The sequence below is a fragment of the Mesoplodon bidens genome (assembly GCF_964165515.1).
Source record: "Mesoplodon bidens genome assembly, chromosome: X".
NCBI classification, from domain to species: Eukaryota; Metazoa; Chordata; class Mammalia; order Artiodactyla; family Ziphiidae; genus Mesoplodon; species Mesoplodon bidens.
The window spans coordinates 28,980,320-29,052,239 of record NC_138163.1 but is presented as its reverse complement, the minus strand read 5'-3'; the positions used below and the strand labels follow the sequence as shown (position 1 = coordinate 29,052,239).

Genomic DNA, 71,920 nt, shown 5'->3' with positions numbered 1-71,920 from the left:
CACTTCAGGGGGCAAGGGTTCCATCCCTCGTCGGGAAAGTGAGATCCTGCAAGCTGTGCGGCGCAACCAAAGAAAAAAATCATAATAATAAAATAAGAAATAAAATCGACAGGATCTTGGGAGTTCAGGTTGAAAATGGCAGATTAAATATATCCATTTATTTCCACGCCATCCACAAAACCCCACTAAATGACAGTAAAGGAATGAAAAGAAAAAGGATAAATTCATATTGACAAACGTGGGAGAGCAGGGCTTCCCTGGTGGCGCAGTGGTTAAGAAGCTGCCTGCCAACGCAGGGAACACAGGTTCCGGCCCTGGTCCGGGAAGATACCACAGGCCCCGGAGCACCTAAGTCCGTGCGCCATAACTACTGAACCTGTGCCCTAGAGCCTGCGAGCCACAACTACTGGGCCCGCGTGCCACAATTACGGAAGCCCGCGTGCCTACAGCCTGTGCTCTGCATGCAAAAAGAGAAGCCACTGCAATGAGAAGCCCGCACGCCGCAACAAAGTGTAGCTCCCGCTCACTGCAACAAGAGAAAGCCCACGCACAGCAACGAAGACCCAATGCCGCCAAAAATAGATAGATAAAGAGAGAGAGAGATAAATAAATAAAATTTATTTTAAGAAAAATAACCAAAAACAGGAGAGCAGCTAACAGCAGCGAGGTGGTGACCTGGAGATGTTAATGCTTCAGAACCCTGGAAAGGCTCAGGAATTCTGAGCTACCTCTGATGGCTGAGGAAGAAATTGGTATCAGGGTGGGCAAATAGCTGAGTCTGCCACAGTTTAAAACAAGATGAAGAAAGAGCAGTATAAGCGTATTATGAGATAGAGAAGCAAACAGATGAAACTGCTAAGGATGTAAAAAATGGTGGTTTCTGGGAAGTGGGAATTGGGATGGGGCAAAGCAGTTCGGGGTTTTGCTCTCCTGAAAGCCTTGTGTCATTTGACCTTTAAAATTAGGTATATACATCACTTAGATTTTTTTTTAAGGCTGCTTTTGAAACGGGTATGGGGGGAAAGGCATGCAAATACTGTAGATGGGACTATAAACTTGTAAAAGCTTGCCGAATGGCAGCTGGGTAATACGGATCAAAAATTTTCATGTGTGGAACATTCAGTCCAGCATTTCCACTCCTGGAATTTATTCTAAGAAAGTAATTGGACAACCACTGCTTTGAGTATAAAATAGAAAACTTGGAAACTATCTACATGCCCTGCACCGGAACCTTCATTTGAACAAGTGATGGCTCATCCACACAGTGCAATTCTATGCTCATGCTTTAAACGGCGGATTTCATACCTACCAGATGGTCAAAACTTGTGAAAGCCTGAGGGACTTCCCTGGTGGCACAGTGCTTGAGAATCCACCTGCCAATGCAAGGGACACAGGTTCGTGCCCTTGTCTGGGAAGATTCCACATGCCCCGGAGCAACTAAGCCTGTGTGCCACAACTAGTGAGCCTGGGCTCTAGAGCCCACGAGCCACCACTACTGAAGCCTGCGCTCCGAGAGCCCCAGCTCCCCAACAAGGGAAGCCACCAGAATGAGAAGACCGCACACCGCAACGATAAACACAACGCAGCCGGAAATAAATACATTTTTATTTAAATTGTAAAAGCCTGAAAACAGCAGGAGTTCCTCAGCATGTTAAACAACGTAATGTTGATATAGTGCTGGCGAGTGTACCCTGCTACAATCTCTTTGGACGAAAAAGCAAAAATTGGCACTACAGCAATGAAAAGCGAAATACACACTGTGATCCATTTTTCTCATACGAAGTCTAAAATGATATGACTACGTAGGGAGAAAACCACCGTTATGTAGTAAAATGGAAGATAAATCGAAGGCCACGTGCCACGTACCACTCGGTGGGACGTGCAAGAACATCGCTCGTAGTGTTCAGAGGGCCTCAGGCTGCACTCAAGCCAAACGTCTACCAGCAGGAAACGGAAACACAGCAGTCCGTGATGAGCCGAGACACACACTGAACAGCAGCACCCACAGTAACGCGAGAACATCTCCGGGGTTCGCAAACATTCCAGCTTGGGGAAGACAAGAGAAAACGAAAGAACGCATTCACCTATCTACGTAACCTTCCACGCGAAGTAAATGAACTTCCACGAAGAATCAGGCTAGGGACGTTAAAAAGCACGGAAATCAGCAGTAAGGCCGCAGGGTTAGGAAAACAACCTTCCCCAACACTACATAAGCCATCCCATGAACGAATAAAGAAGTGCACCTCCCGAAACTTGGCTGAAACCCACAGTGCTTCCAGCACTAACGTGTCGCCTTAATGCCTGAGACGCTGACACCTTCTCCTCAGGTTTTTACTTAATTCCCCTTTCTCCGGGTCGCGGTTGCTGCACGCGGAGCGACACCGGGGGCCCAGCAGGCCCGTTGCTTCCGTCAGCAGCCCCACGCAGCAGTACCTTGCTGGGAAAGCCAAACGAACCCAGAATGCACCCTGAGTTTATGCACGAGAGGAGCAGGGCTGACGAGTTTGCTAACCAACAAGCATCGTCCGTGGGTCTATTCTTTAAACACACACATCAGCCTTGCTTATTTTCACAAGGCCTCCAAAAATTAGATAACCAGAGCCGCTTTACTTCTCAGCAGGCAAATCCTCTGAAAACCACAGAAGATTCGCACATGCTGAGAAGAAGCACCTGCGAGCCTACTCCGAGCAACCTCGGGAGACAATGCCAAGGAGATTCACACACCTTGTACAGTGAGGGTGAACATAAGCTCGGGTCAAGAGCTTGCAACACTTCTTTCCAGGTAAGTGACTGAAGTCACTTTCTTTCAAATCATAGCTTTAAAGGAAAACTATGGCTTTCACTTGAACATATATTGTTTGCATTTCATTCTGGTTATGCAAATGAACGCTGAGTCCCCGCCCCCGCGCCTCACGCCCAACGTGCGCCGAAGCCCGCTTCCACTGGCGTCTACCCGGGACCCTCACTACATATCTTCTGCTCCTCGAGGCTCCGAGCGGGATTTCTTTGGGGTACAGGATTTGTTGACTGCTTAAGAAAACGTCGCAGCTCTGCATTTTGACACGAGAGACGGTTCACAACGGAATATCAAATGAAAGGTAAAAGACAACTACGAAACTGTATTTAATAGTACACATTTTCTTCCAAAAAGAGACGTCTGTGTGTGCGTTGGGCATGTATAGGCACAGAAGAGTGCTTACACCAAAATTATGCTTACACTAAAATATGACTGGCCGTTATGCCTTTTGTTAACTCTTTATGTTTGTCCATGTTTTCAGAAATTTCTGTGCGTGACGTATGGAGAAAAAATAAGGAAATCAATAAAAAGGATTTCATGATAAGCAATGGTAAAAGAATTGAAGGAAAGAATACTAAGCACAGCAGAAATAAAGACAAAGAATCAAGGAAGCCAAAATGAGTTTTAAACCATTTTTATTGGACTATAGTTGATGTACCATATTGTGTTAGCTTCAGGGGTACAGCAAAGTGAGTCAGTTATCCGTATATATGTATCCACTCTTTTTTAGATTCTTTCCCCATATAGGCATGACAGAGTATGCAGTAGAGGGCCCTGTGCTGTACATTAGGTCTGTATTAGTTATCTGTTTTATATATAGTAGTGTGTATATGTCCATCGCAATCTGCCAATTCATCCCCCGCAAATGATTTATTTTTTTTCAAGATCTGATCAAGGAAAAGAAGAAGGCGCAAATAACACTAGGAATGAGATATGGGATATAAACAAAGATACATAAATGTGGCCCACCCGCCTGGCTCCATATCCAGTATCATTTCTCTCCTTCCTCCCTACTGAGTGTCTGCATTATAAGGGGCAGCAACGTGACGTCATAGGTCAAAACTTCCTTGCAAGTATTGGAAGATACAGTCGAGACCATCTTCTAGAAAATAGAGCCAAACAGGAGGTAGAAAAATGGGAGCGAAAAGCCAAAAATTAGGGATTCATTCCAGCATGTACTACATCTAACTAAAGAAAGTCCAGAAAGCGAAAACAAAATGGAAAGGAGAAAATTAAGAAAGAATTAGGGTGTAAAATAGATAGCTAGTGGGAAGCAGCCGCATAGCCCAGGGAGATCAGCTCGGTGCTTGGTGACCACCTGCAGGGGTGGGATAGGGAGGGTGGGAGGGAGACGCAAGAGGGAGGCGATATGGGGATATATGTATACGTATAGCTGACTCACTTTGTTATGAAGGAGAAACTAACGCACCATTGTAAAGCAATTATACTCCAATAAAGATGTTAAAAAAATACAGAAACTTTTCCAGCACACACACACACACACACACACATGCACGCACGCACGCACACACACACGGAAGCATTTCCCCTGATATAGTTGTTTTAATTTTGTTAATTTAATCCATTTTTACATTATTTCCATGAGAATATTTTTCACAGCCTAGCCATCCAGGGTCCTATGAATATATTACTTCGCTTCAACTTTTCTTTTGTCTCTGAGTTGATCATTGTCTTAGTCCTCATTGGCTTGATTTTCTATACACCTATTACCCATTTCTTTTCCAGAGTCTCTGCTAGAAATGTTACTCTACTCTCAGTATATTCCAGCACCTCAGGTAATTGAGTCGTTTAATCTACTTCATGAAACATCCCTGCAGGAATCCTAGGCCCTCCTGCTCCAATATGGACCATCTGTTCTCTTGCGCCAGGATCTTCCTTCTTTTTCCTCTGTTGGGTCCCTTTTCCTTTATCTCATATTTTTTTTCTCTTTTCTAGGTCACTCCTTTGTATGTCACCCGAGGCTAAGTTATGGTGTGGTAACATAGGGCCCCAACACCTCGCTGGCTTCCAACAAGAAACATTTCTCCTCCGGCGTGTTACATGTCCCTCATGGGTTGTCTGTAGCTCTGTGCCGTGCCTCATCTTTGCCCCAGGACCCAGGGGATGGAGCAGCTTTCGTCTGGAACATCATCAGTGTCAAGCCAGAGGAGAAGAGGATGCGGCTAACCGGAGATGACCCTCCTGCTGCTGCTCCGAAGTGACACGTGTCTCTTCTGCCCACATTCCAATGGCCAGAGCAGGCCACGTAGCCACTCTTAAGTTCGTTCCATATCTAAACTTGGGTTGGGTATAAAATTCTGGTTTGGAGCAAGTTTTCCTTCAGCATTTTGAATGCATTGCTGTATTGCCTTCTACCTTTTCGTGTCGCTGTTGGGAAACTAATGCAATTCGGATTCTGGAATCTTGGTATGTGGCCTGTCTTTTCTCTCTGGAAGCCTTTAGGATTCTCCTTTTGTCCCTGTGGTGTGGGAGGGCGGGTGAAAAAGCATCAGTCCATCAGACCCTCTTCTTCCCTAGAAGCAAAGGTATATATAATGTCTATGATTTAGGAATAAGTTTGATGCCATGTGACAGAAAACGCAAAATTACAGTGGTCTAAGCTGGATACTTATTCTGTTCCACGACGATGAAGTCCAGAGGAAGGTGAGCAAGGCGCGCGCTCCAGGGAGCAGCCAGGGACTCAGGCTCCTGCCAGTCCTCGGCTCCCTACAGGGGTTCTTGTAGTTTATTTCCACTGAGATAACACTGGATTATAACAGTATAAGTTTCACATGTACAGCCTCATAGTTCAACTCCTGTGCACACTACAGCATGCTCACCACCAAAACTTTAGTTTCCATTCATCACCATACAGTTGATCCCCTTTCCCTCTTTCGCCCACCTCCTACTTCCCCTCTGGTAACCACTACTCTGTTCTCTGTATCCACACCTTTGTTTTTGTTTGGATTGGCCTGTCCTTTTCTCTTGTTTTGTTTGTTTGTTTCTTATATTCCATATATGAGTAAAATCATACGGTATTGTCTTTCTCTGTCTGACTTATTTCACTGAGTACTCTCAAGGTTCATCCATGTTGTCGCAAATGGCAAGATTTCATCGTTTTTATTTATTTTTTTCTGCAGAATTTATTGGTTTTTATTTTTTGGCCATGCCGCTTGGCATGTGGGATCTTAGATCCCCGACCAGGGATCGAACCCATGCCCCTTGCAGTGAAAGCGAGGAGTCCAAACAACTGGACCGTCAGGGAATCCCTTCAGCACATCCTTTACCCTAAACCTGTTGGATTTGCCCCTCCTCAGGTAGTCATGATATATATTGATTCATCTTGGTTTCCTCTGATAACCATGATGAGTGATGACTATGCTATCTGCAGCCAGAGCTAAAACTCAGCAAAGCTGACGAGCCCCTCTAGGAATTAAGCCTGTTCTCAATCACGCTGGAAGTGGGGGGGCGGGGATGGAACCCAGCCTGTGACTTAGTACATAGAGATATTATATCAGTTCATTATAATGGCGGATCTTGGTGACTATGACTGAAGTAGCCACATTATAATCACAATAATAGCCATTAAGTGCATAATATTCTCTGCCATTCCTGCACTCGGACAATGCAAAAATCCAGATACAGGAAAGTGGCCGCATCACTCAACAGTGTTCACTCTGTCATGAAGAATTACTGCAGGGTATAAATGTGATGTGAGGACTAAGCTAAATCGTATGCCTCTACTAAAGGAGTGTGGCACAGGGGAATGCGATATTAATGCCGCCAGCCAAGTTAGCGTAAAGTGTTCTTTGGTAATCAAATTAACAGAATACAGGCTTGTGAAATTAAGGCATGAAAATAGACACCATTCCGAATCTGGACAACACACAAAAGTAACTGCATAACAAGTGCACGTGCTGGATGTCTTCTTGCTCAAATATTACCGTGCTGTTACCAATGGACTAAATCAGTGAGTTTCTTGGCCTAGGTCAGTGATCCTGCACTTGAGAACCACTTGAGAGCTTAAGAAACGCTGAGGCCCAATCCCCCACCCTGAGAGAATCATTTAATTGGCCCAGGGTGGAGTCCTGGGCATGGGATCTTTAAAAACTCCCCGAGTCCCTTGGTGGACCGCCAGGATGGGGAAGCTCTGGGCCCAGGGCAAAGAGGCCCGAGGGACAAGTCAGACTGGCTTGGGCAACATCCTCCACGAGGGGCCGCTCGGCTGTGTCCTTCGAAAAATAAAAGGGTGGGATTTCATATTGTTTAAGGTGCATCCCGTGTGCCAATTGTTATCCTATTTTCAGAAGGGCCTTTGTCAAATGGATACTATTCTCATCGTTTTCACAGGGTTTCTTTTCAATTTTTTAAAATGTACACTATCGGGGATTCCCTGGCCGTACGGTGGTTGGCACTCTGAGCTTCCACTTCAGGGGGCAAGGGTTCCATCCCTCGTCGGGAAAGTGAGATCCTGCAAGCTGTGCGGCGCAACCAAAGAAAAAAATCATAATAATAAAATAAGAAATAAAATCGACAGGATCTTGGGAGTTCAGGTTGAAAATGGCAGATTAAATATATCCATTTATTTCCACGCCATCCACAAAACCCCACTAAATGACAGTAAAGGAATGAAAAGAAAAAGGATAAATTCATATTGACAAACGTGGGAGAGCAGGGCTTCCCTGGTGGCGCAGTGGTTAAGAAGCTGCCTGCCAACGCAGGGAACACAGGTTCCGGCCCTGGTCCGGGAAGATACCACAGGCCCCGGAGCACCTAAGTCCGTGCGCCATAACTACTGAACCTGTGCTCTAGAGCCTGCGAGCCACAACTACTGGGCCCGCGTGCCACAATTACGGAAGCCCGCGTGCCTACAGCCTGTGCTCTGCATGCAAAAAGAGAAGCCACTGCAATGAGAAGCCCGCACGCCGCAACAAAGTGTAGCTCCCGCTCACTGCAACAAGAGAAAGCCCACGCACAGCAACGAAGACCCAATGCCGCCAAAAATAGATAGATAAAGAGAGAGAGAGATAAATAAATAAAATTTATTTTAAGAAAAATAACCAAAAACAGGAGAGCAGCTAACAGCAGCGAGGTGGTGACCTGGAGATGTTAATGCTTCAGAACCCTGGAAAGGCTCAGGAATTCTGAGCTACCTCTGATGGCTGAGGAAGAAATTGGTATCAGGGTGGGCAAATAGCTGAGTCTGCCACAGTTTAAAACAAGATGAAGAAAGAGCAGTATAAGCGTATTATGAGATAGAGAAGCAAACAGATGAAACTGCTAAGGATGTAAAAAATGGTGGTTTCTGGGAAGTGGGAATTGGGATGGGGCAAAGCAGTTCGGGGTTTTGCTCTCCTGAAAGCCTTGTGTCATTTGACCTTTAAAATTAGGTATATACATCACTTAGATTTTTTTTTAAGGCTGCTTTTGAAACGGGTATGGGGGGAAAGGCATGCAAATACTGTAGATGGGACTATAAACTTGTAAAAGCTTGCCGAATGGCAGCTGGGTAATACGGATCAAAAATTTTCATGTGTGGAACATTCAGTCCAGCATTTCCACTCCTGGAATTTATTCTAAGAAAGTAATTGGACAACCACTGCTTTGAGTATAAAATAGAAAACTTGGAAACTATCTACATGCCCTGCACCGGAACCTTCATTTGAACAAGTGATGGCTCATCCACACAGTGCAATTCTATGCTCATGCTTTAAACGGCGGATTTCATACCTACCAGATGGTCAAAACTTGTGAAAGCCTGAGGGACTTCCCTGGTGGCACAGTGCTTGAGAATCCACCTGCCAATGCAAGGGACACAGGTTCGTGCCCTTGTCTGGGAAGATTCCACATGCCCCGGAGCAACTAAGCCTGTGTGCCACAACTAGTGAGCCTGGGCTCTAGAGCCCACGAGCCACCACTACTGAAGCCTGCGCTCCGAGAGCCCCAGCTCCCCAACAAGGGAAGCCACCAGAATGAGAAGACCGCACACCGCAACGATAAACACAACGCAGCCGGAAATAAATACATTTTTATTTAAATTGTAAAAGCCTGAAAACAGCAGGAGTTCCTCAGCATGTTAAACAACGTAATGTTGATATAGTGCTGGCGAGTGTACCCTGCTACAATCTCTTTGGACGAAAAAGCAAAAATTGGCACTACAGCAATGAAAAGCGAAATACACACTGTGATCCATTTTTCTCATACGAAGTCTAAAATGATATGACTACGTAGGGAGAAAACCACCGTTATGTAGTAAAATGGAAGATAAATCGAAGGCCACGTGCCACGTACCACTCGGTGGGACGTGCAAGAACATCGCTCGTAGTGTTCAGAGGGCCTCAGGCTGCACTCAAGCCAAACGTCTACCAGCAGGAAACGGAAACACAGCAGTCCGTGATGAGCCGAGACACACACTGAACAGCAGCACCCACAGTAACGCGAGAACATCTCCGGGGTTCGCAAACATTCCAGCTTGGGGAAGACAAGAGAAAACGAAAGAACGCATTCACCTATCTACGTAACCTTCCACGCGAAGTAAATGAACTTCCACGAAGAATCAGGCTAGGGACGTTAAAAAGCACGGAAATCAGCAGTAAGGCCGCAGGGTTAGGAAAACAACCTTCCCCAACACTACATAAGCCATCCCATGAACGAATAAAGAAGTGCACCTCCCGAAACTTGGCTGAAACCCACAGTGCTTCCAGCACTAACGTGTCGCCTTAATGCCTGAGACGCTGACACCTTCTCCTCAGGTTTTTACTTAATTCCCCTTTCTCCGGGTCGCGGTTGCTGCACGCGGAGCGACACCGGGGGCCCAGCAGGCCCGTTGCTTCCGTCAGCAGCCCCACGCAGCAGTACCTTGCTGGGAAAGCCAAACGAACCCAGAATGCACCCTGAGTTTATGCACGAGAGGAGCAGGGCTGACGAGTTTGCTAACCAACAAGCATCGTCCGTGGGTCTATTCTTTAAACACACACATCAGCCTTGCTTATTTTCACAAGGCCTCCAAAAATTAGATAACCAGAGCCGCTTTACTTCTCAGCAGGCGAATCCTCTGAAAACCACAGAAGATTCGCACATGCTGAGAAGAAGCACCTGCGAGCCTACTCCGAGCAACCTCGGGAGACAATGCCAAGGAGATTCACACACCTTGTACAGTGAGGGTGAACATAAGCTCGGGTCAAGAGCTTGCAACACTTCTTTCCAGGTAAGTGACTGAAGTCACTTTCTTTCAAATCATAGCTTTAAAGGAAAACTATGGCTTTCACTTGAACATATATTGTTTGCATTTCATTCTGGTTATGCAAATGAACGCTGAGTCCCCGCCCCCGCGCCTCACGCCCAACGTGCGCCGAAGCCCGCTTCCACTGGCGTCTACCCGGGACCCTCACTACATATCTTCTGCTCCTCGAGGCTCCGAGCGGGATTTCTTTGGGGTACAGGATTTGTTGACTGCTTAAGAAAACGTCGCAGCTCTGCATTTTGACACGAGAGACGGTTCACAACGGAATATCAAATGAAAGGTAAAAGACAACTACGAAACTGTATTTAATAGTACACATTTTCTTCCAAAAAGAGACGTCTGTGTGTGCGTTGGGCATGTATAGGCACAGAAGAGTGCTTACACCAAAATTATGCTTACACTAAAATATGACTGGCCGTTATGCCTTTTGTTAACTCTTTATGTTTGTCCATGTTTTCAGAAATTTCTGTGCGTGACGTATGGAGAAAAAATAAGGAAATCAATAAAAAGGATTTCATGATAAGCAATGGTAAAAGAATTGAAGGAAAGAATACTAAGCACAGCAGAAATAAAGACAAAGAATCAAGGAAGCCAAAACGAGTTTTAAACCATTTTTATTGGACTATAGTTGATGTACCATATTGTGTTAGCTTCAGGGGTACAGCAAAGTGAGTCAGTTATCCGTATATATGTATCCACTCTTTTTTAGATTCTTTCCCCATATAGGCATGACAGAGTATGCAGTAGAGGGCCCTGTGCTGTACATTAGGTCTGTATTAGTTATCTGTTTTATATATAGTAGTGTGTATATGTCCATCGCAATCTGCCAATTCATCCCCCGCAAATGATTTATTTTTTTTCAAGATCTGATCAAGGAAAAGAAGAAGGCGCAAATAACACTAGGAATGAGATATGGGATATAAACAAAGATACATAAATGTGGCCCACCCGCCTGGCTCCATATCCAGTATCATTTCTCTCCTTCCTCCCTACTGAGTGTCTGCATTATAAGGGGCAGCAACGTGACGTCATAGGTCAAAACTTCCTTGCAAGTATTGGAAGATACAGTCGAGACCATCTTCTAGAAAATAGAGCCAAACAGGAGGTAGAAAAATGGGAGCGAAAAGCCAAAAATTAGGGATTCATTCCAGCATGTACTACATCTAACTAAAGAAAGTCCAGAAAGCGAAAACAAAATGGAAAGGAGAAAATTAAGAAAGAATTAGGGTGTAAAATAGATAGCTAGTGGGAAGCAGCCGCATAGCCCAGGGAGATCAGCTCGGTGCTTGGTGACCACCTGCAGGGGTGGGATAGGGAGGGTGGGAGGGAGACGCAAGAGGGAGGCGATATGGGGATATATGTATACGTATAGCTGACTCACTTTGTTATGAAGGAGAAACTAACGCACCATTGTAAAGCAATTATACTCCAATAAAGATGTTAAAAAAATACAGAAACTTTTCCAGCACACACACACACACACACACACATGCACGCACGCACGCACACACACACGGAAGCATTTCCCCTGATATAGTTGTTTTAATTTTGTTAATTTAATCCATTTTTACATTATTTCCATGAGAATATTTTTCACAGCCTAGCCATCCAGGGTCCTATGAATATATTACTTCGCTTCAACTTTTCTTTTGTCTCTGAGTTGATCATTGTCTTAGTCCTCATTGGCTTGATTTTCTATACACCTATTACCCATTTCTTTTCCAGAGTCTCTGCTAGAAATGTTACTCTACTCTCAGTATATTCCAGCACCTCAGGTAATTGAGTCGTTTAATCTACTTCATGAAACATCCCTGCAGGAATCCTAGGCCCTCCTGCTCCAATATGGACCATCTGTTCTCTTGCGCCAGGATCTTCCTTCTTTTTCCTCTGTTGGGTCCCTTTTCCTTTATCTCATATTTTTTTTCTCTTTTCTAGGTCACTCCTTTGTATGTCACCCGAGGCTAAGTTATGGTGTGGTAACATAGGGCCCCAACACCTCGCTGGCTTCCAACAAGAAACATTTCTCCTCCGGCGTGTTACATGTCCCTCATGGGTTGTCTGTAGCTCTGTGCCGTGCCTCATCTTTGCCCCAGGACCCAGGGGATGGAGCAGCTTTCGTCTGGAACATCATCAGTGTCAAGCCAGAGGAGAAGAGGATGCGGCTAACCGGAGATGACCCTCCTGCTGCTGCTCCGAAGTGACACGTGTCTCTTCTGCCCACATTCCAATGGCCAGAGCAGGCCACGTAGCCACTCTTAAGTTCGTTCCATATCTAAACTTGGGTTGGGTATAAAATTCTGGTTTGGAGCAAGTTTTCCTTCAGCATTTTGAATGCATTGCTGTATTGCCTTCTACCTTTTCGTGTCGCTGTTGGGAAACTAATGCAATTCGGATTCTGGAATCTTGGTATGTGGCCTGTCTTTTCTCTCTGGAAGCCTTTAGGATTCTCCTTTTGTCCCTGTGGTGTGGGAGGGCGGGTGAAAAAGCATCAGTCCATCAGACCCTCTTCTTCCCTAGAAGCAAAGGTATATATAATGTCTATGATTTAGGAATAAGTTTGATGCCATGTGACAGAAAACGCAAAATTACAGTGGTCTAAGCTGGATACTTATTCTGTTCCACGACGATGAAGTCCAGAGGAAGGTGAGCAAGGCGCGCGCTCCAGGGAGCAGCCAGGGACTCAGGCTCCTGCCAGTCCTCGGCTCCCTACAGGGGTTCTTGTAGTTTATTTCCACTGAGATAACACTGGATTATAACAGTATAAGTTTCACATGTACAGCCTCATAGTTCAACTCCTGTGCACACTACAGCATGCTCACCACCAAAACTTTAGTTTCCATTCATCACCATACAGTTGATCCCCTTTCCCTCTTTCGCCCACCTCCTACTTCCCCTCTGGTAACCACTACTCTGTTCTCTGTATCCACACCTTTGTTTTTGTTTGGATTGGCCTGTCCTTTTCTCTTGTTTTGTTTGTTTGTTTCTTATATTCCATATATGAGTAAAATCATACGGTATTGTCTTTCTCTGTCTGACTTATTTCACTGAGTACTCTCAAGGTTCATCCATGTTGTCGCAAATGGCAAGATTTCATCGTTTTTATTTATTTTTTTCTGCAGAATTTATTGGTTTTTATTTTTTGGCCATGCCGCTTGGCATGTGGGATCTTAGATCCCCGACCAGGGATCGAACCCATGCCCCTTGCAGTGAAAGCGAGGAGTCCAAACAACTGGACCGTCAGGGAATCCCTTCAGCACATCCTTTACCCTAAACCTGTTGGATTTGCCCCTCCTCAGGTAGTCATGATATATATTGATTCATCTTGGTTTCCTCTGATAACCATGATGAGTGATGACTATGCTATCTGCAGCCAGAGCTAAAACTCAGCAAAGCTGACGAGCCCCTCTAGGAATTAAGCCTGTTCTCAATCACGCTGGAAGTGGGGGGGCGGGGATGGAACCCAGCCTGTGACTTAGTACATAGAGATATTATATCAGTTCATTATAATGGCGGATCTTGGTGACTATGACTGAAGTAGCCACATTATAATCACAATAATAGCCATTAAGTGCATAATATTCTCTGCCATTCCTGCACTCGGACAATGCAAAAATCCAGATACAGGAAAGTGGCCGCATCACTCAACAGTGTTCACTCTGTCATGAAGAATTACTGCAGGGTATAAATGTGATGTGAGGACTAAGCTAAATCGTATGCCTCTACTAAAGGAGTGTGGCACAGGGGAATGCGATATTAATGCCGCCAGCCAAGTTAGCGTAAAGTGTTCTTTGGTAATCAAATTAACAGAATACAGGCTTGTGAAATTAAGGCGTGAAAATAGACACCATTCCGAATCTGGACAACACACAAAAGTAACTGCATAACAAGTGCACGTGCTGGATGTCTTCTTGCTCAAATATTACCGTGCTGTTACCAATGGACTAAATCAGTGAGTTTCTTGGCCTAGGTCAGTGATCCTGCACTTGAGAACCACTTGAGAGCTTAAGAAACGCTGAGGCCCAATCCCCCACCCTGAGAGAATCATTTAATTGGCCCAGGGTGGAGTCCTGGGCATGGGATCTTTAAAAACTCCCCGAGTCCCTTGGTGGACCGCCAGGATGGGGAAGCTCTGGGCCCAGGGCAAAGAGGCCCGAGGGACAAGTCAGACTGGCTTGGGCAACATCCTCCACGAGGGGCCGCTCGGCTGTGTCCTTCGAAAAATAAAAGGGTGGGATTTCATATTGTTTAAGGTGCATCCCGTGTGCCAATTGTTATCCTATTTTCAGAAGGGCCTTTGTCAAATGGATACTATTCTCATCGTTTTCACAGGGTTTCTTTTCAATTTTTTAAAATGTACACTATCGGGGATTCCCTGGCCGTACGGTGGTTGGCACTCTGAGCTTCCACTTCAGGGGGCAAGGGTTCCATCCCTCGTCGGGAAAGTGAGATCCTGCAAGCTGTGCGGCGCAACCAAAGAAAAAAATCATAATAATAAAATAAGAAATAAAATCGACAGGATCTTGGGAGTTCAGGTTGAAAATGGCAGATTAAATATATCCATTTATTTCCACGCCATCCACAAAACCCCACTAAATGACAGTAAAGGAATGAAAAGAAAAAGGATAAATTCATATTGACAAACGTGGGAGAGCAGGGCTTCCCTGGTGGCGCAGTGGTTAAGAAGCTGCCTGCCAACGCAGGGAACACAGGTTCCGGCCCTGGTCCGGGAAGATACCACAGGCCCCGGAGCACCTAAGTCCGTGCGCCATAACTACTGAACCTGTGCTCTAGAGCCTGCGAGCCACAACTACTGGGCCCGCGTGCCACAATTACGGAAGCCCGCGTGCCTACAGCCTGTGCTCTGCATGCAAAAAGAGAAGCCACTGCAATGAGAAGCCCGCACGCCGCAACAAAGTGTAGCTCCCGCTCACTGCAACAAGAGAAAGCCCACGCACAGCAACGAAGACCCAATGCCGCCAAAAATAGATAGATAAAGAGAGAGAGAGATAAATAAATAAAATTTATTTTAAGAAAAATAACCAAAAACAGGAGAGCAGCTAACAGCAGCGAGGTGGTGACCTGGAGATGTTAATGCTTCAGAACCCTGGAAAGGCTCAGGAATTCTGAGCTACCTCTGATGGCTGAGGAAGAAATTGGTATCAGGGTGGGCAAATAGCTGAGTCTGCCACAGTTTAAAACAAGATGAAGAAAGAGCAGTATAAGCGTATTATGAGATAGAGAAGCAAACAGATGAAACTGCTAAGGATGTAAAAAATGGTGGTTTCTGGGAAGTGGGAATTGGGATGGGGCAAAGCAGTTCGGGGTTTTGCTCTCCTGAAAGCCTTGTGTCATTTGACCTTTAAAATTAGGTATATACATCACTTAGATTTTTTTTTAAGGCTGCTTTTGAAACGGGTATGGGGGGAAAGGCATGCAAATACTGTAGATGGGACTATAAACTTGTAAAAGCTTGCCGAATGGCAGCTGGGTAATACGGATCAAAAATTTTCATGTGTGGAACATTCAGTCCAGCATTTCCACTCCTGGAATTTATTCTAAGAAAGTAATTGGACAACCACTGCTTTGAGTATAAAATAGAAAACTTGGAAACTATCTACATGCCCTGCACCGGAACCTTCATTTGAACAAGTGATGGCTCATCCACACAGTGCAATTCTATGCTCATGCTTTAAACGGCGGATTTCATACCTACCAGATGGTCAAAACTTGTGAAAGCCTGAGGGACTTCCCTGGTGGCACAGTGCTTGAGAATCCACCTGCCAATGCAAGGGACACAGGTTCGTGCCCTTGTCTGGGAAGATTCCACATGCCCCGGAGCAACTAAGCCTGTGTGCCACAACTAGTGAGCCTGGGCTCTAGAGCCCACGAGCCACCACTACTGAAGCCTGCGCTCCGAGAGCCCCAGCTCCCCAACAAGGGAAGCCACCAGAATGAGAAGACCGCACACCGCAACGATAAACACAACGCAGCCGGAAATAAATACATTTTTATTTAAATTGTAAAAGCCTGAAAACAGCAGGAGTTCCTCAGCATGTTAAACAACGTAATGTTGATATAGTGCTGGCGAGTGTACCCTGCTACAATCTCTTTGGACGAAAAAGCAAAAATTGGCACTACAGCAATGAAAAGCGAAATACACACTGTGATCCATTTTTCTCATACGAAGTCTAAAATGATATGACTACGTAGGGAGAAAACCACCGTTATGTAGTAAAATGGAAGATAAATCGAAGGCCACGTGCCACGTACCACTCGGTGGGACGTGCAAGAACATCGCTCGTAGTGTTCAGAGGGCCTCAGGCTGCACTCAAGCCAAACGTCTACCAGCAGGAAACGGAAACACAGCAGTCCGTGATGAGCCGAGACACACACTGAACAGCAGCACCCACAGTAACGCGAGAACATCTCCGGGGTTCGCAAACATTCCAGCTTGGGGAAGACAAGAGAAAACGAAAGAACGCATTCACCTATCTACGTAACCTTCCACGCGAAGTAAATGAACTTCCACGAAGAATCAGGCTAGGGACGTTAAAAAGCACGGAAATCAGCAGTAAGGCCGCAGGGTTAGGAAAACAACCTTCCCCAACACTACATAAGCCATCCCATGAACGAATAAAGAAGTGCACCTCCCGAAACTTGGCTGAAACCCACAGTGCTTCCAGCACTAACGTGTCGCCTTAATGCCTGAGACGCTGACACCTTCTCCTCAGGTTTTTACTTAATTCCCCTTTCTCCGGGTCGCGGTTGCTGCACGCGGAGCGACACCGGGGGCCCAGCAGGCCCGTTGCTTCCGTCAGCAGCCCCACGCAGCAGTACCTTGCTGGGAAAGCCAAACGAACCCAGAATGCACCCTGAGTTTATGCACGAGAGGAGCAGGGCTGACGAGTTTGCTAACCAACAAGCATCGTCCGTGGGTCTATTCTTTAAACACACACATCAGCCTTGCTTATTTTCACAAGGCCTCCAAAAATTAGATAACCAGAGCCGCTTTACTTCTCAGCAGGCGAATCCTCTGAAAACCACAGAAGATTCGCACATGCTGAGAAGAAGCACCTGCGAGCCTACTCCGAGCAACCTCGGGAGACAATGCCAAGGAGATTCACACACCTTGTACAGTGAGGGTGAACATAAGCTCGGGTCAAGAGCTTGCAACACTTCTTTCCAGGTAAGTGACTGAAGTCACTTTCTTTCAAATCATAGCTTTAAAGGAAAACTATGGCTTTCACTTGAACATATATTGTTTGCATTTCATTCTGGTTATGCAAATGAACGCTGAGTCCCCGCCCCCGCGCCTCACGCCCAACGTGCGCCGAAGCCCGCTTCCACTGGCGTCTACCCGGGACCCTCACTACATATCTTCTGCTCCTCGAGGCTCCGAGCGGGATTTCTTTGGGGTACAGGATTTGTTGACTGCTTAAGAAAACGTCGCAGCTCTGCATTTTGACACGAGAGACGGTTCACAACGGAATATCAAATGAAAGGTAAAAGACAACTACGAAACTGTATTTAATAGTACACATTTTCTTCCAAAAAGAGACGTCTGTGTGTGCGTTGGGCATGTATAGGCACAGAAGAGTGCTTACACCAAAATTATGCTTACACTAAAATATGACTGGCCGTTATGCCTTTTGTTAACTCTTTATGTTTGTCCATGTTTTCAGAAATTTCTGTGCGTGACGTATGGAGAAAAAATAAGGAAATCAATAAAAAGGATTTCATGATAAGCAATGGTAAAAGAATTGAAGGAAAGAATACTAAGCACAGCAGAAATAAAGACAAAGAATCAAGGAAGCCAAAATGAGTTTTAAACCATTTTTATTGGACTATAGTTGATGTACCATATTGTGTTAGCTTCAGGGGTACAGCAAAGTGAGTCAGTTATCCGTATATATGTATCCACTCTTTTTTAGATTCTTTCCCCATATAGGCATGACAGAGTATGCAGTAGAGGGCCCTGTGCTGTACATTAGGTCTGTATTAGTTATCTGTTTTATATATAGTAGTGTGTATATGTCCATCGCAATCTGCCAATTCATCCCCCGCAAATGATTTATTTTTTTTCAAGATCTGATCAAGGAAAAGAAGAAGGCGCAAATAACACTAGGAATGAGATATGGGATATAAACAAAGATACATAAATGTGGCCCACCCGCCTGGCTCCATATCCAGTATCGTTTCTCTCCTTCCTCCCTACTGAGTGTCTGCATTATAAGGGGCAGCAACGTGACGTCATAGGTCAAAACTTCCTTGCAAGTATTGGAAGATACAGTCGAGACCATCTTCTAGAAAATAGAGCCAAACAGGAGGTAGAAAAATGGGAGCGAAAAGCCAAAAATTAGGGATTCATTCCAGCATGTACTACATCTAACTAAAGAAAGTCCAGAAAGCGAAAACAAAATGGAAAGGAGAAAATTAAGAAAGAATTAGGGTGTAAAATAGATAGCTAGTGGGAAGCAGCCGCATAGCCCAGGGAGATCAGCTCGGTGCTTGGTGACCACCTGCAGGGGTGGGATAGGGAGGGTGGGAGGGAGACGCAAGAGGGAGGCGATATGGGGATATATGTATACGTATAGCTGACTCACTTTGTTATGAAGGAGAAACTAACGCACCATTGTAAAGCAATTATACTCCAATAAAGATGTTAAAAAAATACAGAAACTTTTCCAGCACACACACACACACACACACACATGCACGCACGCACGCACACACACACGGAAGCATTTCCCCTGATATAGTTGTTTTAATTTTGTTAATTTAATCCATTTTTACATTATTTCCATGAGAATATTTTTCACAGCCTAGCCATCCAGGGTCCTATGAATATATTACTTCGCTTCAACTTTTCTTTTGTCTCTGAGTTGATCATTGTCTTAGTCCTCATTGGCTTGATTTTCTATACACCTATTACCCATTTCTTTTCCAGAGTCTCTGCTAGAAATGTTACTCTACTCTCAGTATATTCCAGCACCTCAGGTAATTGAGTCGTTTAATCTACTTCATGAAACATCCCTGCAGGAATCCTAGGCCCTCCTGCTCCAATATGGACCATCTGTTCTCTTGCGCCAGGATCTTCCTTCTTTTTCCTCTGTTGGGTCCCTTTTCCTTTATCTCATATTTTTTTTCTCTTTTCTAGGTCACTCCTTTGTATGTCACCCGAGGCTAAGTTATGGTGTGGTAACATAGGGCCCCAACACCTCGCTGGCTTCCAACAAGAAACATTTCTCCTCCGGCGTGTTACATGTCCCTCATGGGTTGTCTGTAGCTCTGTGCCGTGCCTCATCTTTGCCCCAGGACCCAGGGGATGGAGCAGCTTTCGTCTGGAACATCATCAGTGTCAAGCCAGAGGAGAAGAGGATGCGGCTAACCGGAGATGACCCTCCTGCTGCTGCTCCGAAGTGACACGTGTCTCTTCTGCCCACATTCCAATGGCCAGAGCAGGCCACGTAGCCACTCTTAAGTTCGTTCCATATCTAAACTTGGGTTGGGTATAAAATTCTGGTTTGGAGCAAGTTTTCCTTCAGCATTTTGAATGCATTGCTGTATTGCCTTCTACCTTTTCGTGTCGCTGTTGGGAAACTAATGCAATTCGGATTCTGGAATCTTGGTATGTGGCCTGTCTTTTCTCTCTGGAAGCCTTTAGGATTCTCCTTTTGTCCCTGTGGTGTGGGAGGGCGGGTGAAAAAGCATCAGTCCATCAGACCCTCTTCTTCCCTAGAAGCAAAGGTATATATAATGTCTATGATTTAGGAATAAGTTTGATGCCATGTGACAGAAAACGCAAAATTACAGTGGTCTAAGCTGGATACTTATTCTGTTCCACGACGATGAAGTCCAGAGGAAGGTGAGCAAGGCGCGCGCTCCAGGGAGCAGCCAGGGACTCAGGCTCCTGCCAGTCCTCGGCTCCCTACAGGGGTTCTTGTAGTTTATTTCCACTGAGATAACACTGGATTATAACAGTATAAGTTTCACATGTACAGCCTCATAGTTCAACTCCTGTGCACACTACAGCATGCTCACCACCAAAACTTTAGTTTCCATTCATCACCATACAGTTGATCCCCTTTCCCTCTTTCGCCCACCTCCTACTTCCCCTCTGGTAACCACTACTCTGTTCTCTGTATCCACACCTTTGTTTTTGTTTGGATTGGCCTGTCCTTTTCTCTTGTTTTGTTTGTTTGTTTCTTATATTCCATATATGAGTAAAATCATACGGTATTGTCTTTCTCTGTCTGACTTATTTCACTGAGTACTCTCAAGGTTCATCCATGTTGTCGCAAATGGCAAGATTTCATCGTTTTTATTTATTTTTTTCTGCAGAATTTATTGGTTTTTATTTTTTGGCCATGCCGCTTGGCATGTGGGATCTTAGATCCCCGACCAGGGATCGAACCCATGCCCCTTGCAGTGAAAGTGAGGAGTCCTAACAACTGGACCGTCAGGGAATCCCTTCAGCACATCCTTTACCCTAAACCTGTTGGATTTGCCCCTCCTCAGGTAGTCATGATATATATTGATTCATCTTGGTTTCCTCTGATAACCATGATGAGTGATGACTATGCTATCTGCAGCCAGAGCTAAAACTCAGCGAAGCTGACGAGCCCCTCTAGGAATTAAGCCTGTTCTCAATCACGCTGGAGGTCGGGGGGGCATGGAACCCAGCCTGTGACTTAATACATAGAGAGATTATATCAGTTCATTATAATGGCGGATCTTGGTGACTATGACTGAAGTAGCCACATTATAATCACAGTAATAGCCATTAAGTGCATAATATTCTCTGCCATTGCTGCACTCAGACAATGCAGAAATCCAGATACAGGAAAGTGGCCGCATCACTCGACAGTGTTCACTCTGTCATGAAGACTTACTGCAGGGTATAAATGTGATGTGAGGACTAAGCTAAATCGTATGCCTCTACTAAAGGAGTGTGGCACAGGGGAATGCGATATTAATGCCGCCAGCCAAGTTAGCGTAAAGTGTTCTTTGGTAATGAAATTAACAGAATACAGGCTTGTGAAATTAAGGCATGAAAATAGACACCATACCGCATCTGGACAACACACAAAAGTAACTGCATAACAAGAGCACGGGCTGGACGTCTTCTTGCTCAAATATTACCGTGCTGTTACCAATGGACTAAATCAGTGAGTTTCTTGGCCTAGGTCAGTGATCCTGCACTTGAGAACCACTTGAGAGCTTAAGAAACGCTGAGGCCCAATCCCCCACCCTGAGAGAATCATTTAATTGGCCCAGGGTGGAGTCCTGGGCATGGGATTTTTAGAAACTCCCCGAGTCCCTTGGTGGACCGCCAGGATGGGGAAGCTCTGGGCCCAGGGCAAAGAGGCCCGAGGGACAAGTCAGACTGGCTTGGGCAACATCCTCCACGAGGGGCCGCTCGGCTGTGTCCTTCGAAAAATAAAAGGGTGGGATTTCATATTGTTTAAGGTGCATCCCGTGTGCCAATTGTTATCCTATTTTCAGAAGTGCCTTTGTCAAATGGATACTATTCTCATCGTTTTCACAGGGTTTCTTTTCAATTTTTTAAAATGTACACTATCGGGGATTCCCTGGCCGTCCGGTGGTTGGGACTCTGAGCTTCCACTTCAGGGGACTAAGGTTCCATCCCTCGTCGGGAAAGTGAGATCCTGCAAGCTGTGCGACGCAGCCAAAAAGAAAATCATAATAATAAAATAAGAAATAAAATCGACAGGATCTTGGGATTTCAGGTTGAAAATGGCAGATTAAATACATCCATTTATCTCCACGCCATCCACAAAACCCCACTAAATGACAGTAAAGGAATGAAAAGAAAAAGGATAAATTCATATTGACAAACGTGGGAGAGCAGGGCTTCCCTGGTGGCGCAGTGGTTAAGAAGCTGCCTGCCAACGCAGGGAACACAGGTTCCGGCCCTGGTCCGGGAAGATACCACAGGCCCCGGAGCACCTAAGTCCGTGCGCCATAACTACTGAACCTGTGCTCTAGAGCCTGCGAGCCACAACTACTGGGCCCGCGTGCCACAAGTACTGAAGCCCGCGTGCCTACAGCCTGTGCTCTGCATGCAAAAAGAGAAGCCACTGCAATGAGAAGCCCGCACGCCGCAACAAAGTGTAGCTCCCGCTCACTGCAACAAGAGAAAGCCCACGCACAGCAACGAAGACCCAATGCCACCAAAAATAGATAGATAAAGAGAGAGAGAGATAAATAAAATTTATTTTAAGAAAAATAACCAAAAACAGGAGAGCAGCTAACAGCAGCGAGGTGGTGACCTGGAGATGTTAATGCTTCAGAACCCTGGAAAGGCTCAGGAATTCTGAGCTACCTCTGATGGCTGAGGAAGAAATTGGTATCAGAGTGGGCAAATAGCTGAGTCTGCCACAGTTTAAAACAAGATGAAGAAAGAGCAGTATAAGCGTATTATGAGATAGAGAAGCAAACAGATGAAACTGCTAAGGATGTAAAAAATGGTGGTTTCTGGGAAGTGGGAATTGGGATGGGGCAAAGCAGTTCGGGGTTTTGCTCTCCTGAAAGCCTTGTGTCATTTGACCTTTAAAATTAGGTATATACATCACTTAGATTTTTTTTTAAGGCTGCTTTTGAAACGGGTATGGGGGGAAAGGCATGCAAATACTGTAGATGGGACTATAAACTTATAAAAGCTTGCCGAATGGCAGCTGGGTAATACGGATCAAAAATTTTCATGTGTGGAACATTCAGTCCAGCATTTCCACTCCTGGAATTTATTCTAAGAAAGTAATTGGACAACCACTGCTTTGAGTATAAAATAGAAAACTTGGAAACTATCTACATGCCCTGCACCGGAACCTTCATTTGAACAAGTGATGGCTCATCCACACAGTGCAATTCTATGCTCATGCTTTAAACGGCGGATTTCATACCTACCAGATGGTCAAAACTTGTGAAAGCCTGAGGGACTTCCCTGGTGGCACAGTGCTTGAGAATCCACCTGCCAATGCAAGGGACACAGGTTCGTGCCCTTGTCTGGGAAGATTCCACATGCCCCGGAGCAACTAAGCCTGTGTGCCACAACTAGTGAGCCTGGGCTCTAGAGCCCGCGAGCCACCACTACTGAAGCCTGCGCTCTGAGTGCCCCAGCTCCGCAACAAGGGAAGCCACCAGAATGAGAAGACCGCACACCGCAACGATAAACCCAACGCAGCCGGAAATAAATACATTTTTATTTAAATTGTAAAAGCCTGAAAACAGCAGGAGTTCCTCAGCATGTTAAACAACGTAATGTTGATATAGTGCTGGCGAGTGTACCCTGCTACAATCTCTTTGGACGAAAAAGCAAAAATTGGCACTACAGCAATGAAAAGCGAAATACACAGTGATCCATTTTTCTCATACGAAGTCTAAAATGATATGACTACGTAGGGAGAAAACCACCGTTATGTAGTAAAATGGAAGATAAATCGAAGGCCACGTGCCACGTGCCACGTACCACTCGGTGGGACGTGCAAGAACATCGCTCGTAGTGTTCAGAGGGCCTCAGGCTGCACTCGAGCCAAACGTCTACCAGCAGGAAACGGAAACACAGCAGTCCGTGATGAGCCGAGACACACACTGAACAGCCGCACCCACAGTAACGCGAGAACATCTCCGGGGTCCGCAAACATTCCAGCTTGGGGAAGACAAGAGAAAACGAAAGAACGCATTCACCTATCTACGTAACCTTCCACGTGAAGTAAATGACCTTCCACGAAGAATCAGGCTAGGGACGTTAAAAAGCACGAAAATCAGCAGTAAGGGCACAGAGTTAGAAAAACAACCTTCCCGAACACTACATAAGCCATCCCCTGAACGAATAAAGAAGTGCACCTCTCCGACCCTGGCTGAAGCCCACGGTGCTTCCAGTACTAACATGTCGTTTTAACATCTGTGACGCTGACACCTTCTCCTCAGGTTTTTACTTAATTCCCATTTCACCGGGTGGCTGTGGTGGCACGTGGAGAGTTTCCGGGGCCCAGTGAGCTCCTATGCTTCCCAGGCAGTAGCCCCATGTAGAAACACCTTCCGAAGAAAGCCAAAAGAACCCAGAATGCACCGTGAGTTTCTTCACCGAGAAGAGCAGGGCTAACAAGTTTGCTAAACAACAAGCATTGTCCATGGGTCTATTCTTTAAACACACACATCAGCCTTGCTTATTTCCGCAAGGCCTCCAAAAATTAGGGGTGATTTGGCTTTACTTCTCAGCAGGTGAATCTTCCGAAAAACACAGAAGATTCACACATGCTGAGAAGAAGCGTGTGCGAACCTATTCCTAGTAATCTCGGGAGACAATGCCAAGGAGATTCACACACCTTGTACAGTGAGGGTGAACGTAAGCTCGGGTCAAGAGCTTGCAACACTTCTTTCCAGGTAAGTGACTGAAGTCACTTTCTTTCAAATCATAGCTTTAAAGGAAAACTATGGCTTTCACTTGAACATATATTGTTTGCATTTCATTCTGGTTATGCAAATGAACGCTGAGTCCCCGCCCCCGCGCCTCACGCCCAACGTGCGCCGAAGCCCGCTTCCACTGGCGTCTACCCGGGACCCTCACTACATGTCTTCTGGTCCTCGAGGCTCTGAGCGGGATTTCTTTGGGGTACAGGATTTGTTGACTGCTTAAGAAAACGTCGGAGCTCTGCATTTGACACGAGACACGGTTCACAACGGAATATCAAATGAAAGGTAAAAGACAACTACAAAACTGTATTTAACAGTACACTTTTTCTTCCAAAAAGAGACGTTTGTGTGTGCGTTGGGCATGTATATGCACAGAAGAGTGCTTACACCAAAATTATGCTTACACTAAAATTTGACTGGCCGTTATGCCTTTTGTTAACTTTATTTTTGTCCATGTTTTCAGAAATTTCTGTGCGTGACGTATGGAGAAAAAATAAGGAAATCAATAAAAAGGATTTCATGATAAGCAATGGTAAAAGAATTGAAGGAAAGAATACTAAGCACAGCAGAAATAAAGACAAAGAATCAAGGAAGCCAAAATGAGTTTTATACCATTTTTATTGGACTATAGTTGATGTACCATATTGTGTTAGCTTCAGGGGTACAGCAAAGTGAGTCAGTTATCCGTATATATGTATCCACTCTTTTTTAGATTCTTTCCCCATATAGGCATGACAGAGTATGCAGTAGAGGGCCCTGTGCTGTACATTAGGTCTGTATTAGTTATCTGTTTTATATATAGTAGTGTGTATATGTCCATCGCAATCTGCCAATTCATCCCCCGCACATGATTTATTTTTTTTCAAGATCTGATCAAGGAAAAGAAGAAGGCGCAAATAACACTAGGAATGAGATATGGGATATAAACAAAGATACAAAAATGCGGCCCGCCAGGCTGGCTCCATATCCAGTATCGTTTCTCTCCTTCCTCCCTACTGAGTGTCTGCATTATAAGGGGCAGCAACGTGACGTCATAGGTCAAAACTTCCTTGCAAGTATTGGAAGATACAGTCGAGACCATCTTCTAGAAAATAGAGCCAAACAGGAGGTAGAAAAATGGGAGCAAAAAGCCAAAAATTAGGGATTCATTCCAGCATGTACTACATCTAACTAAAGAAAGTCCAGAAAGCGAAAACAAAATGGAAAGGAGAAAATTAAGAAAGAATTAGGGTGTAAAATAGATAGCTAGTGGGAAGCAGCTGCATAGCCCAGGGAGCTCAGCTCGGTGCTTGGTGACCACCTGCAGGGGTGGGATAGGGAGGGTGGGAGGGAGACGCAAGAGGGAGGCGATATGGGGATATATGTATACGTATAGCTGACTCACTTTGTTATGAAGGAGAAACTAACGCACCATTGTAAAGCAATTATACTCCAGTAAAGATGTTAAAAAAATACAGAAACTTTTCCAGCACACACACACACACACACACACACACATGCACGCACGCACGCACACACACACGGAAGCATTTCCCCTGATATAGTTGTTTTAATTTTGTTAATTTAATCCATTTTTACATTATTTCCATGAGAATATTTTTCACAGCCTAGCCATCCAGTGTCCTATGAATATATTACTTCGCTTCAACTTTTCTTTTGTCTCTGAGTTGATCATTGTCTTAGTCCTCATTGGCTTGATTTTCTATACACCTATTACCCATTTCTTTTCCAGAGTCTCTGCTAGAAATGTTACTCTACTCTCAATATATTCCAGCACCTCAGGTAATTGAGTCGTTTAATCTACTTCATGAAACATCCCTGCAGGAATCCTAGGCCCTCCTGCTCCAATATGGACCATCTGTTCTCTTGCGCCAGGATCTTCCTTCTTTTTCCTCTGTTGGGTCCCTTTTCCTTTATCTCATATTTTTTTTCTCTTTTCTAGGTCACTCCTTTGTATGTCACCCGAGGCTAAGTTATGGTGTGGTAACATAGGGCCCCAACACCTCGCTGGCTTCCAACAAGAAACATTTCTCCTCCGGCGTGTTACATGTCCCTCATGGGTTGTCTGTAGCTCTGTGCCGTGCCTCATCTTTGCCCCAGGACCCAGGGGATGGAGCAGCTTTCGTCTGGAACATCATCAGTGTCAAGCCAGAGGAGAAGAGGATGCGGCTAACCGGAGATGACCCTCCTGCTGCTGCTCCGAAGTGACACGTGTCTCTTCTGCCCACATTCCAATGGCCAGAGCAGGCCACGTAGCCACTCTTAAGTTCGTTCCATATCTAAACTTGGGTTGGGTATAAAATTCTGGTTTGGAGCAAGTTTTCCTTCAGCATTTTGAATGCATTGCTGTATTGCCTTCTACCTTTTCGTGTCGCTGTTGGGAAACTAATGCAATTCGGATTCTGGAATCTTGGTATGTGGCCTGTCTTTTCTCTCTGGAAGCCTTTAGGATTCTCCTTTTGTCCCTGTGGTGTGGGAGGGCGGGTGAAAAAGCATCAGTCCATCAGACCCTCTTCTTCCCTAGAAGCAAAGGTATATATAATGTCTATGATTTAGGAATAAGTTTGATGCCATGTGACAGAAAACGCAAAATTACAGTGGTCTAAGCTGGATACTTATTCTGTTCCACGACGATGAAGTCCAGAGGAAGGTGAGCAAGGCGCGCGCTCCAGGGAGCAGCCAGGGACTCAGGCTCCTGCCAGTCCTCGGCTCCCTACAGGGGTTCTTGTAGTTTATTTCCACTGAGATAACACTGGATTATAACAGTATAAGTTTCACATGTACAGCCTCATAGTTCAACTCCTGTGCACACTACAGCATGCTCACCACCAAAACTTTAGTTTCCATTCATCACCATACAGTTGATCCCCTTTCCCTCTTTCGCCCACCTCCTACTTCCCCTCTGGTAACCACTACTCTGTTCTCTGTATCCACACCTTTGTTTTTGTTTGGATTGGCCTGTCCTTTTCTCTTGTTTTGTTTGTTTGTTTCTTATATTCCATATATGAGTAAAATCATACGGTATTGTCTTTCTCTGTCTGACTTATTTCACTGAGTACTCTCAAGGTTCATCCATGTTGTCGCAAATGGCAAGATTTCATCGTTTTTATTTATTTTTTTCTGCAGAATTTATTGGTTTTTATTTTTTGGCCATGCCGCTTGGCATGTGGGATCTTAGATCCCCGACCAGGGATCGAACCCATGCCCCTTGCAGTGAAAGCGAGGAGTCCAAACAACTGGACCGTCAGGGAATCCCTTCAGCACATCCTTTACCCTAAACCTGTTGGATTTGCCCCTCCTCAGGTAGTCATGATATATATTGATTCATCTTGGTTTCCTCTGATAACCATGATGAGTGATGACTATGCTATCTGCAGCCAGAGCTAAAACTCAGCAAAGCTGACGAGCCCCTCTAGGAATTAAGCCTGTTCTCAATCACGCTGGAAGTGGGGGGGCGGGGATGGAACCCAGCCTGTGACTTAGTACATAGAGATATTATATCAGTTCATTATAATGGCGGATCTTGGTGACTATGACTGAAGTAGCCACATTATAATCACAATAATAGCCATTAAGTGCATAATATTCTCTGCCATTCCTGCACTCGGACAATGCAAAAATCCAGATACAGGAAAGTGGCCGCATCACTCAACAGTGTTCACTCTGTCATGAAGAATTACTGCAGGGTATAAATGTGATGTGAGGACTAAGCTAAATCGTATGCCTCTACTAAAGGAGTGTGGCACAGGGGAATGCGATATTAATGCCGCCAGCCAAGTTAGCGTAAAGTGTTCTTTGGTAATCAAATTAACAGAATACAGGCTTGTGAAATTAAGGCGTGAAAATAGACACCATTCCGAATCTGGACAACACACAAAAGTAACTGCATAACAAGTGCACGTGCTGGATGTCTTCTTGCTCAAATATTACCGTGCTGTTACCAATGGACTAAATCAGTGAGTTTCTTGGCCTAGGTCAGTGATCCTGCACTTGAGAACCACTTGAGAGCTTAAGAAACGCTGAGGCCCAATCCCCCACCCTGAGAGAATCATTTAATTGGCCCAGGGTGGAGTCCTGGGCATGGGATTTTTAGAAACTCCCCGAGTCCCTTGGTGGACCGCCAGGATGGGGAAGCTCTGGGCCCAGGGCAAAGAGGCCCGAGGGACAAGTCAGACTGGCTTGGGCAACATCCTCCACGAGGGGCCGCTCGGCTGTGTCCTTCGAAAAATAAAAGGGTGGGATTTCATATTGTTTAAGGTGCATCCCGTGTGCCAATTGTTATCCTATTTTCAGAAGTGCCTTTGTCAAATGGATACTATTCTCATCGTTTTCACAGGGTTTCTTTTCAATTTTTTAAAATGTACACTATCGGGGATTCCCTGGCCGTCCGGTGGTTGGGACTCTGAGCTTCCACTTCAGGGGACTAAGGTTCCATCCCTCGTCGGGAAAGTGAGATCCTGCAAGCTGTGCGACGCAGCCAAAAAGAAAATCATAATAATAAAATAAGAAATAAAATCGACAGGATCTTGGGATTTCAGGTTGAAAATGGCAGATTAAATACATCCATTTATCTCCACGCCATCCACAAAACCCCACTAAATGACAGTAAAGGAATGAAAAGAAAAAGGATAAATTCATATTGACAAACGTGGGAGAGCAGGGCTTCCCTGGTGGCGCAGTGGTTAAGAAGCTGCCTGCCAACGCAGGGAACACAGGTTCCGGCCCTGGTCCGGGAAGATACCACAGGCCCCGGAGCACCTAAGTCCGTGCGCCATAACTACTGAACCTGTGCTCTAGAGCCTGCGAGCCACAACTACTGGGCCCGCGTGCCACAAGTACTGAAGCCCGCGTGCCTACAGCCTGTGCTCTGCATGCAAAAAGAGAAGCCACTGCAATGAGAAGCCCGCACGCCGCAACAAAGTGTAGCTCCCGCTCACTGCAACAAGAGAAAGCCCACGCACAGCAACGAAGACCCAATGCCACCAAAAATAGATAGATAAAGAGAGAGAGAGATAAATAAAATTTATTTTAAGAAAAATAACCAAAAACAGGAGAGCAGCTAACAGCAGCGAGGTGGTGACCTGGAGATGTTAATGCTTCAGAACCCTGGAAAGGCTCAGGAATTCTGAGCTACCTCTGATGGCTGAGGAAGAAATTGGTATCAGAGTGGGCAAATAGCTGAGTCTGCCACAGTTTAAAACAAGATGAAGAAAGAGCAGTATAAGCGTATTATGAGATAGAGAAGCAAACAGATGAAACTGCTAAGGATGTAAAAAATGGTGGTTTCTGGGAAGTGGGAATTGGGATGGGGCAAAGCAGTTCGGGGTTTTGCTCTCCTGAAAGCCTTGTGTCATTTGACCTTTAAAATTAGGTATATACATCACTTAGATTTTTTTTTAAGGCTGCTTTTGAAACGGGTATGGGGGGAAAGGCATGCAAATACTGTAGATGGGACTATAAACTTATAAAAGCTTGCCGAATGGCAGCTGGGTAATACGGATCAAAAATTTTCATGTGTGGAACATTCAGTCCAGCATTTCCACTCCTGGAATTTATTCTAAGAAAGTAATTGGACAACCACTGCTTTGAGTATAAAATAGAAAACTTGGAAACTATCTACATGCCCTGCACCGGAACCTTCATTTGAACAAGTGATGGCTCATCCACACAGTGCAATTCTATGCTCATGCTTTAAACGGCGGATTTCATACCTACCAGATGGTCAAAACTTGTGAAAGCCTGAGGGACTTCCCTGGTGGCACAGTGCTTGAGAATCCACCTGCCAATGCAAGGGACACAGGTTCGTGCCCTTGTCTGGGAAGATTCCACATGCCCCGGAGCAACTAAGCCTGTGTGCCACAACTAGTGAGCCTGGGCTCTAGAGCCCGCGAGCCACCACTACTGAAGCCTGCGCTCTGAGTGCCCCAGCTCCGCAACAAGGGAAGCCACCAGAATGAGAAGACCGCACACCGCAACGATAAACCCAACGCAGCCGGAAATAAATACATTTTTATTTAAATTGTAAAAGCCTGAAAACAGCAGGAGTTCCTCAGCATGTTAAACAACGTAATGTTGATATAGTGCTGGCGAGTGTACCCTGCTACAATCTCTTTGGACGAAAAAGCAAAAATTGGCACTACAGCAATGAAAAGCGAAATACACAGTGATCCATTTTTCTCATACGAAGTCTAAAATGATATGACTACGTAGGGAGAAAACCACCGTTATGTAGTAAAATGGAAGATAAATCGAAGGCCACGTGCCACGTGCCACGTACCACTCGGTGGGACGTGCAAGAACATCGCTCGTAGTGTTCAGAGGGCCTCAGGCTGCACTCGAGCCAAACGTCTACCAGCAGGAAACGGAAACACAGCAGTCCGTGATGAGCCGAGACACACACTGAACAGCCGCACCCACAGTAACGCGAGAACATCTCCGGGGTCCGCAAACATTCCAGCTTGGGGAAGACAAGAGAAAACGAAAGAACGCATTCACCTATCTACGTAACCTTCCACGTGAAGTAAATGACCTTCCACGAAGAATCAGGCTAGGGACGTTAAAAAGCACGAAAATCAGCAGTAAGGGCACAGAGTTAGAAAAACAACCTTCCCGAACACTACATAAGCCATCCCCTGAACGAATAAAGAAGTGCACCTCTCCGACCCTGGCTGAAGCCCACGGTGCTTCCAGTACTAACATGTCGTTTTAACATCTGTGACGCTGACACCTTCTCCTCAGGTTTTTACTTAATTCCCATTTCACCGGGTGGCTGTGGTGGCACGTGGAGAGTTTCCGGGGCCCAGTGAGCTCCTATGCTTCCCAGGCAGTAGCCCCATGTAGAAACACCTTCCGAAGAAAGCCAAAAGAACCCAGAATGCACCGTGAGTTTCTTCACCGAGAAGAGCAGGGCTAACAAGTTTGCTAAACAACAAGCATTGTCCATGGGTCTATTCTTTAAACACACACATCAGCCTTGCTTATTTCCGCAAGGCCTCCAAAAATTAGGGGTGATTTGGCTTTACTTCTCAGCAGGTGAATCTTCCGAAAAACACAGAAGATTCACACATGCTGAGAAGAAGCGTGTGCGAACCTATTCCTAGTAATCTCGGGAGACAATGCCAAGGAGATTCACACACCTTGTACAGTGAGGGTGAACGTAAGCTCGGGTCAAGAGCTTGCAACACTTCTTTCCAGGTAAGTGACTGAAGTCACTTTCTTTCAAATCATAGCTTTAAAGGAAAACTATGGCTTTCACTTGAACATATATTGTTTGCATTTCATTCTGGTTATGCAAATGAACGCTGAGTCCCCGCCCCCGCGCCTCACGCCCAACGTGCGCCGAAGCCCGCTTCCACTGGCGTCTACCCGGGACCCTCACTACATGTCTTCTGGTCCTCGAGGCTCTGAGCGGGATTTCTTTGGGGTACAGGATTTGTTGACTGCTTAAGAAAACGTCGGAGCTCTGCATTTGACACGAGACACGGTTCACAACGGAATATCAAATGAAAGGTAAAAGACAACTACAAAACTGTATTTAACAGTACACTTTTTCTTCCAAAAAGAGACGTTTGTGTGTGCGTTGGGCATGTATATGCACAGAAGAGTGCTTACACCAAAATTATGCTTACACTAAAATTTGACTGGCCGTTATGCCTTTTGTTAACTTTATTTTTGTCCATGTTTTCAGAAATTTCTGTGCGTGACGTATGGAGAAAAAATAAGGAAATCAATAAAAAGGATTTCATGATAAGCAATGGTAAAAGAATTGAAGGAAAGAATACTAAGCACAGCAGAAATAAAGACAAAGAATCAAGGAAGCCAAAATGAGTTTTATACCATTTTTATTGGACTATAGTTGATGTACCATATTGTGTTAGCTTCAGGGGTACAGCAAAGTGAGTCAGTTATCCGTATATATGTATCCACTCTTTTTTAGATTCTTTCCCCATATAGGCATGACAGAGTATGCAGTAGAGGGCCCTGTGCTGTACATTAGGTCTGTATTAGTTATCTGTTTTATATATAGTAGTGTGTATATGTCCATCGCAATCTGCCAATTCATCCCCCGCACATGATTTATTTTTTTTCAAGATCTGATCAAGGAAAAGAAGAAGGCGCAAATAACACTAGGAATGAGATATGGGATATAAACAAAGATACAAAAATGCGGCCCGCCAGGCTGGCTCCATATCCAGTATCGTTTCTCTCCTTCCTCCCTACTGAGTGTCTGCATTATAAGGGGCAGCAACGTGACGTCATAGGTCAAAACTTCCTTGCAAGTATTGGAAGATACAGTCGAGACCATCTTTTAGAAAATAGAGCCAAACAGGAGGTAGAAAAATGGGAGCAAAAAGCCAAAAATTAGGGATTCATTCCAGCATGTACTACATCTAACTAAAGAAAGTCCAGAAAGCGAAAACAAAATGGAAAGGAGAAAATTAAGAAAGAATTAGGGTGTAAAATAGATAGCTAGTGGGAAGCAGCTGCATAGCCCAGGGAGCTCAGCTCGGTGCTTGGTGACCACCTGCAGGGGTGGGATAGGGAGGGTGGGAGGGAGACGCAAGAGGGAGGCGATATGGGGATATATGTATACGTATAGCTGACTCACTTTGTTATGAAGGAGAAACTAACGCACCATTGTAAAGCAATTATACTCCAGTAAAGATGTTAAAAAAATACAGAAACTTTTCCAGCACACACACACACACACACACACACACATGCACGCACGCACGCACACACACACGGAAGCATTTCCCCTGATATAGTTGTTTTAATTTTGTTAATTTAATCCATTTTTACATTATTTCCATGAGAATATTTTTCACAGCCTAGCCATCCAGTGTCCTATGAATATATTACTTCGCTTCAACTTTTCTTTTGTCTCTGAGTTGATCATTGTCTTAGTCCTCATTGGCTTGATTTTCTATACACCTATTACCCATTTCTTTTCCAGAGTCTCTGCTAGAAATGTTACTCTACTCTCAATATATTCCAGCACCTCAGGTAATTGAGTCGTTTAATCTACTTCATGAAACATCCCTGCAGGAATCCTAGGCCCTCCTGCTCCAATATGGACCATCTGTTCTCTTGCGCCAGGATCTTCCTTCTTTTTCCTCTGTTGGGTCCCTTTTCCTTTATCTCATATTTTTTTTCTCTTTTCTAGGTCACTCCTTTGTATGTCACCCGAGGCTAAGTTATGGTGTGGTAACATAGGGCCCCAACACCTCGCTGGCTTCCAACAAGAAACATTTCTCCTCCGGCGTGTTACATGTCCCTCATGGGTTGTCTGTAGCTCTGTGCCGTGCCTCATCTTTGCCCCAGGACCCAGGGGATGGAGCAGCTTTCGTCTGGAACATCACCAGTGTCAAGCCAGAGGAGAAGAGGATGCGGCTAACCGGAGATGACCCTCCTGCTGCTGCTCCGAAGTGACACGTGTCTCTTCTGCCCACATTCCAATGGCCAGAGCAGGCCACGTAGCCACTCTTAAGTTCGTTCCATATCTAAACTTGGGTTGGGTATAAAATTCTGGTTTGGAGCAAGTTTTCCTTCAGCATTTTGAATGCATTGCTGTATTGCCTTCTACCTTTTCGTGTCGCTGTTGGGAAACTAATGCAGTTCGGATTCTGGAATCTTGGTATGTGGCCTGTCTTTTCTCTCTGGAAGCCTTTAGGATTCTCCTTTTGTCCCTGTGGTGTGGGAGGGCGGGTGAAAAAGCATCAGTCCATCAGACCCTCTTCTTCCCTAGAAGCAAAGGTATATATAATGTCTATGATTTAGGAATAAGTTTGATGCCATGTGACAGAAAACGCAAAATTACAGTGGTCTAAGCTGGATACTTATTCTGTTCCACGTCGATGAGGTCCAGAGGAAGGTGAGCAAGGCGCGCGCTCCAGGGAGCAGCCAGGGACTCAGGCTCCTGCCAGTCCTCGGCTCCCTACAGGGGTTCTTGTAGTTTATTTCCACTGAGATAACACTGGATTATAACAGTATAAGTTTCACATGTACAGCCTCATAGTTCAACTTCTGTGCACACTACAGCATGCTCACCACCAAAACTTTAGTTTCCATTCATCACCATACAGTTGATCCCCTTTCCCTATTTCGCCCTCCTCCTACTTCCCCTCTGGTAACCACTACTCTGTTCTCTGTATCCACACGTTTGTTTTTGTTTGGATTGGCCTGTCCTTTTCTCTTGTTTTCTTTGTTTGTTTCTTATATTCCATATATGAGTAAAATCATACGGTATTGTCTTTCTCTGTCTGACTTATTTCACTGAGTATAATACTCTCAAGGTTCATCCATGTTGTCGCAAATGGCAAGATTTCATCGTTTTTTTTTTTTTCTGTAGAATTTATTGATTTTTATTTTTTGGCCATGCCGCTTGGCATGTGGGATCTTAGATCCCCGACCAGGGATCGAACCCATGCCCCTTGCAGTGAAAGCGAGGAGTCCTAACAACTGGACCGTCAGGGAATCCCTTCAGCACATCCTTTACCCTAAACCTGTTGGATTTGCCCCTCCTCAGGTAGTCATGATATATATTGATTCATCTTGGTTTCCTCTGATAACCACGATGAGTGATGACTATGCTATCTGCAGCCAGAGCTAAAACTCAGCGAAGCTGACGAGCCCCTCTAGGAATTAAGCCTGTTCTCAATCACGCTGGAGGTGTGGGGGGGGGATGGAACCCAGCCTGTGACTTAATACATAGAGAGATTATATCAGTTCATTATAATGGCGGATCTTGGTGACTATGACTGAAGTAGCCACATTATAATCACAATAATAGCCATTAAGTGCATAATACGTTTAATAGTATATTTTATTTAACTCAATTTACCCAAAATAGTCCTTTTTACATGTATTCAATACGAAAACTTTTAATGAGATATCTGACATTATTTTGTTATTGCAAAGTTTTTAAATTCCAGTCTGGTTTTTTTCTCTTTGTTTTTATATTGAAGTATAGTTGATTTAGAATGTTGTCTTAGGTTCAGGTGTACAGGAAAGTGATGTGATTTATATATATATATATATATATATATATATATATATATATATATATATATATATATATATATATGTATTCATTTTCAGATTCTTTTCCATTATAGGTTATTAAAAGATATCGAGTCGAGTTCCTTGTCCTATACAGTAGGTCCTTGTTTTTTATCTATTTTATGTATAGTAGTGTGTATCTGTTAATCCCAAACTCCTTATTTATCCCTCCCCACAAAATTTCAGTGTGTTTTCCACTGATGAGGCGTCTTGTTTCACACCAGCTACATTTCAAGTGTCCCATAGTGACATGTGCCTGCTGCTGACTGTTTTGGACAGCAGAGGTCTATGTGATCTCTCTGCACCCTTTCCTCTCTCTCATTGAAGGGCTTCCTGTGTCTGTTTCTGTTCCAGGCACCTGCTGACGCATGCCCTCCTGTTTGGTCTTCAGGCTCTACAGCACTCTGTCCCTGGATGGACCGTTTAGTTGACCGTCTCTGAATGGGCTCCAGCTTTGTGGTGCTTGCCTTGGAGGTGGTGAGCAGGCTGCTTCGCAGTGTTCTTTTTTTCTTTTCTCTCTTTTTTTATTTCCCGTGTTCAACGTGGCTTGAACCAAGCTGTTGCTGCCATGCGCACAGCCCGAGTGTTGGTCCCCTGGTGCAGCCCACCATCTGGGCTCATGGTCACCCCCACCCTGGCTGAGACATCCAGAGGAGGGCCACTCATTGAACCCACTCTTACGCAATAGAATTCCAGAGCAAGTCTCTGGATGGGGCCATTTCTGTGAATAACGGAGTTAAGGCAGATCAGCTGTGAGGTGTGTGACCAATAATAAAGCACCAAAGTTTGCAGATGAGTATCCTTTTTATGATAAACGAGATTGGATTCAGGATTATCCTTTTTAAAATAAGAATGGAGTCAGAGTTACTCCTAGAACAAGGTCACTTTCACACTGGCGGGCCTTCTTTATAAATTTATTTATTTATTTATTTGTTTGTTTATTTATTTTTGGTTGCGTTGGGTCTTCGTTGCTGTGCGCAGGCTTTCTCTAGTTGTGGTGAGCGGGGGCTACTCTTCATTGCTGTGCACGGGCTTCTCATTGCGGTGGCTTCTCTTGTTGCAGAGCATGGGCTCCAGGCGCACGGGCTTCAGTAGTTGTGGCTCACGGGCTCTAGAGCGCAGGCTCAGTAGTTGTGGCGCACGGGCTTAGTTGCTCCGCAGCATGTGGGATCTTCCCGGACCAGGGCTCGAACCCGTGTCCCCCGCATTGGCAGGCGGATTCTTAACCACTGTGCCACCAGGGAAGTCCCAGGCCTTCTTAAATGGGAGAGAAAGGGTGGGGTTATAACTTCTGTGTTGGGAATCGCGCATGACCCCTAGCCCGTCTTCCCGCTCTTGAGGAACCATTGAGGATCGTGAACAGGTGTGGCCATGATCACTACATATTTCTGTGTGTAGGGGGGTTGTTATCACAACTCAAGTATGTCAGTGGGAGCATGCTTAGAGTGAGTTGTGGTGCAAAACAGATCGAGAAGTCCTGGAACCGGGAACCTAGGTGGGATAGGCTGTCCAGAGTGAGAGGCCTGCATTTGCCTGCGGCCTAGCGCTGTTCACTGAGGCACTGACATGAGGTGAAGACGGGGAGGCCAGCAATGCTCAGGCAGAGCACAGTGGGGTGGGCCCAGGGCAAGCATGAGAGGCCCCAAAGCCCTCCGAAGCAGCCCCTCTTTTGGCAAAGGCAGCATAAGCCTGGGGTCAGGCATGGAAAGAGCTAGACAATCACCTCAAACCAGCCCCATTTTCCTTTAGGCCTACGGGGCGCCCTGCTGTGGGTTGAGGGAGCTGCGTGCTCTCCTCAGGGATAGGGAGGGAGGCCAGGAGTGGGACCTGACAGCTCCCAACTTCTAGGACGGCCATTTGGGGCCAGAGGGAAGCTGCATCTTTGCTTTTGCAGCTGCAGCGGCAGTGAAGAAAGCAGGAGGGCATCCTGAGGCGGGAAATGCCTATCAGTGTCATCCCCAGCTGCTTCCGGCTTCCTCCTTCACGGATTCAGAGGCTCCTCTGTATCCCCAGGTTCTGGCCGGCAGCTGCACGTCCCCCTCGAGGCCCACGTCACACGGCCGCCTAGGGGCTGTTGGCTCCCCATTGTTCTCGGGGCTTCTCTGGCATTCCTTTGGCTCAGGAGGGGAAATGCCTGAAGCTTCCCCTGCACCTCCTCAGAGATGCTTGACCAAATAGTCACTACCATTCCCGGCTCCTCAAAGGACACTGCGGGGAGGGTCTGGCCAGGCTGGCTGCACCACAAGTACACCTGCTGGAGGCCAAGGACGAATCTGAGGCACTAACTAGGTCTCTGCTTCTTGGGCTGACCCTAAAGGCCCCTCTCTCCCTCAGCACACAAGCACCCACAGTTACCACACACAGCCATAGCCCTGGTTCCCAGTCCTACCATTTCCACACAGTTCTGCACACACTCTTGTACACACACCCCTACCCAACCCATTCCTCCCAGGAAGCCGTCTGGTGTGTCAGGGCCAGAAGCTACTCTTGCTGTGGATGTGACTCAAGACTCTTTTGCAAGCCTTCCCTGATGATAGGCACACCTTCCTGGGTGCAAGCTGCCCCAAACCCCGCCTACCGTGTGTCAGGCTCATAGACACTGGGAATATGGTACAGAACACACCAGACCGAAGCCCTGACTCTTTCGGAGTTTACGTTCTAGTGGGAGGTGGGGGAGAACAACAAACAAACAAGTAAAATGGATAATATGACACGTGGTGCTAAGCGCTATTGGATAAAAAATAAAAGAAGAAAGAGGAATGGTGACTAGTAGAGGGTTTGCAATTTTAAATACAGTGAGTAGGGAAGGTTGACCAAGAAGATGACATTTGAGCCAATACTGAAGGATGTGAAGGAGTAGAACGCGCTGATATCCGGAAGAACATGCTGGGACAGGGGAGGAGTGAGTGCAAAGGCCCTGTGGCAGGAATATGCCTGGAGTAAGCAAAGACTAACAAAGAAGCCAGTGTATTTGGAGTGGAGGGCTGGAAGGAGGAGCAGTAGGAGGTGAGGCTGGAGACTTAATGGAGGCCAGATCCTGAGGGCCTTATTTGCCATTGTAATGAGGTAGATGAGAGCTATTGGAGGGTTCTGAGCAGAGGCCTGGCATAATATGATTTAGACTGTAAAGGATTATTCCAGCTGCTGTGTTGAGAACAGAATGTAGGGGGACCAGGGCAGAGGCAGGGAGACCAGTTAAGAGCCTCTTGAAATAATCCAGGTGAAAGGCGATAGTGTGGCCGCAGTGGTAACAGTGGGTGAGACGTGGCAGAATCTAGATTTATTCTGAAGGAAGGGTCGACAGGATTTGCCACTGGATAAGATGGGAGGGGTGGGAGGTGAAAGAAAAAAGAATCAAGGATGACTCAAAAGATTTCCACCTGACCCACTTTGGAGTTGCCATTTACTGCAGGGGGAGCAGGTTTGGGGGTTGGGGGAGAATCAGGCACTTGCCTGTGGCCATATTCGTTTTGAGAAGCCTATTAGACGTCCAAATGGGGAGGGCGTGTAGGCAGTTGGGTACATGGATCTGGAGCTCAGGAGAGGAACCTATACCTTTCCCGTGCACATTTTTTATGCTTTTATGATGCACTGTGTGTATAAACAACTTCTAGGATTGCTTTATGAGTGTTTAAACTTTATATAAATGACAACATGTACCTATTTGAGATTTACCATGTAGAAACATACAATTCTTTCAATTTAACTCTGTAATATTTCATTGTACAATTATGCCCCAATTTATGGACCCATTCCCCATTCATGGACTTAGGTTGTTTGAATTTCTAGATATTTTTTCTGACTCCATGGAGTATGATGCAATGCTTTCTAGTGCTGGGCACACAGATATTAAATGATTGACTATTTCTTTTTTTTTTTTAAGAAGATGTTGGGGGTAGGAGTTTATTAATTAATTAATTTATTTATTTATTTATTTGCTGTGTTGGGTCTTTGTTTCTGTGCGAGGGCTTTCTCTAGTTGTGGCAAGCGGGGGCCACTCTTCATCGCGGTGCACGGGCCTCTCACTGTCGCAGCCTCTCTTGTTGCGGAGCACAGGCTCCAGACGCACAGGCTCAGTAGTTGTGGCTCACGGGCCTAGTTGCTCCGCAGCATGTGGGATCCTCCCAGACCAGGGCTCGAACCCGTGTCCCCTGCAGTAGCAGGCAGATTCTCAACCACTTCGCCACCAGGGAAGCCCATAAATGATTGACTATTTCTGTTTACCTCCATCTGTGTGTCCGGGATCATTCATTCCCAGGCATTAGGAAATAAACCATATCTGTTGATTTCACTGCACCCTGTTCCCTAAGCTGGGTCCAGGCACGTTTCTCCCTGATGATATTTGGTTAGCTGTGTTGTCCAAAGTGCTGGAAAGTAACAGCAATGATTTGAACTTTTCAAGTTGCCCCAAAACTTCACAGCTGCAGACAACAAGCATTTTTATCTCATGGTTTGTGTGGGTCAGGAATGGGGTACAACTTAGCTGGACCCTCCATCTCAGGATCTCTCACAGGCTGCAGTCGAGGTGTTGGCCAGGTGCAAGCACCTAAAGGCTCAACTGGAGGAGGACCACTTCCAGCTCTCTTATGAGGCTGTTGGAGGGGCCTTCAGGCGCTCATTAGGTGTTAAATTGAGAGCCTCTGTTTCTTGCTGGCTGGCTGCCACCCTCAGTTCCTTGCCATGTGGAACTCTCCATAGGGCAGCTCACAACATGGCAGCTGGCTTCCACAGCGCCAGCAAGTGAGAGATGATGAGAGAGTGCAAGAAAGACAGGAGTCACAGTCTTATAATCTAACCTTGGACATGACAGTCCATCACCTTTGCCATATTCTATTTGCGAGAACTGAGTCACTAGGTCCAGGCCACATGCCAGGGGAAGGACTAGACAAGGGCGGGAATCTCAGGAGGCGGTGACCCTGGGGACTATCAGAGAGGCTGCCTACCATGGAAACCAGAGGACTTTGGTGCGAGCGGGGTCAGTGGGACCAAATGCCTGCAGAGACACCAAGTGGGGCGGGGGTGGGGTGGGCGGAGCCAGAGAGCTGGAGTTGGAGGACGGGCTCTGGGCTGAGCAAATGAAGGCATCTGGCAGAGAGCATTTATCTCAGATTTGGCAGTGAGAGTGAAGTGCATGTCAGTGGAGGGACAGGGAAGTTCCTAGCACATGTGAAGGCCAAGGTGAAGGAGCCAGTGGAAAGGTGAATGTTGCACAGGGTGGAGGGGAAGGGAACAGTGTAGAGCCAGACCCCTAGGACAGGAGGAAGGGCACCTTGTCACCGACCACAGAGCGTTTACACGGCGCACTGTAGGCTACAGGTGCTTTTACGTGTATGCTCTTATTTGATCCTCAGAGCAACCCAGTGAGGTTGGCAGAGCAAGTTATAGCATCACCCCCATTTCACCCATGAGGAAACAGGTGCAGAGAGGGGATGTCTGAGCCAGGGCTAGAATTCAGGTATACCATCTCCGAGTGTTTCAAGTCCGGTGCTGGTTCCTCACTGGGTTCCAACACTCTCAGCCTGCTGTTCCACTGCTCAAGGACCAGCCTTAGCTCCCTTGTGCCTGTGAAGTTGAGGAGCTCTCCTCACCCCAAGGGGACTGAATAAAGGACTACAGTTTCAGTTAAGGCAGGATGGGCTACAGATGGAAAGGAATAAGAATTCCTTGACTGTCAAGGGGGCTGAAACTCAAATTGGGCACCTTTGGGGTGTGAGTGTGGATTGGGGAAGACCCTGCAGAGTGGCCTTGTGAGATCTATGCCTCTGATTAGGCCCAGTGAGGCAGTGTGTGAAGGAGGGCTGCTGAGTCAACGTGGGCCAAGCAAGGACCCCCAGGCTGACTCTCCCTGCGGAGGGCTTGTCCCCATGAGTTCCTCCCTCAGCCACTCAATGCAGCTGGCTCTCCAGACTTTGGCTACATTTGGAAACTCACTGGGGAGACGGTGGCCTCCCTCTGGGAATTTCGGCCTCCTGCCCCACCCCCTTCCCCACCATGGCCTTAGCCCTTCCCCAGGAGACCTGGAGCACCTTGGGACAAGGGGCTGTGTCTCTCGCAGCAGGCAGGGAACCCAAGTCTTGCCCTTGGTGAGCCCCAGGACACACACAACTCACCCTGGCTCTGGGACAAGAGGCCAATGACACCCCGCCATCTGGAACCACCTGAGCTACAAGGGTCCTCAGAGATCTTCCAGAGCCTCATCTTTTAGATAAGGAAATTGAGGTACAGGAGAGGGAGGGGTTTAGTCCCAGACCGCTGAGTGGCTGAGGGGGAGGGCCATAGTCCGAGGGAGGCGCGATGTGCTAAGGGAGAAGAGACTTGCGGGCAGCTAAGGTGGGAGTTCTAAGCAGAGTGTGAAGGAACTCATATAAGCAATGCTTGAGAAGCCCTCGGAGTGGCATGCAGTAGGTGCTTCACAAATGCATGGTAAACAAATGAGTGATTCTTGCTGCAGGGGTAGGGGAAGAACCAGGCCATAGGGGTATAAAACTCAGCCCTGCTCTGAGTCTTGCTAGGCTCACATCAGAGGGACTGGAATAGCCTGGCTGGGATTTCTTCCCATGGGACACAACTCTGACTAGAAACTGGGGTGGGGACGATAGGAGGGGGATTTACAGGGGGGGATGCCCACCCTTAACTGGGGTGGAGAGCTCCCTCCTTGCTTTCCCTTTAATTTTTATTGAGCACTCGCTTGGTGCCGAGCAGTATTAGAAACACACACACACACACACACACACACACACACACACACACACACACACTATCAACCTCCATGTTACAGATCAGGAAACTGGCCGTGAGAGGTTCAGGACCTCGCCCAGAGTCTCACAGCTGACAGTGACCATCTGGCTTCAATCCTGCACCCCTAAGGGCTAGACTACCCAGCCTTCTGGCTGTAGGTACAGCAGCGCCCTAAGGAGACGGTGCCAGGGTGGGAAAGTGTGAAAAGGAGAGGAAGCAGGATGTACAGGGCTGTTTGTCATTATCTTCATTTCTTTAACACTTATGAAGCACCTACTATGTGACTGTGCATGAGTCAGGGGCTACTGCCATGGGCCAGAGAGGCCTGTCCCTTCAGTCACAGAGCTCCCAGCCTAGAGAGGGAGAGTAGCTAGTCAGGAGTGACACCACTGTGGGACAGAGGCCAGCAGAGCAGCATTAAGGGGGCCATGGGGACACCAAAGAGCGACCAAACCTAGATCTAGTCCAAGCCCCTGTCTAGCGTGCCAGGGAAGGTGTCCCCGAGAACTTGACTCTTTCAGCTGAGACCTTGTTTCATCCTTGCCACAGCCCAGTTTACAGAGAGGGAAACTGAGGCCCAGAGAGGTCAGCTGACTCGCCTGGGAACACACAGTCAGTGAGTCAGAGAGCTGGGACCCAGAGTCAGGGCTCAGACCCCCAGGCTCCCACTACAGCAAGAGCAAATGCAGACAAGCTCCAGCGAAGGAGGGAAGTCGTGCCATGGAGGAGAGGTGTGAGGCAGGCGGAGTCAGAGGGAAAGGGATCCTCCAGGAGACGGAGTCCAAATGAGAGAAAGGATGGCCAAGGGGACGGGTGTCCCCTGAGAGAGCGCAGTGCCCCTTGAGCCCCAGTGAAGCCCTGGAAAACCTCTGGCTGCAGCCAGTACACTCAGGCAGTTCCTGGGGGCAGACAAAGGGGGGCCACACCCACCTGGCCACCAGCTGGGGAGGTAACTCCATCTGCTTGCTGCCCAGGCCTTCCACGTGATGGACACGGTGCTCATGACACCTCCCCCTGAGTTTCCATAGCAACTAGGAATCACCACCACCCCCATCCCAACTCACAAGATGTTCTGCCTGTTGTGGCCAGCAGCTGTGTCGGGTTGTGGAGAATAACACAGTCTGGCCTTTGAGACTCGTTTTGCTGTCCAGTCATCCCTGATGCAGCAGAGTTAGATGTGGTTTTAGTTGGGGGGGGGGCAGGTGATAACGGGTCTCTAATGCTCTGAATGCATCCGCCTGCCTCAGCTCAATGTCACCAGAGATAGACCGTGGTCAGCATTCATCCCAGAATCCCCTGCTGGAGCTAGTAAGGCAGCGTCCCTGCTGAAGAGATGCTCCAAGTTTAATAGACCCAATCTTCAGTTAACCCCAAAGCTTCCGTTTTCTCATCTGCTAAATGAAGAGAATTGTGCCTGTCTAAATAGTTTGTTATAAAGAAATAAGATGACACCTAGCACAGAAGGGCTTCCCTGGTGGCGCAGTGGTTGAGAGCCCACCTGCCAATGCAGGGAACATGGGTTCGTACCCCAGTCCGGGAAGATCCCACATGCCGCGGAGTGGCTGGGCCCGTGAGCCATGGCCACTGGGCCTGCACATGTGGAGCCTGTGCTCCGCAACGGGAGAGGCCACAACAGTGAGAGGTCCACGTACCGCAAAAAAAAAAAAGATGACATCTAGCACAGAAAACATGTTCTAGCAAAATGCCTAGCACAAAGTCGGTGCTCAGAAATGTCAAATTTGGAGGGTCCGTTCTAAGCATTTTTTCCTGTCCCTACAGATCCTTATTATAACCTCCATGAATAGGTAGAAAGACAGAAGCCCCAGCGGTCCTTGAGAATTCGAAGAGCCCAAGGTAGAGCTCACCAGAGGTTCATAACACCCTGGTTTATTGAGAGTGGACTTACCAGCAGGAGAGTCCTGGGTTTTAGCCCTGGCTAATGACTGGGGCCTGCCCTAAGGCTCTGTGTGTCCTTAGGCAAGTCACCTGCCCTCTCTGGTCCCCAGTTAGTCTTTCCATCTGGACTGACCTAAGCCAGAGGTTTTTCAGATTATGTTCCACAGAAGCTTAGGTGCCTCAGGAGACACTGTGGTAAGGAGAGGGATAAGACTGAATAAGGGACACCCCCCCCCCAATCCTGCTTTGATGGAATTCATATGTGCCACAGCTTTAAAAGTAGTGTGAAAACTCTGGCCTCACGCTCCTGGATTTGCTGGGGGGGAGGGGGGATGGCACCTTGGCTGCTTCCTCAGCCCCAGAGGGCGGCAGCAGCCACACCAGCAGATGTCCCCAACCCCAAACTCCATTTTCTCCCATGCAAAACCAGCCCGAGCCCTCTTCCTGCCCTGGCCCTTCTCCCTGACAGTCCCAATGGCCCAAACACTGGTCGCTTCAGCCAGACGTCCCAAAGCAGTATGGTGAGGGGCCCTGGGGCAGAGAGGGGGCCTCTTAGGGGGAACAAGCCCTGACCAGCTTACTCTTCCCTTTGGGGGGAAACAGCAGGAGCCAAGCCCCAGGACACTGGGCCAGTGGCCTGCCTCCCAGGGTGTTCTTGCTGAGTGTGGTGGGTGGGGGCCTCATCTGCATTTGGGACAAAGCCTACCCGGTGCTTGAGTGTTGTTGCCATGGAGACTCAGAAAGGTGTTATTAGCATCTTTTCAACTCGGTGGCCCTGTGTGGTCCGGTCCCGTGCAATCTTAGCAGTATTGCACCATCACCCTGGCAACCCATTAGCCTAGTGTTGTTACCATGGAAACCCCAGCAAGGTCGACCAGCCGAGGAACTTCCCCGAGGAGATGTGCGCTGGGGGATCCGCCCATGGCAGGCCCACTCCTCAGGCCTCCCAGTTGACAGTGACCCACTCCATGGGCACTGAAGATAGTTTAGGACCTTTTCTGGGGCAAGCGCAGAGTCAGTGTGACAGGAAAGAATTTGGCCCTGCAGAGTGGCAGATCTATATGCTTTGTTACCATGGAAATGGTGCTTTTTAAGGATCTCAAAGCACAATGCAAAACTAACTCTTCCAGGAGATTGAGGCTGGCGGGAAAGGAGGCTGTGAGCCTCATTCACTTGTCCATTCATTCATTCATTCACCATTTATTGACTACCTATTAATACAATGAGTTCTGTGTAGGTCCTGGCCTCTAACTATAGGACCATCTGCTCACTAACTCACCCCATTTGAAAGAGGACTAATGAGATGGGGGTAACTATCCTACTTACTGCTTCAGTCTGCATTTGAGGAGAAGGTATTGGCATGCCAAAGGGAATGGAATCAGATAGTCTGTGTGTGTCCGGGGGTACAGGGAGAATATATGCTTTCTGTAGTCTCCTGTTTTTAACCTACACCCTGCTTGAGTCTTCAGAAAATCGGGATCTTTGTGTGGACTGGCTCACCAAATGCTTGGCCAGACATGCAAGAAGATTCTAGCAGCCACAGCTGTGTGAAGTCAGAATAGGCTACCTTGGGAAGTAATGAGCTCCCCATCGCTGGAGGTATGCAAGCAGAAGCAAAACAACTGCTCCGTGACGACTGTATATAGACTGTAGAGCACAATGATTAAGAGCACAGGTTCTGGAGACTGACTGCCAGGCTTCAAATCTTGGCCCAATTGACTAACTGTGTGACTTTGGGCAATTTTCTTAAGCTTATTGAGCTTTGGTTTCCGTGTCTATAAAATGGGAATGATAAGAGTTTCTACCTTGTGGGGTTGTTGGGATTAAATGAGTATAATATATGTAAAGCACTGAGAACAGTACCTAGTATATAATAAGTGTTCAATAAATAGTAGCTTATATTATCTACTGATGGCTCAACTAAGGTCCCTGACAACCCCAGGATTCCATATGACTGTTGGTTACAAATCTTCCTGAGCCCCTGGGGATAAAAAAAGGATTCTGCCAGGGGTGAGACTGCCTGGCTGGGGAGCTGGCTGAGGGAAGCACTCACCCCTTACATGCTTCAAGCAATGGTTTCTGACTCAAAGTGCTTTTGGAATCAGTGTCTCAGTTGAGCTTCAAGACGACTCAAGAAGTGCAATGATGCTCCACATGCTATAGATAAGGGAGGCGAAGCTCAGAGGGGGAGAGTGACACAGCTACCAAGTGGCAGACCTGGGATGGAACTTCCCCTCTATCACACTGCCTGGTGGTCCCCAGGGCCGCCATATGGGGAGGATGGCAGTTGGAAGGGGCGAGTCATGGGGCGGGCAGAGGAGGAGCCCTGCCCGGCAGTAACCTGTGGAGAGCAGCTCCCCACTGTTTGCCCTTCTCCCAGGAGGAGCTGAGGCCGAAGCCCAGGGAGCAGAAGAGGGTGTTTCCTAGAAATGCCGCGGGTGTGGCTGGTGCGCACTACCCATGGGCAAAGGACAAGGCTAGGCCTGCTCGTGAGTACTTCCTGGAACCTCAGCTTGAATCCTCCGAGCTCCCATCCCTTTGATCTCACTCAGAAAGCTGGGTGTTTGGGCAAAGTCCAAGGGAGTCATTAGACTCTGATCTGACATTTCTGTTCTCAACCTAATGGCACAAATATTTCACTGATGGCTGATGGCCTGACCAAGGGATTTTGCTTGCTGAGACTAGTAAGGTGGACTAGTGTTTTCATGCCATTTGGAGAGGCGATGAACAAGAGGATTGTTTAAACAAAAAACTTTCTGTTAGGCTGGAGAACAAGAGTAATACCCTAACTCATGGTCTCCTGAAGCTCCAGATTAATATATATATATATATATATATATATATATATACTACCTGGAGTGTAGGAAATAGACAGGGGTGATTGAAAATCTTTAATAACCAGCATGGCATGGGCACCAACTGATCAGACAGTTCACCCAGGAAGTCTGCACTAGCACACACAGGAAAAGAGCACCTGTGGAGCGGGCCTTGGCAAGCGTCGGGGTGCTCCTTTGGGCCTCTCCCGGGAGCACATGCAGAAATCAGGTTTGCTGTTGCCTCCAGAGGCTATAGGAGATTCCTCCAGTAGCTGCGGGGGTGTCGGGGAGTACCTGCTAGGAGGAAAAGTGGGAGAGCTGAAGGAAATGCTCTTTGGGACAGCCTGAGAGCCAGACAGCCTAGGAAAGTCTTGTAAGGATGCAAACAGGGCCTGGCCTGGACTCAGAGAGCTGGCTGCTGCCCTTTGCAGCCACAAGCTGGAGAATTTCACCCCGGCACATTGGGTGGCAATTTCTCTTCCTCCCCCCAGCCACTTACCACGTACAGCAGGTAGCATGCACACAGGCTGTAAACACAGTGCACGCCGTGGAGCAAATGCACATACCTGCCCAGTCAGTGTTCACACACACAGCCCACATGTGCCCATGACCTGTAGACACCCTCTCAAGTCATGGGGCATCCACACTCACACCCACAACGTCATTCACAGACTCAGAGTCCTGAAGCACAAGCAACTAAAAGAGTCAGCTTTGACTAACTCCAATCGGTTGCCCCTCCACACACACCTTGGTCTTTGCCGTTCCTCACACCTTCTGGGGAACAGGACAGCTGAGGTGGCCCGTGAGAAGTCCCTGCCATTCCCAGGCTCAGCCAGCAGGGGGAAGCCTCTCACGCCACACTGAATTTCACTGGAAGACTAAGGGGCCTGGAGGAGACAGGGAGGCGGAGCCCAAGGAAAGTGGAACATCTAAGAAGTTGTACAGTGTCCAGCCAGCCTGTGAGCTGGCCCAGGCGCACCCAGCCACCCAGTCCCATGGGTGTGGGGCCTCAGCCCCTCCTGCCCAGCTGATGAAATCAATAGAGCTTTGGGCAAGTTACCAGGAGAGGATGTTTTAGTTACCATAGCAGGGCTGGGCTGTCTCTCTGCCTAGCAGAGAGCTCGGAAGGGAATCAGCCAGCACACAGGAGTTGAATGGAATCTCTCATTTTGCGAGTCATAGCCACTCTCAGGCCCCACTTCTTGTCTGTGAAATGGGTTTAAGAATAAATCATGGGGGGCTTCCCTGGTGGCTCAGTGGTTAAGAATCCGCCTGCCAATGCAGGGGACATGGGTTCGAGCCCTGGTCTGGGAAGATCCCACATGCCGCAGAGCAGCTAAGCCCGTGCGCCACAACTACTGAGACTGCACTCTAGAGCCCGCGAGCCACAACTACTGAAGCCCACGTGCCTAGATCCCGTGCTCTACAACAAGAGAAGCCACCGCAGTGAGAAGCCCGTGCACCGCAACGAAGACCCAATGCAACCAAAAATAAATTAATTAATTTTAAAAAAAAAGAACATGGGCAGTTCCCTGGTGGTCCAGTGGTTAGAACTCGGTGCTTTCACTGCCGTGGCCCGGGTTCAATCCCTGGTAGGGGAACTGAGATCTGGCCAAAAAAAAAAAAAAAAAAAAAAAAAAAGGAGATATGTATATCTTCATTAAAAAAAAAGAAGAAGAAGAAATCACACATGCACACTACTCCCTCCTTGGCCTTTGGACCCAAGCCATGTGCTCCGTCTCCTAAGACTTCCCTTCTCCTGCTTTACCTCTATTCACCCTGACATCTCCCGCCACACACTTCTCCTCAGGGAAGCTTCTCTGATTCTCCTCCCCATCTGGATCCTGCACTCTCCCCGCGATAAACTTCCTAGAGTCCTGTGCTTGTCCCCAGAGCCCTGACCACAGTCCTGGTCAGACCAGCCTTTGTGGCTTTTGAATAACATCGGATCTCCCTCACCAGGTTGTAAGAAATGTGGCACAGAGTGGGCGCTCAAAGGCATTTGTTGAATGTTGAGAAATGAATTTCTATGGCCCTTTGCAGATGACAAAGCACTTTCACATGCAAACCGGGCACCCTCTGAGGTCGACACTGTTCACACCTGCATCACTTCTTTACTGTACCAAACCTTTTCACTTCAGAAACTTCACTTCAGCCTCAACCAGCCTGTGAGGAAGCTAAGGATTATTATTTCCATTTTATAAACAATAAAACTGAAGCCCAGAAAGGTGAAGTGTGACCCAGGCTTAGTACTTGGAGGAGCCAGGATTTTTAAGCCTCCAGATCCCTGGCCGGAAGGTGCGATCATTAGATTCCCCCGTCAGTCATCACTTTGGACATCGTCACCCCCATTGTGTTGAAGGCCATGCTCAGTCTGGCAAGAAGGTGTATGCTTGGCAAGGACATGGGCTTTGGTGGGAGAACAAGCCTGGGTTCCCATCTGGGCATCACCTGCCTGTGACCTTCAGAGCTGGAGGAGCATCCGGTAAGGCTTCATGGCGGAGGCGGCCTTAGCTGGCACTTGAAAGACTGGGGGAATTAGGGGAGGCAGAGAACCAGGGAAGGGAAGGCTGGGGAGACTAGAGGTGCACTGGGAAATGGGGTTTTGGTGACTTGGGCTGAGGCTTTCCCAGCCTCTGCTTCCTGAAAGATACATATGATGCTCACTCCCTCACACTCCTGCTGGGGCCAGGGCAGCAGCCAGGACCGGTATAGAGGGCACCAGGCAGCAAGGGCTGTCATACCCTCGCCACGCACCCGTCCCTTGAGCCTCCCAGAGGCAAGGTGAGGATCGAGTCTTCTCTGCTGTCTCTCACATACTGTCCTACACAGAGTAGGTGGTTTTTTTTTAGCTCATTGTCCAGGAGAGTGATTCTTTTGAATTGGTCTTTGTGCAGGCAGAACGCCCTTTTCTTGTGCTTGGGTTCTGAAAATGTTAGCCTAGGTTGAGGGGAGGTGGAGCTACTTCTGAAACTTGCATTAAGGCATGGGATCTGAAACTTTACAGGCAATGTGGGAGCAGGGGTGGGGGTGGAGAGGGCTATAGAGCTGGGCTGGGGACTAGCCCAGAGTCACCTTGGAGTGGGGTAGGAGGAAACTGAGATTGAAACTCCTGGGAAAAGCAGCGTCGGAGATCTCTGAGGTGATGGAGGTGGAAGGGACCAAGAGGTGAGCCCTCCCTCCTGAGACACCTCCTCCCCCCATCCCTGTGTGCTCTCTCCCCTCCCACTTTACCTTCCTTTATCTTTTCACACCCCTCACACCTGAGGGCTTAGGAGTTCCCAAGGAGGTGAGAGGACTCTAGGCTGTGAGGAAATTTGGGGGTCTAGAGACAGGGGAATGAAACTATGCCAGGGTCACCGGCTCCTATCCCCACACTTGCTGGGGAGGGAGCCAGAGACACCCCTGCCTAGATGGGAAGAAGGCTTCTTTCTGGCCACGCCGGCCTCCCAGGTCCCACAGATACGAGCATTTTTGCTGCCCTGAGACTGAGGGTGCCTGAGTGAAGCCCTTGCCATAGCCGGGAGGGGACGGCAGCCCTTGAGTGACTGCTTGGCACTTCAGTACTGCCTTCACCTTGCTTTAAAGCAATGTCACCTTGGTCCCCTCATTCCATTACATTCCACAGAAGATGCTCAGACAAACTTAGCCTCTCTGCGCCTCAGTTTCCTCAGCTATAAAATGGGGTTGCGATGGGGACTAATTCAGCCAGGACAGGCGATGTGCTCGGAACAGTGCTTGGCACACAGGAAGCATTTGCTCCCTACCTGTCGTGTCGTGTCTGTCAGTATCATCTAGCTATGTCCCTTTAAGTGGGTCACTTTCCCTTTCTGAGCCCGACTTTCTTCTGTCAAAGGTCTGTAAAAATGAAGGGGCTCAGGAGACTGAATGGCCTCCCAGGAGCCTGCCAGCTCTGCCCTTCTAGGATTCTGTAAGTCTGAGGTAGGGAAAGCAGAGATTGTTGTCCTATGAAAATAGATGAGGGGGGACTGGAACCCCCAAAAGATGAACTGACCTGCCTAGGGTCACACAGCCAGTTACAGGCCAAGCTGGGTTTAGGATCCCGAGTGCTGAGCCACTAGCTTCAGGCCACTGGGCTATGCAGCCTGCCAATTCTTTCACACCCAGGGAAGGTCAGAAAGCATTTGGTTTGCAAGATGGGGGAAGTATGAAATGGAGGTCCCAGCAGCCTCTGGGGCCAGGAGAAGCTTGGGCAGACCCACGTAACCCAGTGGTGGCTTTCCTCACTGGCCAAGGGTCCCGTTTCCCACCGTTTCTTCTGTTTCTTCTCCCAGAGCACTGATTCCCTCTGGAGAGTGGCCTGAAGCAGCCTCACTGTTTGCTGGAACCCCAGCAAAGCCCTGAGCACAAGCAGCTGCTTCCCACCCACCCACTCCTTCCAGGCGGCCAGGCAGGTGAGGAGGCTGAGATCCAGAAGGGGCCAAGGGGCCCTTCCACGGCCAGCCCTGGGCAGAAGCAGAGTCAGGACTGAACTCAGCTTTCTGGGCACCTGGCCTCAGGTGGAAAGGAACCTGAGGGCCAGGCAGGTCTCCTGGAGCAAGTGCCTGGCCCCAAAATCCAGGATTGGGTGCTGCCCAAGCTAACGCTGCCACGGGGGAGAGTGCTGAGGGCCATCTGTCCCTGGGGAGGCCCTGTGGGTTGTCTAGGAGACTGGAAATTTCCAGTGCCCCAGGCACACTCGGATTGGGGAAGCAGACTCCTAGCGAGCTGAGGATGGAGCCGGCTTTGAGGCTTCGCTAGCCAGTTAGTGGCTCTGTGAATCTGAACAAGTGACTTGACCTCCCTGAGCCGGTTGTTCCATCTATAAATTGGGGACAATGATGACTGCCCTGTCCACCTTTCAGGGTTAGAGTGTGGCTTAGTGGGCATAATATTACCTCTCACTAGGGAGCACACACCATGGGCCAGGCACCGTGCCCAACACTAGACCTGCATCATCGCATTTGGTCCTGACCGCAGCGCTCAGAAGCAGACAGAGTATCCTGCCCGCTGCGGAAATGGGGCTCATGGAGACACCGGCTTTCAGGTCTCACAGAGAAGTAAACGGTGGTGCTGGGAGTTGAACCCTGATCTGACTCCAGACTTCCCCTTCCACGGAAAGCCCTCTGTTAGTATAATTATTGTCAGATAGCATGGCACAGAAGGCAGCTCATAAGCAGTTTATTAAATTCTCTTAATTCTAGACCTTGCTGCAGAAAGGAAGTCTTCTCCTCGGGCCGCAGGCAAGGGTTCAAGGGCTCAGCTGAAGGGCTTGCCAATGCTTCACATGAGACAGGGTTGCCATCTGTTTTTGTAAACACAGCCACAGTGGTTCATTTACATTTTGTCTAAGGCCACTTTTGCAAGACAATGGCTGACTTGAGTACTTAGGACAGAGACCTCACAGACTGCAAAGTCGATTTACAGTAAAAGCTTGCTGATCCCTGATTTGAAACATGCAAGGAAATGTCCTAGATGCAGCTCCGGCCTTTGACTGAAGTCCAAGGCAGCAAGCCAGGGGTGTCCCTCTCTGAGCACTGGTCAGTATGTAGGAAAACTGGTTTTTCAAAGGAACCCTGGAGACATCTTCCATTTGCGGGGGGGGGGGGTTCCAGAAAAACGCTGGCTGAGTCAGTAGCGCCTTCTAGGACCAGAAAAGAAGATGGTAGATCTTCTCTGCCATTCCCTTTGGCAGTCAGCTGGTACAGGCCCACTCTGGTCAGAAATCTGGGGTTGAGAAATTTCAGCTGAATAACCTTCAGGCATGAAAAATAGAATTCTATAAGCACCTCAGAATGGCTGCCTGGGTCAGCCAGGACTTGTGGGAGAATCTGAAATGTTAGGCATCTAAGTAGCTACGGCTCATTTTATACCACGCCTGGGGTCCTGAAAAGCCTTGTGTGTGGCCTGAGTCTGTTTGCCTCCCTTATCTCTTTCATTTCAGGGGCTGCCTAATTTCTAGGTGGATTTGAAGCGCTGTTGTTTTTCAGGTTCATCTGCCCACCCCACCCCCAACCCTTCCAGGTCTTGGTCCAGAAGTAATCAGTGAACAAAAAGTGAACTCCTTTTTCTTTTTTCCCTCTGTATTTTCAAAAACAGCCCCCTACTCTGATTATATTGTATTTATTTGGTCAAGATATCTCCAAATGGTGCCAACCCATATGTCCTGCCTTCTTTTGGTTTGATGTCTAATTATCTTTACAGAAAACCACCAGCTTTCCTTCCCCTCATCCTCTGCCCCAAGGAGGTCAGACTTGCCTCCACCCACTTGCATACAGTGACTACATATGCCTGGAGGACACTGGTGGCAACTCCCCTTCCTTGTCCCCATGTCCACTGTGCACCATCCTCCTGCCAACTTAACCAAAGGCAACTGGGTCTTCTGGGGCCGGTGTAAGCTGGTGTCTCCGTGAGCCTTTCTCTGACCCCACCAGTCCACACCACGCCATCTATTTCCAGTGCACTTACTGGGATTTAAGTACATTTTGTACTTAAGTCTTCTCTCTAATTAGGGGACCTTCCATAGTACCATAGAAAGAGTTTACATTCTAGAATTCAAAGTACAGATTTTAGATTCACTTACCGGCTGTGAGCCTTTGGGCAAGTTGCTTCAACTCTCTTAGCCTATTTTCTCATTTGTAAAACAGGGATCTGTGTTGCCCAGTTGTTAGGATAATAAAATGAGTTGATATTTTTTAAAAAGAGCTCTTTAAACTGTTAAAGGGCTACACACTCACGGATCAGTATTAAGTTGTCCTGCCCTGCCCCCGGCCCCTTCTCCTTGGTTTCTTGTGAAATTAGAGCTTTGGGGGTGATTAGGGCGGTAACAGACCAATCAGCATAAAGCCAGCCCGCCCAAAACCTCCTTGCCTAAAACCAGTTCCTCTGACAACCAGTTTGCCTAAAAGTCAAAGTAGTAATTTTGAAAGAAGGCATTTTTGTACCAATTTTCCTAAGAGGCAGTTCCAACATAATGTCATATTTTTAAATCACTATGTCACAATCTGCAACATTTTGTCAATGATAAGATTGCTGTGTACGCTTGTGGGTGGCATTTTCTATTTTATCTTTCATTGAGCAGTTTCATGACTTTTTAGCAAGTGTCTGAAGACCCTTTCTTCAAATTGTATATTTCTAGAACTGAATACTTGTCAAATCTGTGGAATTTCCCACAAGATTTATCGAATGCACTTTTTGGATCACTCCTGTCTCCTTTTTGCTGGGTTTTACTCTGGATCGTGTATACCTGTGTGCACCTAATGAGTTGATTAACCAAATTAGCATGTACCCAGTGTTCCTTCCTGTTCTCCAAGATGTTGGCATTTTGACAACAAGCGTGAGGAAGTGAGACAGATGGGGCAGAATTGCATCAAACTCCTTGCATTTTATTTCTCAGGCTATCTCATGCATCAAGCAACTCTACTTTGTGAAACGTAAAATGATACATACAAAGTCATTAACAAATGTATTTATTGCAGGAAACAGAACATTTCTCAAGAAAGGCAACTGGCTAAAAAGTCCCGGGAGTGTTCAGAAGTAGATAAAAATAGAAGAAGACGCACACCAAGGATATAAAACAACTTTTAGTAGAAATCCCACCTTTAATCAGAATGTTCTTAAATAATTTTTTTAAAGATCCTGCAAAAAAAAAAACAAAATTAGGACACTCAGATGCCAAAACACTTAAAAGTGGACTGCATTTTATGTGAACTGGTCATTAAGCATAGAGATTCCTTTTGTGAGTTTGTGGCAAATTAGTTTGAAGCCATTGGACCTGGAGCCGATTTAGGAGGCAGGCACTTCCCTCCCTGCACATGAAGTTCATGGGCGCGGGGTTGCGGGGCGGGGTGGGGGGGGGACCATGGATCTCAGCAGAGAGGTGTGCCCCTCCTGAACGTGACCTCCAAGAGTAAGGGCGAATTGTCTGCTTTTAACTTTTTATTATAAAGACATATTTACACTGAACAATCTTTACAAACACAGTGAACACAATTAGGGGAACGGGACGATTTCTTAATGAAAAGCGCCTTAATAACTTTGTATAAATTAGTATAAGAACCATACACAACCACTTTAAATAAGACGGCCCCTCAGCACCTCCACTGCCCTGTGTCACCAGACTTTCCCAGCCGTCCCTCTCCCGCTGCCCACAGCCCACCCCCGCCCTTCCCCCTGGGCTGGGCAACTGATGCGACAGGAGATGCAGAAAGGAAGAGGGGGAATAATAAGGCCCAGCCCCAGTGGGGACAGCCGTGGCAGAAGAGGCTTTCTGGACACTGGCCAGACCCCACTCTGGGCTGAGGGGCGTTTGGGGGGGCGGCAGGTGCCCAGCCTGGCTCCCCAGGGTGGCCTTAAAGCAGCAGTAGCAGCAGCAGCAGCAGCAGCAGCGTTAGCAGCAGTGGAGGGAAGGGGGAGGGGCGGGTAGGCAAACGTCGGGGTTGTTCTGGGACTCCGGGGGCCCTGACTCCCCCTGCCCCACACGTACATAGGTGGCCATCAGGCTCCTGTCCTCCCTTTTCTCCCTCCCACGAGGCCTTTGAGAAGAAAGCCTGCTGAGATCTACACTTCCTCCCATCTTTCCTTCCTTCCTCCCCCCACCCCTTCCTTCTTTGTTTCCTTCTTCTTCTCCCCACTCCCTGCCTCCTCAGGGAAAGGCCACTGGGAGAAGAAGTTCCAGTCAACGTGAAGGGAAAGCCATTGAGTCCAACTGGTTAAGGCCACCTCCTGATTCCTGGTAGTCTCGGTGCCTGAGCTGCCCCTATGAAAATACCCAGGGTCTGGGAGTGCTGCAAGGAATGGGGGCAGCTGGCCAGTCAGGGAACTTTCCAGGCCGGGTTGGGGAATGGACCAGAAGGGGCAGGCCAGGGAGGAGGGAACAGCTCCGTCCCACCATGGGGCAGTTCACAGCCGGCCCCCTCTCCCTTCCTGGCCACCCCCAGCCCCAACCCCGGGAAAAGGCACTTAATGGGTTTGGAAGACATCATCAAGAAGGAAGAGGGCATCATCACGTGGGAGTTCGGAGACCTGAGCCCTCACGCTGGCTCTGCAGCGGCACTGAGCAGGTCACCATCCCTCTCCGAGCCTCTGTTTCTGCAGGAGTTTGCATAAGGAGGTGGCGCTAAGTGAACTCCAAGGTTCCTTTTGGCTCTGATCGTCTGTGATTCTTGGCAAAACCAATCATCCTACTTGGCTTTTGCTCCTGGGAGGGAACAGAGCCACCTGAGGCGCATACCCTCCCCTCCTGAGCTGGAGCTTGAACCAGCTGGGGTGGGGGGGGCGGGAGTGAGTGGGAGGGACAGTGAGGCGAGAGAAGTGACAAAGGACTTCACGGCCCCTCCTTCACCTCTTCTTCAACCAGGCCAAACATGGGGATGAGGAAGAGGCCACAGTAGCTATTCCTCCTCTTCTCCAGTGCTTCACTCCCCCTTCGCCAGATCGCCAAGCCCCCGTTCCCATGCCCCCAGGGCACCCTGTCTGCATCCCAGCCACCCGGTCCCTGTCGCTAAAGTCTCTCATTGCTCCGCTCTCTATGCCCCTCTGGAGGCCTGGGGGGGAGTGCTGATGCGAAACCGTGGAATCTGCTGGAGCCCATTAAAGAAGGGCGGGTACCACCCGGCCCCCAGGGCATACCTGAGGCAGGAAGGGTATTGGACAGAAGAGGTAGGGACTAGAGCAGAGGGAGGGCTGCGGAGAGGAAGGACGGCCTTCCAGTGCAGGGTCTTCAAGTCACGAAGGGGCACTGAATGAGTCCTTGCTAGGGGCAGGAGCACGCCAATCCATTCGGGGAGGCTGGTGGGCGAGAAGAGCCGGACCGTCAGCAGCTAGAACAGGGGCCAGATGAGGCGAACGGATGGGAGGGCTCCAGAGAAGCAGGCCGATCGACGGAGGAGTAGAGAGAATCACAGGGGGCGGACACGTGGTGGCCCCTTCAGTCCTAAAAGAGGAAAAATGACCAGAGAGGGGTCATTGACGTGTCCTAGGTCAAAGGAACCGCCTAGGACAGGAGAGGAGAGGGCCTTCACCCGCCCGCCCCACGAGCCTGAACCTAAAGCCCCAGGCCACTGAGTCGGTGCCACCCTGTCCTGGCGACAGGGGGAAGGACAGCAGGCCAGGCCTCAGGGGCAGGCTCAGGCCCTGCTCGCTCCTTCCCACATCTCCGGGCAGCTCTCTTCCTGTTCTCTGCTAGCGGCTACCCGCAAGGATCCCTGCCTTCCTCCCCGCCTCTGGTGAGGATCCAAACCGCACACCTGCACATATACCCTGGGGCACCTCTCCCCAGCTCATCAAGGCCCCCCCAGGACTTCCATAACACTCCAGCTGGGCCGGCCAGCCCAACCCTAGGCAGCAGAGTGGAGGGGAGCCAGCACCTAACTCCTGGGGAGTGTCAAGCCCCTCTCCGGCCTTGGTCTCCGGTCTAAACTGAAGGTGCTCTGTAAGCCCCGGTGTTATGCATGGGGCCGGCACTGCCTGGTGCAGGTGTCTGGCCAGCGGTGAGCAGCAGGGCCACCCAGCTTCCAGGCTGTTCCTCCCCTGCCCTTTCTGTGCCACCCACTGACCACAGGCTCAAGTACCTGCTTCAGAAAGGCATGGGGCCCTTATGGGAGAGGCGCGGCCGCTGGCGCCGGAACTTCCTCCGACCTCCCTGCCAGGGCCCTGGGCCGCTCCTCGGCCCTCTGGGCTGCACCAGGTGGCGGATGGTGCCTTCCTCCATCCCCTTCCCGTCAGAAGTCTGCAGCAGGGGCCCTGCAGGAAGGAGAAAGCCTGTTATCCCAAAGGCTGATGCAGATGGGCCAGGGCCCCAGAGGAGGGGCAGTCTCTCCATGAGGTGGCGCTCTCAGAGCTTTTGTTTTTCCTCTTCCAATCAGTGAACCGATGAACCATTTACACTGTCCTGGGGCAAACAGAGCCCACTACTCACATTTGCAAATTATACACCTGACTTGATGTCCTTTTGACAGTCCTATCATGTTTCTGATGGGCACAAACATGTTCTGTGCTCAGAACATCATCGGGGGGTGCAGCTTGGGGCATCATGCCTGTACTCAGGCTGGGGCACAGCAGACAATACCTTCCCACGGCACCCTTGTGACTGATACACTCAAAACATTTCAAACGCACAATATTTCAATGAAAACAACTCCCCCCATCACGTGCCTATCACCCAGATTCAACAGTTATCCAGATGGAGTTACATATGCTTTGGTTCTCCTGTTTCTTTCTTTGCAGAGATATTTTAAAGCAAATCTGGAACATGACGTCATTGTACATCCTTTGATACGCAGGTGACCCACTTTTGAGTACTAGAGCTCTCATACCTCACCCCTGGGCATCTCATCAGTGTTTGGCCATCCTGGGGTTCGCTTGCTCCTGTGGCCTCCCTGTGGGTGTGGCTGGGGGATTGTTTGCGGGGGGGTGGGGGGGAAATCTCTGACTCTGTGTGCCTTATGCTGGGTTCTAGTCAGCCTGTGACCAGATTCAGAGGCCAATAAATATTGTACAAATGAATTAGTAAACAAATGAGTGAACGTCACCTGAAGCAGCAAGTGCATCGGGAGGGGGGTGGGCTGCTAGTATCGCCCCCCCATTGCCCTACCTCCTTTCACCCCTGGATCACACCCCCATCCTGTGCCTCATGCAAAGCCCTTGCATTCCAATCCCAGCTGGCTCCTTTTCGGCTCTAGGGGGTTCTTCTCTACATCTGTCCACATCTGGCTTAGAGGAGAAGCCTCCTGATGCCAGACCAAGCCCTGCCAATAGAATCCAAGTGGTGCTGGGTGTTCCTGGGTGCGATGAGGGAAAGACACACGATGAGGCCCCTGGGCGTGAGAAGAGAGGCACAGTGCCCAGATGGGGAGGGTATCCTCTCCAAATGCTGAGACCCAGGACTGTGAGTGGTGGTGGCAGTCAGGGAGGGAGGGCTGTTGGGGGGAGGGGTCCCTAAGAGACAGGGGAGGCCCAGAGCCAGGATGAGGAACACGGCTGGTGGGCTCAGACTCTGGCCAGCGAGACGTCTAGACTCTAGGGCTGCAGAGCAGAGCTACCTAAGCTGACCGAGCTCTCAGCCACCTCTCATGGGGGCTGCAGTCCAGCCAGGGTAGGCGAGCTGGCACTCCACAGACAAGCTAGCCGCCAGAGGCAAGCAGAGCAGGGAGATGCGATGGTGCTGGGCAGGAGGCAGACGGGCAGAGTGCTTGTGCAATGCCCAGAATGGGGCTGGTCTGCAGAAATACAGCTTCTGAGGCCAGTGATCATGAATCCCAGTCTCCCTCTCCCCACACCATCGGGTTCGCCTCCAGCTATATCCCTGTCTCTCGAAACCTGTTTCCATCCATCCAGGAGTCTCCACCACTAGCTCACAGTTTCCATATAACCACCCATTGGCTGCTCGCCCCCCAACCATGCCCCTGGCGGCTCTTCCTTTCCTTCCTCCCTGCCTCCAGCATCCCCACGCTCCGGTTCCTTCCTTGGCTGTTTGGTTCTTGTGATTCCTCCTCCACTTGCACACAATTTCCAGGCATTTATCCTCCTCTTGGGCCAAACGCAGGCAAGGATTGTCCTTAGGGCCCTCCCTGCCCAGGCCCCTGGCGCCTGCTGCTGGCCACGCTCTCTCGCCCAGACACGCACGCACACACTCTCTAGCCCTCCACCCTCCCTCCCAGAGAGAACGTCACAGGCCCATTAGGACCCCTCTGTTTACCAGCCACCCTTCATGCTTCTGGTCGGGGGTGGGTTACTGTGTCAGCTCCTCCCCTAAACCCATCACCTAATGTAAATTAAAACACGAGTTGTGTTTGCACTTTGGGGCAGTAGGTATGGACAGGGGCAAGGAGGCTGCTTTCGCCTGTCATAGGTCTACCCTCTGAGTGCCATCTGCAAAGGGGCTGGGTCGGGGAGGGAGAGGAGGGAAGCCCCTGCACTAAGCTCCCCACCCCAGCTGCTTCAGCTTCTGCCTTGTGTTTTGAAGTCCCCTCAAGGCTGTTCTGCCCTCTCAAGAGGACAGGAATGATACTGATGAGAAGTTGGTACCAGAGAAACTCTCAGGGCGAAAAGGACTGTGCTGAGGGCGTGGCCAGGCAAAAGGAAGGACCCTAAGGGCCTTGAAGGTGTCAGTGAGGTCTTGGTTCTTGTGTTGCAGGGATGGCCAATGGCACAGGCTATGGCCCCAGGGGTACAGCAGGCATGAGAAGAGAGGCACAGTGCCCAGATGGGGAGGGTATCCTCTCCAAGTGCTAAGACCCAGGACTGTGAGTGGTGGTGGCAGTCAGGGAGGGAGGGCTGTTGGAGGGAGGGGTCCCTAAGAGACAGGGGAGGCCCAGAGCCAGGATGAGGAACACGGCTGGTGGGCTCAGACTCTGGCCGGCGAGACGTCTAGACTCTAGGGCTGCAGAGAAGAGCTACCTAAGCTGACCGAGCTCTCAGCCGGGCCCTGGAGAGCAGTCACCCAGAAGCCCCTGGCACCTTGCATCCCACTGGATGGGGGGTGCTTACTGTCCTCCTTGTAGCCGGAAGTCTGCAGTTCCTCCCCCCACCCTGATTCCATCATCCACCTGTTTCCTACTTTTGATTCTGAGTCTGGTTCACCCTAAGATAAGCTGACACCTGAAACCCTGGCTTTGTCCTGTCCAAAGGGACAAATCAGAGGCTTTTGATTCTCATCACTGCAGAGGTCCTGGCTATACAAAAGAATTCCCCTGTAGAAACGGGCCATCCCCAGTATACTTAAATATTTTCCTCTAACGCATCTGCTACTCAGGAAGGCTGGGGCAATCCTGCAAAAAGTCGCGAGCCTAGAGGGACGGAAGCGCCATCAGCAGTGAAGCTACAGCATCTTCACTGTGAAGCGCAGGCAGGGGTAAACAGGGCTTGCTTTTCACACAATCTGAACTCCAGCCCTGCCCGTTCACAAAGAGGTGTGTGCCGCTTCTCAGGAACACGCCATCCCCACTAGGAATGAAACATTTTTTTTCCTCTTGCTGTCCGGCCTGTCTTGTGATTGCTTTAAAAGCCCACACAAGTGCCCTGGTGGCAATGGCTACGTCCCCTCCACTGCTCTGGGGTCCTGCATGTGTCTCCAGGATGAAGCGCCCCTCCTTTGTCTGCCCAGCCCAGTGCCCTGAGCCGTCTTCCCACGCCAGCCGTGCTGCTGTGGACACATCACGCCCTGGCAGCCTGGTCGTCCGCTTCACCTGCATTAGTCCTTTGCCGCCGAGAGGCCTGACTCAGGTTACCTGGGGGCTTAGTTCTGAGGCATTGGGGATGGAGTGGAGATGCCCCCTCCCTGAGTGGGAGGGGTCCAGGAGGCTGTCCTCACGCTGTCACTGTGGCTGCAGGCCTCAGCTGGGGCCGGGGAAGGGCAGGAGGGGGACAAGGAAAGACAGAGAGGTGCTCAGACAAAGACCAAGGGCTACTTGGCCCTGGCCCAGCAGCTCTCAGACTCAGAAGAACAAAGTGTATCCCAGGTCAGGAGGCAGTGGAGGAGTCTGTGTGTGGTGGCGGGAGTGCATTCCAAGTCAGGACACGGCGTGTCTTGAGGAAGCATGGATTTCAGGCCTGGAGCTGACTGGGGACTCTGGCTGGGGAGAACATGCAAGTCTGGGCCAAGGGCAAGGTGGTTCCGAAAAGGTCCCTTGTTCTGACCCAGGACAGGAGGCAGGAGGAGCAGGACATGTGTCCCCAGACCCTGGGCTGGTGGCCGCCTGCAAAGAGGTGGCCCCCTTGGCCCCAGGAGAGGACGGGGGTGGGGTGGGGGGATGTGGCGGTGGGGGGTGGAGAGGCAGGGGGAGCTTTGGAAGTTTCCAGTGCTAGGCTTAAGCAAAATGTGAGGGCAACGAATTTACCCAGATCCGGCTGTGGAGATAGGTGACCTAATGCAGAAGGGTGAATTGAAGCAGGACGTGGTAGGGTCTGAGCCAGATGCAGCGCTCCCTCCCCTTGAAACCGACTCTCCCTTTACCAGTAATGCCCCAACAGCTGGACCCTGAAAGGGTCCGAGTGCGGGTCAGTTAGCCAAGGGTCTCCCCATAGGCTCTGGGGGAGCCGCAAGTGTGCAGATCAGGTAGGCCCAGCTTCCTCTGGGATGCCCTCTCTGCACCACTGTTTGCCAGTGGTGGTGTCCTGTGGATGTCTTATCTCGCCAACTGCCCTGGACGGCAGGCTCCAGGAGGGCAGGCCCGTGTGGTGTCCTTCATTCATATCTTTGGCTCTCTTTCTGCCATTGCCTGCCTGACAGGAGTTTCTGAGGAAAAAGCCTGCTTCCTTCTTACCAGTGAGGTGGCTGAGCCAGGGCTCAGGCCTGAAGAGAGAGATCACTGGACAGCTAGCTAAAGGCAGGTAGTGCCAGACCCAACCAGTGCACCTTCCCGAGAAGCTGGGCAGGGCTCCCCGTGCCAGGGCAGTGCCAAAGGCAAGAGCAGAGAAAGGAGGTGACCTACAAAGAGAGAGGTGGAAGCCCCACCAGGCCCCTCAGAGGCTCCCGGGCTGCATCCTGTTCTGGAGGGTCTGGAACAAAGTAGGGCCTTGGGCCCTTCCTCTAGGGAACTTGCTGCCCTGCTCTCTCCTTGCCCCTGCTCCCACCTCCCCGTAAGTCCAAGCCTGGCACTGGCATTAGTCCACCTGGTCTTGGCCTTCCTATTCTGTGTTGCCAGGCAGGCAGCAGTGACAGGCAGATCACAGGACTGTGGCAGCTGGAGGTGGGAGCTGGCAGCCCCAGGAGACACTGACGCACAGAGGACAGGCAGCCCGGACTGGGACTGCTGGGATGTGGGTGGGGACCAGGCTTGGGGAGGGCAAGGGAGCACCAGTCAGTGCCAAGTATGCCAGGTGGGGGTGTGGTGCAGGTGGGGGCCAGCTGCATGGAGGTATCGGGTCAGGTGCTGTTTCCTGGTTTGGTGCCTGGAGACAGGGGGACTGAGGTGAAGCATGACCATGCCTGGGTCAGAGGGGGTACTGGAGCCAGGATCTCGAAGAACCAAGTCCCTGGGGTGGGACGCAGGCCTCCGGGAGAGCCTTCTGCGTGGGAGCAGGAGAGCAGACCAGACAGGACTTGGGGGTGAGGGAGGAGGCCAGCCTGACCTGGCCCTGCCGGGCCCGGCTCGGGGGAGGCTGCCTCTGCTCACTTGCAGGCTGAAAGGAACCACAGCTGGGCTCCACGCCGCCTCCCCCGCGGCGCGCTCCTGCCTATGCAACAAGTGTCACGTCTGCATCTTGGCACATCATCATCCCCCAGTGGCCCAGGCCCCCGGCCCGGCCGGCGGCCCCTAACTTTCCACGCAGGAGCCCAACCCACCGGCCTCAGGTCAGTTCCCTCCAAGGATCCACGAGGGGAGCAGGACGTGCCCCCCCATACCCTCCACCACGTGGGGAGCGGGGCTCGGGACACAGGGCGCACGCCTGCGGCCCTGAGCTCCTTGGACTGCGAGGGGCAGCCTGGAGGGGCCAGGCGCCGGAAGGTGATGCCCCAGGCCGAGACGAGCCGAGCCCCCCGGAGGGAGCGGTGCCCGCGGCCGGCGAGTCCCTGGCCCCGGGCGCCCCGTCCGTCGGCGGCCCGGCGCGTGGCGGCTCCTGCACGGCTCGCGCCCGGCTCCCGGGAGGCGGAGAGGGCGCGATCTTCAGGGCGGAGGGCGGGGAGCGCGCGGGCTGCAGCCCTGGAGAGCGGCGAGTGGGCCGCGGGCGAGCGGGAGGGCGCGCACTCACCTCCACACACCGCGCTCAGGAAGAGCCAGAGCAGCAGGAGCGCCTGCACGCAGAGCCGCAGATTCATGCTGCTCCTCTGGCCGCCGCCGCCGCCGCCGCGCGGCCCTGGCCAGGGGGCGGGGGTGGGGGCGGAGAGGCCGGAGGCCGAGGGAGGCGCGAGTCGCGGCTCGTGCGTGCGGGCGCGAAGCTCGCGTGGCTCCCGGGCCGCGAGACGGTACGCCCCGGGCCGCGCCGCGGGCTGGCCGGCCGCCGCCTGCTCTCTGCCGCAGCCTCCTCTCTCCCGCCGCGGGGCAGCGCCGCCCAGCTGGCCTCGGCGGCTCCGGGGGCGGCGGCGAGCTCGTTCCAAGTGGCTGGCGGCTCGGCTGCGGCTCCAACGGCCCGTGGCTCAGGCTGCCAGCGGGAATGCGCCCCGCTCACTCCAGGGGCTGCATTTTGTAGCCTGTGGCTTGGCCGCGAGCCCACTTGGTCATGTGGTCATCGGGAGGGCTGGAGGGGGGGCCGGGAAGAGGGAGAGGGAGCAAGCCTCCCGCACCGCCCCCCTCCCGGCACGCACTGGGCAGCCGCAGCCAGGGCGCGAGAGGGAACCTCGAGGTGGTCCCACAACAAAGGCTGCGAGGCCACTCTGACAGCCCACAAGCGCTCCCCGGACAATGCCCGCCTGGCCGGGGGCCAGAGGGTTTTGGAGACCTGAAGGATTTCAAACACAGGAAGCAGTTGGGGCGGTGGAGGGGCACACTTAACCCTTTGTCGCCACGCTTCCTTAAACAGCTGTCAAGAAACCTAGGCGCTGCCCCCACTCACCCCCGCTACCTCTGACCCGGTCCTTCCCCACCGCCGCTCCGCAGCGGCAAGGACTTGGCCGAGACCCTCACACACTGGCCCTCCTCTCTCCTCTGCATCTTCAGCTGGGTTTGAACTGTGCCCAGCGCCCCCATTTCTCCTACCATCCCCCAGGAGGCACCCTCTACCTGGAATGCCCCCACCCCACCCCATCCTTCCACAGACCTCTTCATTCTTCCAGCAGCACCTCCAATCCCATCTCATCCAGAAGACTTGCCAGGATAACAGTACTCCAGGAGAGGCTGCTCCTGGGTTCCTCCTCGCTGTCAGGACATGCAACAGCTCCTATGGCATCCCCTCTTTTGTTCCCCATCATCACAACAAGGGACCGTTTACCCAACTCCAAACAGTCTAGGCTGGATTCATTTTGCATGTACTTGGGATTCCCCTCTGAAAGTGGGTCCTGAAGTTGTTTGCCTTCCCAGAGTAGGCTGTCAGCTCCTACAGCCTGGGAGCTCCCAAGAGAAGGAGCCGCCTCTTTCACCGCACGGGGAACCCCCTAAGATAGGACCTTGTCTTCTCATTCTTCTGCCTCTCTCCAAAGTCCCCAATATCGGGCTCTGCACATAGGTGGCACTCAACACATGTTAAAAGATTGAATCGAAAAGTGTTTCCACATTTCAGCCAGCCAGGCATTTTGCTTGAAGTGCGAGTCCAGATTTGCACAAAAAATACATTGGACAGTGTGTGTGTACCATTAAAGATGTGAGAGACCACAGTAGACTTAACATGTTTTTGAAATGTTACAACAATCCAGCATATGCACAATTTTTTATCAGTCTCCATAGCAAGGATCTCTGCTTTGTTCACAGCTGTATCCCCAGAACTAGAACAATGTCTGGGGCGTGGTTGGTGCTCCCGACATAATTTTGAATATATAAATGAAATTTTCAAAACCTTTCCTATTGCCTAAATCAAGGTAGTGGGAAGGGGATAAGATAGGGTTCTTGTTCATAGCCTATGTCCGCATTAGCCCCAGTCCAGTAGGAAAAAGGCAGCGACATGGAAGGCAGAGCACCTCTCTTCATCCATGAGGCCCAGGCGGTGAGCAGTGGGCATTAGTAGCGTGAGATCATTCCCCCTCTGCTGCCTCCTGGAAAGAGTCTTCCACCCAGGAGGAGAAACACCGGACCTCTAGTCTCCACCCTCACCTGCCTCAGGGCCTTGCTGTTGTCACCTAAATTTGCTGCATCTCCTGGGGATGATGATCTGCGTGCTACCCCCTTCAGGGTTGTTATGGGATTGAATGAGATAATGCATCTGAAGGCACCGTGTAAATAAGGTATCAACCCTTGCCGGATGGTTTTTAGGAACCATGATCCTCCACCCCCTGACGGAACAAGCCCATACATTTGCAAATGAGCACCCCCATAAGTAGGTTCCTAGAAGCGTTCTTATTCAATCGCTCCTTGACCAGGGTGTGTATGGGCTACTTGCTAAGCGGTTTAAGGGCTGCCCTTTCCAATATGACTGATACTAACAACATTTAAAATAAAATGAAAACTTCATTTCCTCCGCTGCACTGGCCACATTTCAATTGCTCAGTAGCCACGTGCAGCTAGGGGCCACTGAATTGGACAGCACAGAATAGAACCTTTCGATTATTGCACTAAGTTCTATTGGACAATGCTGGGAGAGAGCACCCCAGTCATTCTTTTTCCTGTAATTCTTTTTCCCACCTTACTTAGTTTTCAAAATGTGCAAGGGAACAACATACAAAGGCAAACCCAATACAAATTTAAGGCAAGCAACTCTTAGTAAACAGAAGGCGTGTATTTAAAACAAGATTTAAGGAGCTGACCACGTGGGAGAATTATGTTTTAATCTAATCCTTCTCTCCATTTAACCAAACTGCATCCATGTTTCTAGTCCTAGATCCAAGATCTCATCTTCCTCCTTTCTCAGGCTGCTCTTGCCCATGGTGACTTTGTCTTCCTCATAACAGCTATGGCCATAACTTTCATTGGCAGTGATTCTGGCCTGCACTTGTGTATCTGCACGCCATGTTCTGTGGGCCCGTAGAGAGGGTCCACCACCAGGGTACCCATTCCGGAGCCAAGGCCTGTGAGGCAAGGGATGCAACTCTGATGGGTCACTCTGAAATCCCTGTGGGCTCCCGTATATCTCAATAGCATATTCAAATGACCGGTTGTTATACTTGTCTGCCCCCGCTAGACTTGAAGGTCACAGGAATGATAGCAACTCACGCAGTGCCTGGCACGAAGTTGGCACTTGGAGACTGCTTGTTGAAGAGATAAGTAACTGTTGGTAGAACTGTGTTCTGTCTTTTGTTCAGGAAGATGACACTGTTGAGTTAATATTAGCAGAATCAACGTTTAAAGGTGTGTCTTCAAGAGTGGGGAGGAGGGGCAGGAAGCCATCCGCACCTTCCTGCCCTGAGGCAGCAGTGGCTGTAAAGTGCATTGCTGCACTTGGGGCTCAGGCCTGTGGTGAGGGGCAAGACTCAGTTTCCAGTCAAGCTCAGGGGCAATGCTGGGGACAAGGGGTAGAATTCAGTGTACTGTTGGGGACAGAGATGAGATAGCTGACCTATGTGAAGCCAGCCTGTGACTTGTTGCCCTCATTGGTGCTGTGCACAAGCTATTCAGTCCTGCTTAGTGTCCTATGCATGTTATCACCACCAGCCACTGCTGCTTGGTTGACTCGTCTGGCTCCCTGTCCTCTGGGTTTGAATGAGCAGTGTGGTGTATTAGAAAGAACTCAACTTTTGGAATTTCAAATAACTGAATTCAAATCCTGCCCCTCAATCTCAGTCCTCAACTGTGTGACTTTGGGCAACTTATCTAACCTCTCTGAGCCTAAGGTTCTTCAGTTACTAAGTGAGGGTAATAATAGTACCTACCTTATTATGTTGGGAGATTAAACAAAATAATGCACGTAAAGTACTTAGCACAGGTCCCAGCCCACGGTAGTTGCTCATTCAGTGTTAGTTTTCTCCTCTTCCTGATATGTTCCCCCACCCACCCACCTTTGGGCTCTGGCCTCTGACCTCTTGGAACTGATCAGGAAGGGACGGCTCTGTCTTTGCCCTGTTCCATCCACACCTGTCTTCTTAGTAGCCATCAGAACTGTTCACTATCTTATTCCACCAAAGCACCAATCTCTGCTGGGGCTAATCTAATGAATGCACTTGATCCAGGGAGTTAATGCATGATAGTACTTTGAGGTTTTCCTCCTAGGTATGGTATTATGATAGTAGTCCTATGAGGTATGTCCTATTCCCCAAAGTAATATCAAGCTCCACCCTTTCAAGCAAGGAGATATTTTAGTGACTTTCATTTGGCTGCTCTACATAGAGCTCACCTTGCTTCAAAGTCAACTCAAAAAGCGATCCCCTCTGGCAACTTACAACCGAACCTTCTTTTTTTAAAAATTTTTCGTTGAGGTATAGTTAATTTACAATATTATATTAGTTTCAGGTGTACAACATAGTGATTCAACATTTTTATAGGTTATACTCCATTTAAACTTATAAAATATTGGCTATATTCCCTGTGCTGTACAATATATCCTTGTAGTTTATTTATTTTATACCCAGTAGTTGGTGCCTCTTAATTCCCTACCCCTATCTGGCCCCTCCCCCCACCCTCTCCCCACTGGTAACCGCTAGTTTGTTCTTTATATCTGTGAGTCTGTTTCTGTTTTGCTACATATATTCATTTATTTTTTAGATTTCACACATAAGTGATATCATACAATATTTGTCTTTCCCTGTCTGACTTATTTCACTAAGTGTAACACCCTCCAGGACCATCCCTGTTGTTGCAAATGGCAAGATTTCATTCCTTTTTATGGCGAAATAATATTCCATTGTCTATATATATATCACAGCTTCTTTGTTCATCTGTTGATGGATACTTAGGTTGCTTCCATATCTTGGCATTTGTAAATAGTGCTGCTATGAACAGTGGGGTGCACATAACTCTTAGAATTAGTGTTTTCATTAAAACCCAACTTTCAGCCTGCAGGTTCAGCCACTGAAGACTCAAAGTACAATCCTGTTGCAGCCCATTCCTCTCTTCCTATCCCCACAGAGGAGGAGGAGGAGGAGGAGGAGGAGGAGGAGGAGGAGGAGGAGGGGGATGTCGTCAAAATTTATTGAGCATGCACTGCGTGTCAAGCACTGTTCTAAATGTTTCGCATGCATTAACTCATTTAATCCTCACACCTATGAAGTAGTCCTACTCCTTATCATCCCCATTTTACAGATGAGGCAACTGAGGCCAACAGAAGTTAAGTAATTTTCCCAGGTCTGCCTAACCTGAAAGCCCACACACTTCCCTCACTGAACTTTGAGAAGCAAATTCTCACTTGTTTGAGCCCATATACCACTTTATTTGCACTTCTAATACTGAACTCAAACTGTCTTGAATCAAATTAGGAAGCAGTGAAGCACAGTGGTTAAGCACATGGGTTCTGGAATAAGGCCGCTCTGTCACTTACTAAGTAGATAAATGGGCAAATTATTTAAGATTTCGGAGCCTTAGACTCCTCATCTGAAAAAAAAAAGGGGGGGACTTAGCTCACTGGGTTATTGGAAGGATTAAACCAATCAATACCTAGGAAGTACTTGGTACAGTGCTCGGCTCTCCTAGTAAGGCAAGCATTGTATAAGTGTTATATATTTTCATAGGTACTTGTGTATGTCTTACCAATACTATGAGATAGTAAAGCTATGTCTTGCTCATTTTTGTGTTCTCACCAGCAGTGCTAATGCCCAAAGCAAATACTCAATAAATATTCATTGAATGCAGAAAGGAATTGTATGGTCATGTTAATAATCAATCTGGGTTTATGATACATATCAAGTATCCTTATTTGGGTAAAATCATCACAGCTTGTCCAACAGGTGCTCAGATGGGTCAACACCAAGAGTTAGCAGAAATAACACAAAGATGGGAACTCCCCTCCTCCCAATCGGTAGTGGCTGTTTTGACTGGAGTAATATAAAAAGTAGAATGGGGAGTGGACATCCGGAGAATGATGAGCCTGGTCGGTAATCACAGAAATCTCATGACAGAAAGAGTCCCAACCGCCTCATTATGCAGATGGAGAAACTGAGGCCCAGAAAGGAATAGTGACTTGCCCAAGGTTACACAGAAAGCGAGTGGCAAAGTTAGGACAGAGAGCTAGGTTTCATTAACTCCTGTCTCCTGTGTTTCCCTCAGTGCCTTCCCGGCATACAGATGTCACGGCTGAGCAGTGCCCCAGCTGACTGTGAAGGCACTCAAAATGGCTGTGGTTAGGCATGGACTCTCTCCACGATCAGGCCTGCTGGATCACATCATAATAATGAACCTTCCCAATAATCACTCATCCAATTTGTTCCCTAAGACATAAGCTAAATTAATGATCAAAGAAGTTCAGTAGCAGCAACCTTGGTGAAAAGTCTTTAAGAAGAGCCTCAAAGCTTCCCCTGTCTCTGGAGCTACTTAACAGGAACTTGAAAAACAGCAGAAAAGTCCAGCTGCTGGTTGATGCCTCACTAACTAGTTCCTTGACGAATGATCTTTGGTTGGCTAAGCACCAGCAGAGAACATGAATTTTCACTGTCTCATTACTAAGTATTTGTCTTTCTAATTCCATTGGCTAGAATTGAGCTTTCTAACTCATCTATATGCCCCAGAGCAGCCAGCACAATGTTTGCCATAGAGTAGATGCTTAAGACATCCTCAGGGATTAACTTTCCCACTTTGAGTGTGAGACCATGATGTTAATTACATGGAAACTAGCCTGAAACTTACTCTATAAATCAAAAGACCCTAATGACCATTTGGAGGAAAACACCTGGTCGTCAGGATTTGGGGACATTGTTATGGTTTCTTCTTCAGCTAGCTGTATGGTTCTCCCCTCGCTTTGGTGTCCATTGCCTCCCAGTCCTTATCACCAACTGGATCCTAACCCTGGCCACATACTAAGATCTTACAGCTCACACCTGCCCTTTCCCCAAGCATGCAAAGTCAAATACTAACCATTATAAGGCATCACTTTTGCAAAAATTAGAGAAGTAGCCATTTTGTAGCATAACCACACTACTTCTGTTCACATCCCTGGCATTTAATACCATACCTAAGTCCCCCAGCGTGTTAAATCCTTCCACAGGGCATATTTCGGCCATTCCCAAATGGGTTCCAAATGTCCCGGAAATGTTTATTCTACTTATACATTTCTTCTAACTTCTTTGCAAACTACATACATTCTCAGCTTCTCTTACATATTTAAGAGATCTGGGGTTCCCTCACAGATACACCTCACTTGACACATAACTACGTCCCTGAAAGGTATTATGCTGATGGAATGCAGATAACCAGCCATATTTCAAATGTTTCTGACGGGTTAACTGTTCACTAGAGGTAGCGGTCCTAAGAGGGCTCCTCCAAGAAGGTAAAGCACTGCTCTTCTGCCGCCGCCGCCACCCCAGCCCCACAGAGCTGCCCCCTTTACCCTGCATCCTGCCCGTTTCTTTCTGATCCTTTGGCCTCACCCAGAGCCACGCAGGACCCCGTTCCTCCCGCTGGTCTTTCAGAGCAGTTTCATTTCCTCTGAACATCCTCTATGACGTCTCCCAGGAGCCTCCATCCTTCCTCTCCTCTAGGGTCTATAAATACACTGGTCCCCCAGGAGAGGCCTGTGAATTCCTTCCTCAGGCAGCAAAGCCCTATGAACTAGGATGGCCACTCCCTAATGAGCAGGTTTATCTCCAAGGTCCAGGGGACCAGTGAACCTTTTTTCTTCTTGCTTTACTGGCTAATCTAATCTGGACTTACATCAGGTGGGATATTATATGATCTCAAATCTGGTTCCTTTGTGTGCTGAGACAGAGCAAAGACTGGTGGGGACCAGGTGTTGAGTCTATTGCCAGTCTGGCTGTGAGCTCAGAGCTCTGAGATAATGAGGTTAAGTCAGAGAGATCACCTCGGTCAGCTTTGCTCCATCCCAGATCCAAGTTTGTACCCCTCCGTTGATCAGAGATTGGCACCATCACCACATGGGCCTTAACCCTGACCACAGACTGAGATCTTCTTGGCTTCTCACTTCTTCATCTTTCATACATTTCCTGAACACATAAAGAGAGAGCCCAGTAATGTACTAACCTTAAAAATGTAACACTTTTGAAAAAAGAAAAAAAGAAGTAAAAGAAAAGTAGCCGCTGCTTTACAGCAAAATCCCACATATTAGTTTTCCCAAGGCCTCTGTAACAAACTACCACAAACCTGCTGGCTTAAAACAACAGAAACTTATTCTCTTACCGCTCTGGAGGCTAGAAGTCCAAAATCAAGAAGGCTCTGGGGGGAATCCTTCCTTGCCTCTTTCCGCTTCTGATGGCTCCAGGCATCCCTTGGCTTGGGGCTGCATCGTTTTCACATGGGCTTCCCTTCT

General features: G+C 48.8%; 1 protein-coding gene across 1 annotated transcript; it reads right to left on the bottom strand.

Annotated features, from left to right (window-relative positions):
- Positions 1-54,361: 54,361 nt before the first annotated feature.
- Positions 54,362-64,072, bottom strand: APLN (apelin). The gene is made up of 3 exons (XM_081222779.1): positions 63,680-64,072; positions 57,559-57,730; positions 54,362-56,921 (listed from the first exon to the last, which is right to left on the bottom strand). The coding sequence occupies exons 1-2, from the start codon at positions 63,744-63,746 to the stop codon at positions 57,564-57,566; spliced, it is 234 nt and encodes a 77-aa protein (XP_081078905.1). The 5' UTR covers positions 63,747-64,072; the 3' UTR covers positions 54,362-56,921; positions 57,559-57,563.
- Between the last annotated feature and the right edge of the window lie 7,848 nt (positions 64,073-71,920).

What these genes read in the sequence shown, in the direction of transcription:
- APLN (XM_081222779.1), bottom strand. Translation starts at nt 63,746, where the DNA reads ATGAATCTGCGGCTCTGCGTGCAGGCGCTCCTGCTGCTCTGGCTCTTC. An exon ending in CCTGAGCGCGGTGTGTGGAG is followed by an intron (nt 57,731 to 63,679) that starts GTGAGTGCGCGC and finishes TCCTTCCTGCAG; the next exon opens with GGCCCCTGCTGCAGACTTCT.